We start from the raw sequence: 70,475 nt of genomic DNA, 5'->3' as shown, positions 1-70,475 counted from the left end.
TGTCCCATAGTGCCCAGGGATGTGCAGGTTAGGGTGCATTGGTCGTGCTAAATTGTCCCATAGTGCCCAGGGATGTGCAGGTTAGGGTGGATTGGCCATGCTAAATTGTCCCATAGTGTCCAGGGATGTGCAGGTTAGGGTGGATTGGCCGTGCTAAATTTTCCTATAATGCCCAGGGATGTGCAGGTTAGGGTGGATTGGCCATGCTAAATTGTCCCATAGTGCCCAGGGATGTGCAGGTTAGGGTGGATTGGCCGTGCTAAATTGTCCCATAGTTGTCCAGGGATGTGCAGGTCAGGGTGGATTGGCCATGCTAAATTGTCCCATAGTGCCCAGGGATGTGCAGGTTAGGGTGGATTGGCCGTGCTAAATTGTCCCATAGTTGTCCAGGGATGTGCAGGTCAGGGTGGATTTGCCATGCTAAATTGTCCTATAGTGCCCAGGGATGTGCAGGTTAGGGTGGATTTGCCGTGCTAAATTGTCCCATAGTGCCCAGGGATGTGCAGGTTAGGGTGGATTGGCCGTGCTAAATTGTCCCGTAGTGTCCAGGGATGTGCAGGTTAGGGTGGATTGGCCGTGCTAAATTGTCCCGTAGTGTCCAGGGATGTGCAGGTTAGGGTGGATTGGCCGTGCTAAATTGTCCCCTAGTGCCCAGGGATGTGCAGGTTAGGGTGGATTGGCCGTGCTAAATTGTCCCATAGTGCCCAGGGATGTGCAGGTTAGGGTGGATTGGCCATGCTAAATTTTCCTATAGTGCCCAGGGTTGTGCAGGTTATGGTGGATTGGCCGTGCTAAATTGTCCCATAGTGCCCAGGGATGTGCAGGTTAGGGTGGATTGGCCGTGCTAAATTGTCCCATAGTGCCCAGGGATGTGCAGGTTAGGGTGGATTGGCCGTGCTAAATTGTCCCATAGTGCCCAGGGATGTGCAGGTTAGGGTGCATTGGTCGTGCTAAATTGTCCCATAGTGCCCAGGGATGTGCAGGTTAGGGTGGATTGGCCGTGCTAAATTGTCCCATAGTGTCCAGGGATGTGCAGGTTAGGGTGGATTGGCCGTGCTAAATTGTCCCATAGTGTCCAGGGATGTGCAGGTTAGGGTGGATTGGCCGTGCTAAATTGTCCCATAGTGTCCAGGGATGTGCAGGTTAGGGTGGATTGGCCGTGCTAAATTGTCCCATAGTTGTCCAGGGATGTGCAGGTTAGGGTGGATTGGCCATGCTAAATTTTCCTATAGTGCCCAGGGATGTGCAGGTTAGGGTGGATTGGCCGTGCTAAATTGTCCCATAGTGCCCAGGGATGTGCAGGTTAGGGTGGATTGGCCGTGCTAAATTGTCCCATAGTGCCCAGGGATGTGCAGGTTAGGGTGCATTGGCCGTGCTAAATTGTCCCATAGTGTCCAGGGATGTGCAGGTTAGGGTGGATTGGCCGTGCTAAATTGTCCCATAGTGTCCAGGGATGTGCAGGTTAGGGTGGATTGGCCATGCTAAACTGTCCCATAGTGTCCAGGGATGTGCAGGTTAGGGTGGATTGGCCGTGCTAAATTGTCCCATAGTGTCCAGGGATGTGCAGGTTAGGGTGGATTGGCCGTGCTAAATTGTCCCATAGTGTCCATGGATGTGCAGGTTAGGGTGGATTGGCCGTGCTAAATTTTCCTATAGTGCCCAGGGATGTGCAGGTTAGGGTGGATTGGCCATGCTAAATTGTCCCATAGTGCCCAGGGATGTGCAGGTTAGGGTGGATTGGCCGTGCTAAATTGTCCCATAGTTGTCCAGGGATGTGCAGGTCAGGGTGGATTGGCCATGCTAAATTGTCCCATAGTGCCCAGGGATGTGCAGGTTAGGGTGGATTAGCCGTGCTAAATTGTCCCATAGTTGTCCAGGGATGTGCAGGTCAGGGTGGATTTGCCATGCTAAATTGTCCTATAGTGCCCAGGGATGTGCAGGTTAGGGTGGATTTGCCGTGCTAAATTGTCCCATAGTGCCCAGGGATGTGCAGGTTAGGGTGGATTGGCCGTGCTAAATTGTCCCATAGTGCCCAGGGATGTGCAGGTTAGGGTGGATTGGCCGTGCTAAATTGTCCCATAGTGTCCAGGGATGTGCAGGTTAGGGTGGATTGGACGTGCTAAATTGTCCCAATGTGCCCTGGGATGTGCAGGTTAGGGTGGATTGGCCGTGTTAAATTGTCCCAATGTGCCCTGGGATGTGCAGGTTAGGGTGGATTGGCCGTGCTAAATTGTCCCAATGTGCCCTGGGATGTGCAGGTCAGGGTGGATTGGCCGTGCTAAATTGTCCCATAGCTGTCCAGGGATGTGCAGGTTAGGGTGGATTGGCCATGCTAAATTTTCCCATAGTGCCCAGGGATGTGCAGGTTAGGGTGGATTGGCCGTGCTACATTGTCCCATAGTGCCCAGGGATGTGCAGGTTAGGGTGGATTGGCCGTGCTACATTGTCCCATAGTGCCCAGGGATGTGCAGGTTAGGGTGGATTGGCCGTGCTAAATTGTCCCATAGTGTCCAGGGATGTGCAGGTTAGGGTGGATTGGCCGTGCTAAATTGTCCCATAGTGTCCAGGGATGTGCAGGTTAGGGTGGATTGGCCGTGCTAAATTGTCCCATAGTGTCCAGGGATGTGCAGGTTAGGGTGGATTGACCATGCTAAATTGTCCCATAGTGCCCAGGGATGTGCAGGTTAGGGTGCATTGGCCGTGCTAAATTGTCCCGTAGTGTCCAGGGATGTGCAGGTTAGGGTGGATTGGCCGTGCTAAATTGTCCCGTAGTGTCCAGGGATGTGCAGGTTAGGGTGGATTGGCCGTGCTAAATTGTCCCGTAGTGTCCAGGGATGTGCAGGTTAGGGTGGATTGGCCGTGCTAAATTGTCCCGTAGTGTCCAGGGATGTGCAGGTTAGGGTGGATTGGCCGTGCTAAATTGTCCCCTAGTGCCCAGGGATGTGCAGGTTAGGGTGGATTGGCCGTGCTAAATTGTCCCATAGTGCCCAGGGATGTGCAGGTTAGGGTGGATTGGCCATGCTAAATTTTCCTATAGTGCCCAGGGTTGTGCAGGTTATGGTGGATTGGCCATGCTAAATTGTCCCATAGTGCCCAGGGATGTGCAGGTTAGGGTGGATTGGCCGTGCTAAATTGTCCCATAGTGCCCAGGGATGTGCAGGTTAGGGTGGATTGGCCGTGCTAAATTGTCCCATAGTGCCCAGGGATGTGCAGGTTAGGGTGCATTGGTCGTGCTAAATTGTCCCATAGTGTCCAGGGATGTGCAGGTTAGGGTGGATTGGCCGTGCTAAATTGTCCCATAGTGTCCAGGGATGTGCAGGTTAGGGTGGATTGGCCGTGCTAAATTGTCCCATAGTGTCCAGGGATGTGCAGGTTAGGGTGGATTGGCCGTGCTAAATTGTCCCATAGTGTCCAGGGATGTGCAGGTTAGGGTGGATTGGCCGTGCTAAATTGTCCCATAGTGTCCAGGGATGTGCAGGTTAGGGTGGATTGGCCGTGCTAAATTGTCCCATAGTTGTCCAGGGATGTGCAGGTTAGGGTGGATTGGCCATGCTAAATTTTCCTATAGTGCCCAGGGATGTGCAGGTTAGGGTGGATTGGCCGTGCTAAATTGTCCCATAGTGCCCAGGGATGTGCAGGTTAGGGTGGATTGGCCGTGCTAAATTGTCCCATAGTGCCCAGGGATGTGCAGGTTAGGGTGCATTGGCCGTGCTAAATTGTCCCATAGTGTCCAGGGATGTGCAGGTTAGGGTGGATTGGCCGTGCTAAATTGTCCCATAGTGTCCAGGGATGTGCAGGTTAGGGTGGATTGGCCGTGCTAAACTGTCCCATAGTGTCCAGGGATGTGCAGGTTAGGGTGGATTGGCCGTGCTAAATTGTCCCATAGTGTCCAGGGATGTGCAGGTTAGGGTGGATTGGCCGTGCTAAATTGTCCCATAGTGTCCATGGATGTGCAGGTTAGGGTGGATTGGCCGTGCTAAATTTTCCTATAGTGCCCAGGGATGTGCAGGTTAGGGTGGATTGGCCATGCTAAATTGTCCCATAGTGCCCAGGGATGTGCAGGTTAGGGTGGATTGGCCGTGCTAAATTGTCCCATAGTTGTCCAGGGATGTGCAGGTCAGGGTGGATTGGCCATGCTAAATTGTCCCATAGTGCCCAGGGATGTGCAGGTTAGGGTGGATTAGCCGTGCTAAATTGTCCCATAGTTGTCCAGGGATGTGCAGGTCAGGGTGGATTTGCCATGCTAAATTGTCCTATAGTGCCCAGGGATGTGCAGGTTAGGGTGGATTTGCCGTGCTAAATTGTCCCATAGTGCCCAGGGATGTGCAGGTTAGGGTGGATTGGCCGTGCTAAATTGTCCCATAGTGCCCAGGGATGTGCAGGTTAGGGTGGATTGGCCGTGCTAAATTGTCCCATAGTGTCCAGGGATGTGCAGGTTAGGGTGGATTGGACGTGCTAAATTGTCCCAATGTGCCCTGGGATGTGCAGGTTAGGGTGGATTGGCCGTGTTAAATTGTCCCAATGTGCCCTGGGATGTGCAGGTTAGGGTGGATTGGCCGTGCTAAATTGTCCCAATGTGCCCTGGGATGTGCAGGTCAGGGTGGATTGGCCGTGCTACATTGTCCCATAGCTGTCCAGGGATGTGCAGGTTAGGGTGGATTGGCCATGCTAAATTTTCCCATAGTGCCCAGGGATGTGCAGGTTAGGGTGGATTGGCCGTGCTACATTGTCCCATAGTGCCCAGGGATGTGCAGGTTAGGGTGGATTGGCCGTGCTAAATTGTCCCATAGTGCCCAGGGATGTGCAGGTTAGGGTGGATTGGCCGTGCTAAATTGTCCCATAGTGTCCAGGGATGTGCAGGTTAGGGTGGATTGGCCGTGCTAAATTGTCCCATAGTGTCCAGGGATGTGCAGGTTAGGGTGGATTGGCCGTGCTAAATTGTCCCATAGTGTCCAGGGATGTGCAGGTTAGGGTGGATTGACCATGCTAAATTGTCCCATAGTGCCCAGGGATGTGCAGGTTAGGGTGCATTGGCCGTGCTAAATTGTCCCGTAGTGTCCAGGGATGTGCAGGTTAGGGTGGATTGGCCGTGCTAAATTGTCCCGTAGTGTCCAGGGATGTGCAGGTTAGGGTGGATTGGCCGTGCTAAATTGTCCCGTAGTGTCCAGGGATGTGCAGGTTAGGGTGGATTGGCCGTGCTAAATTGTCCCGTAGTGTCCAGGGATGTGCAGGTTAGGGTGGATTGGCCGTGCTAAATTGTCCCCTAGTGCCCAGGGATGTGCAGGTTAGGGTGGATTGGCCGTGCTAAATTGTCCCATAGTGCCCAGGGATGTGCAGGTTAGGGTGGATTGGCCATGCTAAATTTTCCTATAGTGCCCAGGGTTGTGCAGGTTATGGTGGATTGGCCATGCTAAATTGTCCCATAGTGCCCAGGGATGTGCAGGTTAGGGTGGATTGGCCGTGCTAAATTGTCCCATAGTGCCCAGGGATGTGCAGGTTAGGGTGGATTGGCCGTGCTAAATTGTCCCATAGTGCCCAGGGATGTGCAGGTTAGGGTGCATTGGTCGTGCTAAATTGTCCCATAGTGTCCAGGGATGTGCAGGTTAGGGTGGATTGGCCGTGCTAAATTGTCCCATAGTGTCCAGGGATGTGCAGGTTAGGGTGGATTGGCCGTGCTAAATTGTCCCATAGTGTCCAGGGATGTGCAGGTTAGGGTGGATTGGCCGTGCTAAATTGTCCCATAGTGTTCAGGGATGTGCAGGTTAGGGTGGATTGGCCGTGCTAAATTGTCCCATAGTTGTCCAGGGATGTGCAGGTTAGGGTGGATTGGCCATGCTAAATTTTCCCATAGTGCCCAGGGATGTGCAGGTTAGGGTGGATTGGCCGTGCTAAATTGTCCCATAGTGCCCAGGGATGTGCAGGTTAGGGTGGATTGGCCGTGCTAAATTGTCCCATAGTGCCCAGGGATGTGCAGGTTAGGGTGCATTGGCCGTGCTACATTGTCCCATAGTGTCCAGGGATGTGCAGGTTAGGGTGGATTGGCCGTGCTAAATTGTCCCATAGTGTCCAGGGATGTGCAGGTTAGGGTGGATTGGCCGTGCTAAATTGTCCCATAGTGTCCAGGGATGTGCAGGTTAGGGTGGATTGGCCGTGCTAAATTGTCCTATAGTGCCCAGGGATGTGCAGGTTAGGGTGGATTGGCCGTGCTAAATTGTCCTATAGTGCCCAGGGATGTGCAGGTTAGGGTGGATTGGCTGTGCTAAATTGTCCCATAGTGCCCAGGGATGTGCAGGTTAGGGTGGATTGGCCGTGCTAAATTGTCCCATAGTGCCCAGGGATGTGCAGGTTAGGGTGGATAGACCGTGCTAAATTGCCCCATAGTGCCCAGGGATGTGCAGGTTAGGGTGGATTGGCCGTGCTAAATTGTCGCATGGTGCCCAGGGATGTGCAGGTTAGGGTGGATTGCCAGTGCTACATTGTCCCATAGTACCCAGGGATGTGCAGGTTAGGGTGGATTGGCCGTGCTAAATTGTCCCATAGTGCCCAGGGATGTGCAGGTTAGGGTGGATAGACCGTGCTAAATTGCCCCATAGTGCCCAGGGATGTGCAGGTTAGGGTGGATTGGCCGTGCTAAATTGTCCCATAGTGCCCAGGGATGTGCAGGTTAGGGTGGATTGGCCATGCTAAATTGTCGCATGGTGCCCAGGGATGTGCAGGTTAGGGCGGATTGGCCGTGCTAAATTGTTCTATAGTGCCCAGGGATGTGCAGGTCAGGGTGGATTGGCCATGCTAAATTGTCCCATTGTGCCCAGGGATGTGCAGGTTTGGGTGGATTGGCCATGCTAAATTGTCCCATCGTGCCCAGAGATGTTCAGTTTAGGGTGGATTGGCCGTGCTAAATTGTCCCATAGTGCCTAGGGATGTGTAGGTTAGGGTGGATTGGCAGTGCTAAATTGTCCCATAGTGTCCAGGGATGTGCAGGTTAGCGGGGGATTGGCCGTGCTAAATTGTCCCATAGTGTCCAGGGATGTGCAGGTTAGGGATGATTGGCCATGCTAAATTGTCCCATACTGCCCAGGAATGTGCAGGTTAGGATGGATTGGCCGTGCTAAATTGTCCCATCGTGCCCAGAGATGTTCAGGTTAGGGTGGATTGGCCATGCTAAATTGTCCCATAGTGCCCAGGGATGTGCAGGTTAGGGTGGATTTGCCGTGCTAAATTGCCCCAAAAATGCCCTGGGTTGGACAGGTTAGGATGGATTGGCCATGCTAAATTGCCCCATAGTGCCCAGGGATGTGCAGGTTAGGGTGGATTGGCCGTGCTAATTTGTCCCATAGTGCCCAGGGATGTGCAGGTTAGGGTGGATTGGCCATGCTAAATTGTCGCATGGTGCCCAGGGATGTGCAGGTTAGGGCGGATTGGCCGTGCTAAATTGTCCCATAGTGCCCAGGGATGTGCAGGTTAGGCTGGATTGGCCATGCTAAATTGTCCCATTGTGCCCAGGAAGTGCAGGTTAGGTTGGATTGGCCGTGGTAGATTTTCCCATAGTGCTCAGGGATGTGCAGGTTAGGGTGGATTGGCCGTGCTAAATTGTCCCATAGTGTCCAGGGATGTGCAGGTTAGTAGGGGGAATTAGCTGTGCTAAATTGTCCCATCGTGCCCAGAGATGTTCAGGTTAGGGTGGATTGGCCGTGCTAAATTGTCCCATAGTGCCTAGGGATGTGAAGGTTAGGGTAGATTGGCCATGCTAAATTGTCCCATAGTGCCCAAGAATGTGCAGGCTAGGGTGGATTGGCCGTGCTTAATTGATTCATAGTGGCCAGTGATGTGCAGGTTGGGCTGGATTGGCCGTGCTAAATTGTCCCATATTGTCCAGGGCTGTGCAGGTTAGGGTGGATTGGCCGTGCTAAATTGCCCCAAAGTGCCCAAGGATGTGCAGGTTAGGGTGGATTGGCCATGCTAAATTGTCCCATAGGGCCCAGGGATGTGCAGGTTAGGGTGGATTGGCCGTGCTAAATTGTCCCATACTGCCCAGGAATGTGTAGGCTAGGGTGGATTGGCCGTGCTAAATTGTCCCAGAGTGCCCATGGATGTGCAGGTTAAGGTGGATTGGCCGTGTTAAATTGCCCCATAGTGCCCAGGGATGTTCAGTTTAGGGTGGATTGGCCGTGCTAAATTGTCCCATCGTGCCTAGGGATGTGTAGGTTAGGGTGGATTGGCGGTGCTAAATTGTCCCATAGTGCCCAGGGATGTGCAGGTTAGGGTGGATTGAACGTGCTAAATTATCCCATCGTTCCCAGGGATGTGCAGGTTAGGGTGTATTGGCCATGCTAAATTATCCCATAGTGTCCAGGGATGTGCAGGTTAGGGTGGATTGGCCGTGCTAAATTGTCCCATAGTGCCCAGGGATATGCAGGTTAGGGTGGATTGGCCGTGCTAAATTGTCCCATAGTGTCCAGGGATGTGCAGGTTAGCGGGGGATTGGCCGTGCTAAATTGTCCCATAGTGTCCAGGGATGTGCAGGTTAGGGATGATTGGCCATGCTAAATTGTCCCATACTGCCCAGGAATGTGCAGGTTAGGATGGATTGGCCGTGCTAAATTGTCCCATCGTGCCCAGAGATGTTCAGGTTGGGGTGGATTGGCCATGCTAAATTGTCCCATAGTGCCCAGGGATGTGCAGGTTAGGGTGGATTTGCCGTGCTAAATTGCCCCAAAAATGCCCTGGGTTGGACAGGTTAGGATGGATTGGCCGTGCTAAATTGTCCCATAGTGTCCAGGGATGTACAGGTTAGGGTGGATTGGCCGTGCTAAATTGTCCCATAGTGTCCAGGGATGTGCAGGTTAGGGTGGATTGGCCGTGCTAAATTGTCCCATAGTGCCCAGGGATGTGCAGGTTAGGGTGGATTGGCCGTGCTAAATTGCCCCAAAAGTGCCCTGGGTTGGACAGGTTAGGGTGGATTGGCCGTGCTAAATTGTCCCATAGTGTCCAGGGATGTACAGGTTAGGGTGGATTGGCCGTGCTAAATTGTCCCATAGTGTCCAGGGATGTACAGTTTAGGGTGGATTGGCCGTGCTAAATTGTCCCATAGAGCCCAGCAATGTGCAGGTTCGGGTGGATTGGCCGTGCAAATTGTCCCATAGTGCCCAGGGATGTGCAGGTTAGGGTGGATTGGCCATGCTAAATTGTCCCATAGAGCTCAGGGATGTGCAGGTTAGGGTGGATTGGCCATGCTAAATTGTCCCATAGTGCCCAGGGATGTGCAGGTTAGGGTGGATTGGCCGTGCTAAATTGTCCCATAGTGCCCAGGGATGTGCAGGTTAGGGTGGATTGGCCATGCTAAATTGTCCCATAGAGCTCAGGGATGTGCAGGTTAGGGTGGATTGGCCATGCTAAATTGTCCCATAGTGCCCAGGGATGGGCAGGTTAGGGTGGATTGGCCGTGCTAAATTGTCCCATCGTGTCCAGGGATGTGCAGGTTAGGGTGGATTAGTGCAAGATAAATGCCTGGGTGGGAAACTCTTTGAAGGTTTGATGTAGAGTTGTCGGACGAATGTTCGAGAGTCATTCAATCTCAACATCTGTTTTCCCTCCACCCCTCCTCCTCCCATCCGCTCCAGGAATACAAGGAGCAGACTCTGTCAAGGGGGTGGGAAATCTGGCTTTGATCTGAGGCGACTTGATGCTAACCCCAGGAGGGGAGCTACCATTGTTAGGATGACCACCACCTCCGTACGGTATTCCCGAGGGATGACTTGAGACTGCACGTTCCAATCACTGATGCTTCGTTGTGTTTTATATTTGTTCGATTCCTTCCCCTCCCTTCCCCCCCTCCCCCTAGAGATTGCCAATGAGGCCGTGGTGGATGTGACAGAACAGGCTGTGGACCTCCGCAGCGCACTGCAATCCCAAAGGCCAGAGGTCCCAGCCAAGGATGGCGAATCCATTCCCCCCGAGGCCAGATCGGACGAGTTGGATCCCCAGGCAAAGGTGTCCCGCAGGTACATCCGGACCAGGAGCCAGGATTCCCCTTTCACCTTCCTCCATGACCTCAGCCCGCTGGAGATGCCCCAGCAGGTGGTGTGCGTTGCCTCCCTGCGTCAGGAATGGTCCCCACACCGCCCCCGCAAATACAAAAGGCCGGCAGTAGGGGGCGGCACTCTGGCCACCTCCTACGCCGATCTCTCCTCGGCCCGGAGCTCCAAAGGGGGACTGGTTACCACGCCCAAAGTGCCGCCAGACTCCCAGGGGGAGAACGGGGCTCCACACCCAGCCGCACCCCTCAAAGCGCTCCCGACGTCCTCCCCCACCAAACCCGAGGGCGCCCCAGTGAAGACGGAGGCTGCTGAGCCCCCAGCGTCTCAGCCAGGGAGTGAACCTCCAAAATCTGAGGCCGTCACTCCACAAACGAGGAGTGAGCCCCTGAAATCTCAGCCGGTCGCTCCAGGGAGTGAACCCCCAAAATCTGAGGCCGTCGCTCCACAGACGAGGAGTGAGCCCCTGAAATCTCAGCCGGTCTCTCCGCAGAGAGGGAGTGAACCCGCAAAATCTGGGGCTGTCACTCCGCAGAGAGCAACAGAGCCCTCAAAATCCGAATCCATCATTTCCCAGAAGGTGACTGAAACACCGAAATCTCAGTCCGTTACTCCCCAGCGAGTGTCTCAACCCCCAAAATCTCGGTCCGTCACTCCCCAGCGTGTGTCTCAACCCCCAAAATCTCAGTCCGTTATTCCCCAGCGTGTGTCTCAACCCCCAAAATCTCAGTCCGTCACTCCGCAGACAGTGACCGAACCCCTAAAATCTCAGTCCGTCACTCCACAGGGAGTGACTGAATCCCCAAAATCTGAGTCCATCACTCCGCAGACAGTGACTGAATCCCCAAAATCTCAGTCCGTCACTCCACAGGGAGTGACCGAACCCCTAAAATCTCAGTCCGTCACTCCACAGGGAGTGACTGAATCCCCAAAATCTGAGTCCATCACTCCGCAGACAGTGACTGAATCCCCAAAATCTCAGTCCGTCACTCCACAGGGAGTGACCGAACCCCTAAAATCTCAGTCCGTCACTCCACAGGGAGTGACTGAATCCCCAAAATCTGAGTCCATCACTCCGCAGACAGTGACTGAATCCCCAAAATCTCAGTCCGTCACTCCACTGGGAGTGACCGAACCCCCAAAATCTCAGTCCGTCACTCTGCAGACAGTGACCAAACCCCGAAAATCTCAGTCCGTCACTCCACAAGGAGTGACCGAACCCCCAAAATCTCAGTCCGTCACTCCGCAGACAGTGACTGAACCACCAAACTCTGAGTCCATCACTCCACAGGGAGTGACTGAACCCCTAATATCTGACCCCAATCTGACGAGATCTGTCACTCCCCGTGAACCTCACTCCCCCTCCTCGGGAGAGCAAAATACCCTCAAACCTCAAGGTTCCAAACTTTGGGAATTGGCAGCAAAGCAATCTGAATTCCAAGGATCTGGACCCCAGAGATGTGAACTCCGAACATCTGGACTTCAGACATCTGTGTCCAATGAACCACAAAGTCCGAGGTCTGGTTCCGAAGACCCTCGTCCTCAGGTCACCGCGGACCAGGAATCTGCATCCAAAGGATTGGAAATCAAGGAATGTGAGGTCCAGGAGTTGGCATCCGAAAAACCTGAACTCCGGAAATCTGGAGCCGTTGACTCTGAACCTGAAAAATCTGAACCCCAGGAATATGATTCCCAGGGATCTGAACTCCAGCATTCCGAGCATCAGGATACCGAGTCCCAGGGAACTCAGCCTCAAGACTCCGAACTTGAGGAATCTGAACCGATTCCTCATGAGCAAAGCCCCGATCCCCAAGGATCGGAATCCGAAACTGAGGAATCCGAAGATGACGACTCGGAAAACGAGGAGGGATCTGAAGACCAAGGATCCGAACTCGGGGAATCGGAGCAGCAGGAATCAGAAATGGATGTTTCTGAACTGGAGGATTCCGATTCCCCGGAATCTGACCCTCCAGCCTCTGAAGCAGTCACTCCTGTTGGAGTATTCGAACCCCTGATTCCGAACCTCCCACCTCTCATCGAGTCACCCGAACCTGAGAAATCTGAACTCTCCAGCTATGGGGCTGATGTTCCGCAGAGAGCCACTGAACCCTCAGATTCTGAGACCGTCACTCTGCAGGGAGTCAGTGAGCCACAGGAGAGTGAACCCCTAAAACCTGGAGCTGTCACTCTGCAGGGAGTCAGTGAACCACAGGAGAGTGAACCCCTAAAACCTGGAGCTGTCACTCTGCAGGGAGTCAGTGAATCGCAGGAGAGTGAACCCCTAAAGCCTGGAGCTGTCACTCTGCAGGGAGTCAGTGAACCACAGGAGAGTGAACCCCTAAAACCTGGAGCTGTCACTCTGCAGGGAGTCAGTGAGCCACAGGAGACGGAACCCCCAAAACCTGGAGCCGTCACTCTGCAGGGAGTCAGTGAGCCGCAGGAGAGTGAACCCCTAAAACCTGGAGCCGTCACTCTGCAGGGAGTCAGTGAGCCACAGGAGCGTGAACCCCTAAAACCTGGAGCCGTCACTCTGCAGGGAGTCAGTGAACCACAGGAGAGTGAACCCCTAAAACCTGGAGCTGTCACTCTGCAGGGCGTCAGTGAGCCACAGGAGAATGAACCCCTAAAACCTGGAGCCGTCACTCTGCAGGGAGTCAGTGAGCCACAGGAGAGTGAACCCCTAAAATCTGGAGCCGTCACTCTGCAGGGAGTCAGTGAACCAAAGGAGAGTGAACCTCCTAAGACAGTGAGCACTGTCCCTCATCTGGAGGCCATCATTCCACCGGGAGTGACCATGGATCACGAACTGGAAGCTGGTTCCCAGCGGGAGCAAGTGGTTCCCAAGATTGGGAGAGCACCCTTCCAGAAGGAGCAACCGAGCCTGGTCCCCTCCATTTAGGGAAACAGCAGCTCTTGGAGAGCCCACATCCATTCACCAAACAGCTCCCCCCCTCCACAACAGCATCTCCCCCCCCCCCCCGACCATCTCCACACCCCCCTCCACCATCTCCACACCCCCACCCACCATCTCCACACCCCCACCCACCATCTCCACACCCCCCTCCACCATCTCCACACCCCCACCCACCATCTCCACACCCCCACCCACCATCTTCCCCCCCACCATCTCCCCCCTCCACCATCTCCCCACTCCCCCACCTCCCCAACCACCTCACCATACTCCCCAATCATCATCTCCCCCACACCCACCCCCACTCCCCACTCCCACCACCCACACCCCCCACCCCCACCACACCCATCCCACCTACCCCCCATCCCCAACCCCACCACACCCCACCATACCCACACACCTCCACACCCACACCCCCACTCCCCCTCATCCCTCCACCCCCAACCACACCCCCACCACAACCCTCCCACACCCACACCCCCACTCCCAACCCCACCCCCACCCACACACCAACTCCCAACCCCACTGCCCCACCCCTACTCCCAAACCCACCCCCACTCACACCACCATCCCCACTCCCAACCCCACCCACACCCTCACTCCCAACCCCACCCTCACTCCCCCACTCCCAACCCCACTCCTACCCACACCCCACTCCCACCCACACCCCATCCCCACTCCCAACCCCACCCCCACCCACACGACATCCCCACTACCAACACCACCCCCACCCACACCCCCACTCCCAACCCCAACTCCACCTACACCCCACTCCCCCACCCCAACTCCCAACCCCACCCCCACCACAACCCCCCTACACCCAAACCCCCACCCACACCCACACCCCCACTCCGAACCCCACTCCCACCAACACCACACTCCCCCACCCACACCGCCACCCCCACTCCCCATCCCACCCCCACCCACACCCCAAGCCTCACTCCCACCACACACCCCCACCCCTATCACAACCCCCCCACACCCCCACACCCCCACTCCCAACCCCACCCCACCCACACCCCCACTTCCCCCACCCACACACCCCCACTCCCCCTCCCCCACCCCCACCTACACCTCCACCCCCACCCCCACTCCCACTCCCAAAGACAGAAATACCAGAAGGAAATTGAGAAGCTACAATAAATGGAGATTATTCAGAAAGGGAGGAACCACATCAAAGGCCATGACGTTGAGTGGGACAACACCCCGGGCCACCAGGAGGGGAAGACTGAGAGATGGAGAGAGAGAGAAAACAAGGGAGAGAGAGATGAAGCAAGAGAGAAGGAGGAAGCCGGGGGGGGGGGAGAGAGAGAGAGTGATAGAGAGCGAGAAGGAAGAAGCCGGGGGGTGGGGGGGAGAGAGAGAGAGAGAGAAGGAAGAAGGAAGAAGCCAGAGGGGGAGGGGGAGAGAGAGAGCGAGTGTGTGGAGAAAACCAGAGGGGGTGCAGGGGGGAGCTGAAACAGTCGGGGGGATAGGGTGGAGTGCAGGCGACAGGGCCTGGGGAGGAGTGGGTCAAACATGGTCCCCACTAACCGTGCTGCAGAGATATTCCCCCCCCGCCCAACAGCCTGGGTGATGGGGGAATGTGGACACCCACAAGGACAGTGCCTCTTCCCCCCACCCCAGCCCACCCTCCATGAGGAGTGCTCGGACTTTTCTAAAATAAAACCTGTGCCTTGGTTTCCATCCAGTTCAGGCTGTTCACTGGAACTGGGCCCGCTCTCGGGGCGGGTTGTTGTGGGAGGGGGTAGGGCATTGGGGAGGGGTGATGACAGTTGGGGTGTGGGGGGGGGAGGTGATGTGGGACATGTGGGGGAGGGGGTTGGGGGGTGGTGCCAGAGGGGTTGTGGAGGGGAGGGTGACATGAGAGGGGTGGGGGTGGGACGTGTGGGGGAAGGGTGATGCCGGAAGGGGTGGGGGGGGGACATGTGGGGGAGGAGTGATGCCGGAACGGGTGTGGGGGGGGTGACGTGGGAGGGGTGGGGGTGGGACGTGTGGGGGAGGGGTGATGCCGGAGGGGATGTGGGTGACATGGGAGGGGTGGGGGGTGGGACGTGTGGGGGAGTGGTGCCGGAGGGAGGTGTGGGGGTGATGTGGGAAGGGTGGGAGGTGGGAGAGGGGTGATGCCGGAGGGGGTGTGACGTGGGAGGGGTGGGGGGGTGGGACGTGTGGGGGAGTGGTGCCGGAGGGAGGTGTGGGGGTGATGTGGGAAGGGTGGGAGGTGGAACGTGTGGGGGAGGGTGTTGGTGGGGTGAGGCCAGAGGGGGTGGTGGGGGGGTGACATGGGTGGTGTGGGTGTGGGACGTGTGGGGCAGGGGGTTTGGAGGGGCGATGCCAGATGGGGTGTTTGGGGGGTGGGTGATACCAGAGGGGGTGGTGGGGGGGGGGTGACGTGGGAGGGGTGGGTGTGGGTCAGGGGTTTGAGGGCTTGATGCGGGAAGGGGTTGGGAGGAGGTGTGACAGGAGAGAGGGTGGGGTGGGGGTGTGGGGCTGGTGCGTTGACACAGGAGGGGATGGGCGAGTGGGTGTAGGGGGGGAAGAGGTGGTTCCATCGGGTAGGAATGGGGCAAGTGTAATGTTGGAGCCAGAAGGTGCACGTGGAGACCATCAATTCCCTCACGCTGTTTGACCAACCTTTCCCAAACCGATGCTCTTATCCCCTTTTATTTCCCCATAAATCCGACTCCTTCCCTGTATTGGGGGGTCGGGGGCTGGAGTTGGAATGGTGGAACTGGTTGAGGTGAGCGGCGTCGCTGGACATCAGCTCAGGGTTCGGGGGGGAAGGGTGGGTCAACATGAGAAGGGGGAAAGGAAATGGGGGTGTTGGATTCCGACTGACAATGTGGATTAGGGGAAGATGCAATTTTCAAGTGGAGCCCAGAAATAACCCATCACGGAGCAGATGGGCAAAATGGCCGTCTTTTTCCCCCCGCACTGCATCTGTTCCCACACAGGAGAAATGTTTCGCGAGTAAACCCAATCAGGGATTCGAAGGAAGGGTTGTTAAACCAGAGGCTCGCAGAATCGGTGGCTCAGTGGTTAGCACTGCTGCCTCTCAGCACCAGGGACCTGGGTTCAATTCCCGCCTCGGGCAATTGTCTGGGTGGAGTTTGCACATTCTCCCCCTGTGTCTGTGTGGAGTTTCCTCCGGGTGCTCCGGTTTCCTCCCACAGTCCAAAGATGTGCAGGTTAGGGTGGATTGGCCGTGCTAAATTGTCCACACAGTGCCCAGGGATGTGCAGGTTAGGGTGGATTGGCCGTGCTAAATTGTCCCATAGTGCCCAGGGATGTGCAGGTTAGGGTGGCATTGGCCGTGCTAAATTGTCCCATAGTGTCCAGGGGTGTGCAGGTTAGGGTGGATTGGCCGTGCTAAATTGTCCCATAGTGCCCAGGGAGGTGCAGGTTAGGGTGGATTGGCCGTGCTAAATTGCCCCATAGTGCCCAGGGATGTGCAGGTTAGGGTGGATTGGCCATGCTAAATTGCCCCATAGTGCCCAGGGATGTGCAGGTTAGGGTGGATTGGCCGTGCAGACTCGATGGGCCAAATGGCCTATTCCTGCTTCTAGCTCTTATACGGTTGGCTAGAAGAGCAGGTAAGAGTCTGGGATTATCTGGTCAGGGTCAGCATGGATGAGTTGGACCGAAGGGTCTGTTTCCATGCTGGACATCTCTCTGGCTTAAGGACGTGGGAATGGGGCCTGAGGGGGCGGGGCTAAAGTACGTGGGTGGGACCTTAGCATGAGGGGGCGGAGCTGGTGTACGTGGGCGGGACTTGGCTATGAGGGGCGGGGCTGCAGTGTTTAGGGGCGGGGAGCTGAGGGTGGAGCTGGAGTGTTCAGGGGTGGGGCCAGAAGGGGTCTTGCCAGCGGGAGAGGGGGCGGAGCTGGGGTGTTGGGGGCGGAGATTGAGTGAGGGGGTGGAGCTAGAGCCAGTGAGGGTCTTTGGTCTAAGGAGGCGGAGCCGGGGTGTTGGGGGTGGGGATGGAGTGAGGGGGCGGAGCTAGAGTAAGGGAGGGGTTTTGGTCTAAGGAGGCGGAGCCGGGGTGTTGGGGGTGGGGATGGAGTGAGGGGGCGGAGCTAGAGTAAGGGAGGGGTTTTGGTCTAAGGAGGCGGAGCCGGGGTGTTGGGGGTGGGGATGGAGTGAGGGGGCGGAGCTAGAGTAAGTGAGGGGCTTTGGTCTAAGGAGGCGGAGCTGGGGTGTTGGGGGGCGGGGATGGAGGGAGGGGGCGGAGCTAGAGTAAGTGCGTGGGGTTTTGGTCTAAGGAGGCGGAGCTGGGGTGTTGGGGGCGGGGCAAGATTAAGTGCGTGGGGCTTTGGTCTAAGGAGGCGGAGCTGGGGTGTTGGGGGCGGAGATGGAGGGAGGGGGCGGAGCTAGAGTAAGTGCGTGGGGCTTTGGTCTAAGGAGGCGGAGCTGGGGTTTTGGGGGGCGGGGATGGATTGAGGGGGCGGAGCCAGAGTGTCAGCGAGAAGCGGGGAGTCACCTGTGCGCCTGCGCTGGGAGACGTGGCAGTCACGTGGGACTGTCAGTGAGGCTCGAGCGCCGGGCCTCTCAGTGAGGGGGGGAGAATAAACAGTTACCGTTGAGAAGGTCAGAATCAGTCGGACTTCGAGCCCGCCGTGGTAAGTGTTTCGGTGTCTAGTGTTTTTTTAAAAAAAAATCTCTATAGGTACACAATCTCCAGGGCGGAATAATGAGTTTTAAAGATAACCGGGTTGGAAGACAGCGGTCGGAGCCGCATCCGGTGCAACCAAACCTGGGAGTCCTGATAGAAAGGTGTCTGGTCCAATCAGCGGCCAACCGACGCCTGGATCTGACCAATCGCCAGGAGGAGGCGGGCTGACTGAGCCCCCACTAAGTTAGGTTGAGAGTACATTGCCCCATGGAGTGACCTGGGGCTGCGCCCCCTTTACACAGGCCCAGCCTTGTCATTGTACATCCCACAGCGAACCTCCCTCACCACCTTCGCCCCATAATCATATACAACAAGTCATTTCTAAAATCCCCTCCTATATCCCTCACCCCACTATCTAAACTCTTCTCCCCCACCAAATGCAACTCCATTTCTTGACTCCCCTCGCCCCCTTCCTGCCCCTCGTCCGGCTCCCCTCGCCCCCTTCCTGCCCCTCGTCCGGCTCCCCTCGCCCCCTTCCTGCCCCTCGTCCGGCTCCCCTCGCCCCCTTCCTGCCCCTCGTCCGGCTCCCCTCGCCCCCTTCCTGCCCCTCGTCCGGCTCCCCTCGCCCCCTTCCTGCCCCTCGTCCGGCCCCCCCTCGCCCCCTTCCTGCCCCTCGTCCGGCTCCCCTCGCCCCCTTCCTGCCCCTCGTCCGGCTCCCCTCGCCCCCTTCCTGCCCCTCGTCCGGCTCCCCTCGCCCCCTTCCTGCCCCTCGTCCGGCTCCCCTCGCCCCCTTCCTGCCCCTCGTCCGGCTCCCCTCGCCCCCTTCCTGCCCCTCGTCCGGCTCCCCTCGCCCCCTTCCTGCCCCTCGTCCGGCTCCCCTCGCCCCCTTCCTGCCCCTCGTCCGGCCCCCCCTCGCCCCCTTCCTCCCCGCCGTCCGGCCCCCCCTCGCCCTCTTCCTGCCCCTCGTCCGGCTCCCCTCGCCCCCTTCCTGCCCCTCGTCCGGCTCCCCTCGCCCCCTTCCTCCCCGGCGTCCGGCTCCCCTCGCCCTCTTCCTGCCCCTCGTCCGGCTCCCCTCGCCCCCTTCCTGCCCCTCGTCCGGCTCCCCTCGCCCCCTTCCTCCCCGGCGTCCGGCTCCCCTCGCCCCCTTCCTGCCCCTCGTCCGGCTCCCCTCGCCCCCTTCCTCCCCGGCGTCCGGCTCCCCTCGCCCCCATCCTCCCCGGCGTCCGGCTCCCCTCGCCCCCTTCCTGCCCCTCGTCCGGCTCCCCTCGCCCCCTTCCTGTCCCTCGTCCGGCTCCCCTCGCCCCCTTCCTGCCCCTCGTCCGGCTCCCCTCGCCCCCTTCCTGCCCCTCGTCCGGCTCCCCTCGCCCCCTTCCTCCCCGGCGTCCGGCTCCCCTCGCCCCCTTCCTGCCCCTCGTCCGGCTCCCCTCGCCCCCTTCCTCCCCGGCGTCCGGCTCCCCTCGCCCCCTTCCTCCCCGGCGTCCGGCTCCCCTCGCCCCCATCCTCCCCGGCGTCCGGCTCCCCTCGCCCTCTTCCTGCCCCTCGTCCGGCTCCCCTCGCCCCCTTCCTGCCCCTCGTCCGGCTCCCCTCGCCCCCTTCCTGCCCCTCGTCCGGCTCCCCTCGCCCCCTTCCTGCCCCTCGTCCGGCCCCCCCTCGCCCCCTTCCTGCCCCTCGTCCGGCCCCCCCTCGCCCCCTTCCTGCCCCTCGTCTGGCTCCCCTCGCACTCTTCCTGCCCCTCGTCCGGCCCCCCCTCGCCCCCTTCCTCCCCGCCGTCCGGCCCCCCCTCGCCCCCTTCCTCCCCGCCGTCCGGCTCCCCTCGCCCCCTTCCTCCCCGCCGTCCGGCCCCCCTCGCCCCCTTCCTCCCCGCCGTCCGGCCCCCTTCCTCCCCGCCGTCCGGCCCCCCTCGCCCCCTTCCTCCCCGCCGTCCGGCCCCCCTCGCCCCCTTCCTCCCCGCCGTCCGGCCCCCCTCGCCCCCTTCCTCCCCGCCGTCCGGCCCCCCTCGCCCCCTTCCTCCCCGCCGTCCGGCCCCCCTCGCCCCCTTCCTCCCCGCCGTCCGGCCCCCCTCGCCCCCTTCCTCCCCGCCGTCCGGCCCCCCTCGCCCCCTTCCTCCCCGCCGTCCGGCCCCCCTCGCCCCCTTCCTCCCCGCCGTCCGGCCCCCCTCGCCCGCCGTCCGGCCCCCCTCGCCCCCTTCCTCCCCGCCGTCCGGCCCCCCTCGCCCCCTCCCTCCCCGCCGTCCGGCTCCCTTCCTCCCCGCCGTCTGGCTCCCCTCGCCCCCTTCCTCCCCGCCGTCCGGCTTCCCTCGCCCCCTTCCTCCCCAGCATCCGGCTCCCCTTGCTCCCTGCCGTCCGGCTCCCCTCGCCCCCTTCCTCCCCGCGGTCCGGCCCCCCCTCACCTCCTTCCTCCCCAGCGTCCGGCCCCCCCTCGCCTCCTTCCTCCCCAGCGTCTGGCCCCCCTCGCCCTCTCCCTCCCCACCTTCCGACCCCTCCTCGCCCTCGCCCGGCCCCCCTCGCTCTCTTCCTGCCCCTCGTCCGCCCCCTCCACCCTCTTCCTGCCCGTTGCTCGGCCCCCTCTCCCTCTTCCTGCCCCTCACCCGGCTCGTCTCACCCTCTTTCCCCCCTCCTCCCCCACAGTGGTCAGGTAGTCTGGCGCGCCCTCACCCTGTACAGCTCGTCTCACCCGACTCTTTGCGTCCTCACCCCCCGTCTTTGTGTAGATATTCAGGTGCAGGTTTGTTTCCGTATACTTGAGGGCAATGGTAAACTATCTTCGTTTGATACCCTTGCCCGTAGGGATGTCATGGATTGACTACCTAGATTGTGGGCTTGAGTCACCAGACTCTGTTGTCCTGCCAAGTTGTTAAACCTGTGCACCCTATTGGGTAATCAGGGGGTGAAGTAAAAGGGGCAATTGCATCTGGCGCGAGCAAAGCTGAGAATCGTGCTGACCAGCGGAGTTGTCCACCAGTCAGCAACTGGTGAATGCCTGTTCCCACCTCTAAGTCCTATCTTGGAGAAAGCTCACTGAGCACTCTTGCCTGACCCGTCTTGGCACATGTTCAGCAACACTCAAACTGACTGTGGGTATTGTAATGTTGCTGTTTCTTGGAGCTTGCTGCCATGTTTCCTACAGCCCAACAATTCAAAAGTTCTCCATTGGCTATGGATGGCTTCGGCAGGTTGTGAGTGAGAAAAAAAACTGCAGATGCTGGAATCCAAAATAGATAGGTCAGAGGCTGGAAGCACACAACAAGCATCTCCTGATGCTGTCTGGCTTGCTGTGTTCTTCCAGCCTCCTGCCTGTCTATTTCGGCAGGTTGTAAGGCTGGGGGGCAGTGCCTCTGAAACACGAGCCTGTTCCCTCACTTTGACTCTGCAGTCGTTATGTGTTGGCTGCACAGAATTTGCCACTCCTTACACCAGGGTGAACTTTGCGCTACCTAATTCCCTCAGATCTGCATCATCTACTCTGGTTTCAGTGGGAGGGCGGGGGGGAGGGGAGGCTGATGGAAATGAGTACTTTATGTCTTTCCTGGATAGAAGCAGTGTTTAAGCTGAAGCTTGATGATGATATTGCTGAGAATGCTGGCTCTACTCAAAAAGTCCCTCAGGACAGGAGCTCTCATAATTCAGACTGAGGCTGGACTGTTGGGGAGGCTATACTCTCCTGACAAGGCATTAAAGACTGAGACTCCTGTCTAACTGTTGAGAAGGTTCGCTGGCACAAGGTGCAAAATGTTCTTTCCTCCTGTGAAGCAGTATCCCCGAGGCAGATGAATTCTCTGCGTGGGAACTTCCTGCACGCAAACCATTGTTTGTCAGTGTCATTCCTGAGGTTGCAAAGTGCTTTGGGCATCCTGGGGGCATAGAGGGTGCTACGTAAATGCAAGCTTTTTCTCCTTTATTGGGCTTAAATTGTCATAGGATGAGACTGGCTCCCTTCTGCACATTCAGCCCATCATATGTGTGCTGAAGTCTTGGAAGTTTGTTTGGATCAAATGATCTCCGGTATCTTCAAAAGGTTTGATGACTGGTAGATGCAAGACTGGATTTCTGACTCTCATTTGTCGGCGTTGCGGGCAAATTCAGCCAAATTACAATTTACTGGACCCTGGTCATTAACACTGGGATTGGTGCTTGTTAGAGTTGTGTAATGTTATAGAGCCCTGGAGTCAATTGGTTCAAGCCTATAATTTGTGGGATCAACAGTCAGATTGGCATCTGTACAGATTGAGGGATGTTTGAAAATATTTACGTCAGCTGGGTTAAAGAATAAGAGGTGACTTAGTTGAAACCTAAAAGACCCTACGAGTCTTGACATGGTGCATGTAGACAGGAGCCTCCCCCTTGAGGGACCTTCTGGAGCTGGGTTGCCCATTTGAAGTAGAGATAAGAAGGAATTTTTTTCTGAGGGATGGGAATCTTTCAACTCTTCCTGAAAAGACTGTGGGCAGCAGGAATCTTGGATATTTTTAAGGTAAAGGTAGGTGAAGCAAAGGTGGTGAAAGATTGTCCAGGGCAGCCGCGATTGGAACAACCATGATATTACTGAATGGGAGAACCGACTTGGGCTGTTACCAACGCTGTAAATCGGACGTTTATATTTGCAAAAGGATTGCCATGTTGGGCCCTTTGCATTGAGCTTCGATATCTGTGATCGGGGGGACCATAGTGTGTGGTTAGCAGCTTGTTCCTTCTGGGTAGGCGATTTTGGTCACTAGAACCTACGTTTCAAAGCTACTACTACGGTCAATAATTTTGGCTTTGATAAGTGTATGTTCATGCAAGATTACATAAACCAGGGAAGGGGAAATGAGTGTAAAATTCTCGGGTATGGTCCTGTGTCCTGTTCCCATTTTGATCAGCCTTTGCATTGCCTTCTGTCTTGGAAATACCTCCTGCTGTATTTCCAGATTTAACCTTGCTGCATTTCTGGTACAGGACTGTAGGAACTGACAGGCTTGAGGGGCTGAATGGCCACCTCCTGCTTCTGTGAGTCCTTTCTTTCATTCAGCCTGATCAGGCTTGCACCTTAACTCCATCTTACCCCCCTCTTTTGCTCAGGAACTGTTCAACCGTTGACCTGATGAAAACCTTTCACCCTCCAAATTTAAACTTCTTACCTTGAAGAGAGGGGGGGAAGAGTTCCATGTCTCCACTGCTCTTAGCGTGGGAAAGCACTTCTTAGCATCCCCTCTGAACAACCTGGCTCTCATTTTGTTCTGACGGAGACCTTCAAATCTGTAGATAGTGAGGACCGAAGGAAGATTCTGCTGAAGTATGGGCGTTCTTTGAAGTTTATGCCGTTCTTTGCTTGCTTCATCATAATATGGATTCATCGCGCGTTTCTTTGAGGTAAAGACAGGTGTCAGGCATGGTTGCGTCAAACACCTCCTCCCCCACCCCCCAACTTTTTGATTGTCCAAGCTGCATTGCTTTATCTGACTAGAGACAGGCTTCCTGCTGGAGTGCAGTTGATGGTGCACTATTTAACCTCTGAGACTTCAACCACATCAACTGGTGTAATTTAGATTCAAATACAGCAAACTTTATTTTAACTAGCGCCTTATGAATGGGCAGTCTTGATAAATCATAAAAATGCTAAACCTCAAATGCTACAGCATTTAACGTGTTATCCTGCTCAATTATTATAGCTTTTAAAATTTATTTTCCTTCAGTGTAAATACACTTGTTCAAGCAAATGGCCACATGAATGATCAATAGTTGATTAAATTTTGAGTCAACTTCTCAAATGCAGTGATGTCTGAGTAGCCAGTTGAGAGCGTGAGAGTGATCAGGCTCTCTGCTAAGTTTTATTGAAGGCAATGTTGCATTATTATTTGTGAATTACGTTACAAATAAACTATAACAATGATGTGTATGCCCTCTGCCTTACATTTCTATTACTTAGTGTGTTTTTCTATTAATTACGTGGGCCTCCTTGATTGTCAGGAATGTTTGGTCACTTGACATACTCCTGGTCCCATAGGTGCTGGTTAATAAAAAGTTTGCTGCACTAAAGTTGGAAAAACAAGTCTCAATAATGAGGCCATTACACAATCACCTGTTTTTTATTTGTTTAAAAAAAACTCATCCATTTACCCTTAAAGAAATCTGCTGTTCTCACATGGTCTGGCCCACATGTAGCAGCAATGTGGTTGACTCTCAACCAGCCTTTCCTGTAAGCAGTGCAGCCATGATGAGGTCTGTACACACCGATTGGAAGCTGCTAGAGCAGAAGTTAGAAGGTCCCTTACTATTGACTGCCCTCTGAAATCGTCCAGCAAGCCACTCCATTTAAGGGACAATTAAAAATGAGCAACAGATGTTGACATCGACGGGGACCCCCATGTCCCACGAAAGAATAAATTAAACGTTAGAAGCAGCCCATTGAGTCATCGAGTTGCGAGGGCTGTGTAGTTAAGGCCAAGATGGATAGATTCTTAATCAGTCAAGGAATCTCGGGTTATGGAAAAGATGCAGGAACATGGATGTGAGGAATGTCAGATTAGCCATGATCCGATTGAATGCTGGAACAGGCTCAAGGGGCTGAATGGCCGCCTCCTGTTCCTATCCCTTATGGTCTAAGTTTGTTAAGGCAACAGTGCCACAACGAAGGGATATATATCCAGCCATAATCTGAGCAACAGCATGGGGTGAGGGGCTGAATGGCCACCTCCCTATGTTCTTGCATTTAATGGTATATGATCTGAGAACACATGTGGAAGGTGTTTCTGCCATATCTGTGAATGACAATGTCTCTTGTATTCATTACTAACACTGCAGACAGGACTGAGGAATATTAACCACTTTTCCCAAAGTTTTCTCTTTTGAGTTGAGTGTCGCTGGCTTTACTACCCATCCCTAATGACCTCTGAGCTGGTGGTGGTGAGCTACCTTTTTGAACCACTGCAGTTGTGTTGGTAGGCTCTGAACATCGGAATGGTGGGAGTTCCCACTGTATTAACGGAGCGCCCGGCATCATTCCAGCTCAGGCTGATTTATTGGTTGCGGTGGAACATGCCGGTGATGGTGGTGCTCCTGTGTGTCTGTTGTTCTTATTCTTCCGGGTGGTAGGGGTAGCTGGTTGGAAAATGCTGTTGCAGGAGCTTTGATGAGTAGCTACAGTGCATTTCCCAGAATCGGTGATTGAGAGAGTGAATGATTGTGGCATTGGATGTGGTTCTAGTCAGCAGGCTTCTTTTATGTTGGGAAGTATCAAAGTTCTTGAGCGTTGTTGGAGCTGCACTCATCTAGGCAAGTGGGGATCCACCCCACTCATGACTTGGACAGGCTTTGGGAGTCAGGGTGTAATTTACCTTCAGGAGAATTCCCAGCCTTTGAGCTGCCCTCGTTACCGCAGTATTTATATTAAATTACTGATCAGCGGTCATTTTCACAGTGTTGGTTCCAACCCATTTCAATTACCCACCACCAGATATGTGTGGTAAAAATCAAAATAAACTATCTCAAAGGGCTGCCACATACCAATGCCAATGTCACAGGCTAATCTTTGTGATCCTCCGTGTGGAAAGGGTCCCAGAGGTCTGCGAATTCTGATTTTAAAGACCCAGTAAATTGAGTTTGAGAAGGTATACTGAGGTGGAACAAAATAGAATAGCTGAGAGTGGTCAACCATACAGAAGATTGATTCTGCTGATGACCAAGTTTCACTCAGAAAGAGGGACTTTGAAAGTGAAACCAAAACTCTTTAACACAACTGTAAAGTTGTGTAGCCACCCTCGTTTCCTGTTGGTAAATATCTTCATTTAGTGCTTGTGAAGTTGACAGTGTGTTATTTTGTCAAGACAAGCTTCTGTGGTCTCTATATCCTAGAACTTAGTACAGTACATGAACAGGCCCTGTGGTCCCCTATATCATTGCACCTGCCTCCAAAGCCTGTTTTTCCATTTCTTTCAGCAATTGAGGTGTGTGCTGATCGTCAGGAACGCAGCTCTGCAGCACAGGATTTCAGTTAGATTTGATATGGTTGAATGATAATGCTGCCCCTATCCCTATGTTCATCGATTTTCCCAACCCCTTTCCACCTTCCCATACTCCCTTACCTACACTGTCTCCCAGTCTGGAAGGCCTGGTGTTTAGTATTCATGTATTTCCCTTTGTGGCTTCACTCCTCCCTATCTCTGTAACCTCTTCCAGCTGCTGCAACTTCTCCCATCATTTATGATTCTATTTCTGTAACCTCCAGGCTCTACAACATCATCTGCGCACCCCCCAAAATGAAATCTCTGGAAACTCCAGCCCTGGCAAGCCTCAATATCTCTCCCCTCTATTTCTGATCTCTTGTCCATCCCTGAATTCCATCACTCAACCAGTAGTTCCTGTGCCTTTCAGGTGCCTGGGACCCCAAGTTCTGAAATTCCGTCCCGAAACCTCTCCCTCCCACTGTTTAAAATGTGTCTCATTTGCCCAGCTGGTCAAGCTGTGCTCAACTCCTTGTGTAGCTCAGTACCAAACTTTGTTTCACAGACACTCATGCGGTTCACTGGGGCATTTTACAAGGGTGTAAAGTTCTGTGCAAAGTGATTGGTGTAATATGTTAGTCATCCCTTGCCTAACTTTCAGAATTGCAGTACTGGGTGAAACAAAACCCAGTGACCGAAGTCTATTCTGCAACCCTTGCTGATGTATTCTAATCAACCTGTTCAGTGATGTTATTGTCCGCCCCTCTGGAGCAGGTGTGACTTGAACCTCGGCATCCTGGTTCAAAGGTAGGGACGTTGCCATGCTTCTATAATCTCTCTTCATGCTGCTATGTAGTGAACCAATGATAGGGCGATGGTTGTGTAAAAACTCTTTATCATGTGTTGCCTGGCTACCCAGCCCGTCCTTGAAATGCTAACAATATATTTGGACAAATGGATGAATCAAACTCTGTCCGAGGAAACCACTCCACAGGGTTGATAAAAAGAACTAATTGTGCTCAGAATTTCTAAGCAATGTTGCAGAATACCAAACCTTGATGGACTCTGCTGGTGCTTTGACCAAGTTTCTGCAGCTAGCTTGTTTGTTTTTGAAATAGTTTAATGCACTGTGAACAAAGATGTGCAGGTTAGCTGGAATGGCCACACTAAATTCCCCATCGTGTTCAAGGCTGTATAGGTCAGCTGCGTTAGCCAAGGAGAAGCAGGGTTACTGAGGGTAGGATGATGGGTCTGAATGGGATGCTCTTTAGAGAGTTGGTGTGGACCAGTTGGGCTGAATGGGATTGTAAGGATTAGATGTACAAAAGGGTTAAGTGTAATGTATATTCCAATACGAGGCTTGGGAAGTGGTTTCCAATAAGAATGTGCCTTTGAGACATCCCACAACAATTTGCAGTCAGTTTTTACACTTGTTTATTGTTGCTACATGGGCCAGTGAAACTTTGAGACGAAGTTGTTATTGTGGTGTTGCTGCGGAAGACTTCGATTTCTTGAAGTGTAGATCAAGAGGATACATTCTGGGCACAGAGGAATTTTCAAGTTAAAAAGCATGATGGTGCAGATGCTGGAAATCTCAAGCAAGCACAGAAACTGCTGGAGAAGCTCAAGATGTCCAGCAGTATCTGTGGAGAGAGAAAAACAAGAGTTAATGTTTTAAGTCCGGTATGACTCTTTTCAGAATTGAAGAAGTTATACCGCACGAGAGAGATTAAACTAATTTTATTCACAGATGCTGTGAGACCTGAGAATCTTTCAAAGCCACGTTCCTGTCTCCGTATCCCCATAATGTGGAGATTGAGCCTCCTGGCTTCCATGTGCATGAATCTTTTCAAATTCAGATTGTAGCTGAAAATTTGTTGGGGGTGTGAAATGCTCTGTTCGATTTCTTTTGGCACATCCCTCAGTCCAAAACCCACTTAAGGCACATTCTAGGCCAGTGCTTCCAGCATAGGATGACAGTGGAAACACCACAGGGATGGGCATGTGCCATTATTCTTGACACTTGGATGACCGGATAATGTTTAATTAAAGACGTTATCCTGTCTTCATTAAGACACCGGATAATTGCCTTCTGTTTAAGTAATCAGAATATTCTGGGTGATTGGGTCATAGAGTCATGAAGTATGGAAACAGACCCGTCAGTCCAGCTAGTCCAAGCTGACCGGATTCCCAAGCTAAACTCTTCCCACTATCCCTCCCAACGTTTTCCTATTCCTGGACTTATTCAAATGTCTTTTAAATGTTGTAACTGTACCTGCATGCATCACTTCCTCTGGAAGTTCATTCAGCACACGAGCCACTCTGTTTAAAGTAAAAATTGCCCCATATGTCCTTTTGAAAACTTTCTCACCTCACCTTAAAAATATAGTCCTGAGTTTTGAACTCCCCCACCCTAGGGAAAAGACCCTTGCTGTACACCTTCTCTCTGCCCCTTATGAGTTCATAGCCTTTAGAAGGTCATCCCACAGGGCAACCAGAGTTGCGCACGGCACTCCAGAAGAGACGACCAACGTCCCATACTACCTCATCACGCCGCCCCAACTCCCATTCTCACGGGTCTGAGCAATCAAGGCAACCTGCTAAAGGCTGCCTTAACCACCCTGTCTACGTGTGACGCAAATTTCAAGTGCTGTGCTGTGGGAGCGTGCTGTGCTGCACTGGCCACCCGGCCAGAGTGATTGACTGTGATTGCCAGGAACGATTGCCAGCAGCTTGCTGCTTCAGTCCATTCTGGTGATGTGGAACTTACTGAGCCAGGAAGTCTGCATCCTGCTCTGTGCTGAGTTAATGAACTGTGAACCGTACAGTCAGTCATTGTCGCTGGGCAACAAGAGAGGGAGGAAGGCTTTCACATTCTCGCTCCAATTCATTTTTTTTAACTACTTATTGGAAGGGGTGCATTCAGTTGCACTTGTGTTGGTTGGAGACTGGGGAAACCACACTCGTTTTGCTCGGCTGCTCTGGATGGAGCCAGCTGGTTTGGCACTTAACCGAGAGAAACATCTACTGGTTTGGAGGAAGAATTTCCTTTCGCAACTTCCCAAATCCTGTCTCTCCTGGAATGTCAGAAACGTTGCAACCAGCGCATGCACAGCTCTGCTGGTTCATGGGATACTTGGTCCCAGAAATTGTTTTTGTGAATGTGGGCTGAGGGATAAGTGCTGCACCCTGGGGCGATAGAGAAAATTCAACCTGCCAACCCCCACACACACACACTTGCTATATTTTCTATTGGATCTTTATTAGCTACCCTGAGGGGGCAGATGGGGCCTCAGTTAGACTTATCTGAGGTGTGGCACCTCGAACACTGCAGCACGCCCTCTCACATTCTCTTCCTCCAGCTCTCCGCATGAGAGAAAGGGAGCATTCATTGAGGATGAAGAGCAGCTGCTGAAAGCAACGCTCCATCCCTACATATTGCCTGCTCAGAGGAGAACACTGTACATCCCCCTTGTGGTTTGAGAGGTCAAGTCCCCTCGGAACCCATTTCTTGAGGGGAAAAGCTTACAGAAGAATATCGAATGTACTGGCATGGCAGAGTTTGGAGTTTGTTATGGGCTCACATCTTTTGGAGTGGGACTAGAATCCACATCCTCCTCAGCCAGGGACCAGAGACAATGATATTTTGGGCTGGCATTTGTGCCCATAGATAGTAGGACAAATGTGAGGTAGAGATTTTCAAGCAGGTTATAGACGTGGAGCAGCTCAGAAGCATTGCCAGGCATTGAAAGCTAGTGCTGCTTTTATGTCAAACTACTTTCTAATATGATTAGATTCCCTACAGTGTGGAAACAGGCCCTTCGGCCCAACTAGTCCATGCAGACCCATTCCCCCTAACTAATGTACTTAACTCTACGGGCAATTTAGCATGACCAATTCACCTAACCTGCACATCTTTGGACTGTGGGTGGAAACCCTAAGCAGACACGGAGAATGTGCAAACTCCACACAGACAGTTGCCCGAGGCTGGAGTTGAACCTGGGTCCCTGGCGCTGTGAGGCAGCAGTGCTACCCACTGAGCCACCGTGCTGCCCCTTTTTTTTTAAAAGAGAAAACAAACATATATGCAAAAATACACCCTCAATTTGTTTCAATTCATCTTTGTGTTTTTAAAAAGGGAACTAAGGCAGAATCTAGTCCATTAATGACTGGTGTTGAGCTATATGTCACACACTGTGCAACCGAGGGTGTTAATCTCTCCAGTGGTGTTTTAAGCGCAGCTTGGAATATTTTCAAGGGAATAGAAAGATTTCAGTTTCTCTCCGTTTCTGACTTGGTTTGGCTGCTTACTGGAGTTGCCAGGTTACATTGTCTGTAATTAGGTTGCCTGCATGTTTGTTTGCACTGAAGAGTTGGGAGCAGAATAAAAGAGCCATTGATTTTATTTTTCTGGGAGTGTTTGCGCAGGAGAGCGGGTTGACTAGCTGATGATACAAGAAACATGGTATAGAAATAAGGGGTCTCACATTTCGGGTGGGGATGAGAATTATATTTTTCTGAGGGTCATAACTCTCTTCCCTGGGGAATGATAGGTGGAGGATCATGAAATAATTTTAACACTGTTAGATCAACCTCCCTTGTTAATGAAGAATTTAAAGGCATAAGGAGTGACCAGGAAAGTACAGTACACTGAGGCCACAATCCTACTGAATGGCAGAGCAGTCTTAAGGGATGGGAGTAGCTGCTTCAGCTCCCTCATTTGTAAAGGAATGTCTCTGGGGAAGAATAGGGCTTTGGGTGCCAGGAACAAAATAAAGGCCAGTTGAATAAGAGAGATAAGGAGCCCAAAACTTCACCAAAGAGCTGAGATTTAACCGAGGAAGTGGAAGGGTTTGGGAAGAGAATCCCAGGGCAAAGAGACTGGAGGCACAGACTGAACAGGCACAAACAACTTGTTTTTAATGTAATAAACTGTGCCATGGTGCTGTGCAGGAGTTCCAAAATGTGACTGAGTTACACAAGTGTATGCTCAGGCAGATGAAGCTCAGACGCTGCAGTTTTTGAGGAGGGTCTGAAAGGTGGGGAAGAGAGGTCTTTGAAGCAACTGAGTAGCTGAAGGTATGCCTTCCAAAAGTGAGTGGTGAAAGTCAGGCATGAATAAGAAACCAGAATTGGAGGAGCACAGACTTCGAGGAAGGGCTGGAGCACAATATCGAGATAGGGAGCAACTCACCCATTGCTGCACACCCCTGCCTTTGCCCCATGTCCTGTAACTACTTTCTCTTCACATTCTCCCCATGTCTGCACGGGTTTCCTCCCACAGTCCAAACATGTGCAGGTTTGGGTGAATTGGCCAGGCTAAATTGCCCAAAGTGTTAGGTGCAGAGGGAAATGGGTCTGGGTGGGTGACTCATCAGAGGTTCGGTGTGGACTGGTTGGGCTGAAGGGCCTGTTTTCACACTGTAGGGAATCTGATCTAATTGTTCAATTCCCCGTTGAATGCTTTGCTGAAATCTGCCTCCACCACACTCTTGGGCAGTGCATTCCAGATCCCAACCACTTGCTGTGTGAAAAAGTTTCTGTTTATATTGCCATCGCTTGTTTTGTCCCAACTTCTGCCATGTATCTGACTCTGCTGAGAATCTAGGTGCTCCCTCTCCAATTCCTTTTCATCCTTCTAAATACATGGTGCCCAGAAATAGACACACTACTCCAGCTGAACCAGAACCAGTGTTTCATGCGGGTTTGTTGCAACATCCTTGTTTTGGTGCTTTATGCCCCTATACACAAGTCCCAGGATGCGTATGCTTCAGTAACCGAACCTGCTGTACCACCTTCAATGGTGTGTGCATGAAAAAGTCCCTCTATTCCCAAAACTCCTATAGAACTTCACCCTGTATTTTATATTGCCTTTTGGTCTTCCTCCTAAAGTGAATCACTCTGTAAGTCTCTGCACAAAACTTTGACCACTTCATTTGTCAGTGTGTAGTTTTAGTGCAGGGTAAGACATAGACAGATGTAAACTTTCCGTTCCAGTATCAACCTTGTAATTTTGTTGCCCCTTGTCTGGTCCTTTTTATGTCTGTTTCATAAAATAGATATGAAAAATGCTCACAGAAACTTCAGTCCATTTAAGATTTAATGCAAGTTTAACATAATGCCTCAGCTTTTCAATTCTGTCTGTGTCGAACTGAACTCATCGTACTTACAAAGTCCTGTATTAAAAGCACAGTCTATGTCTTTGCTTTTATTGATGTAGAAATCTGTGTCCACATCTCTCTGCCCCTCTCGCTATTGATTATTCAAGGACCTAATGACCACATTATTCTTCCCAATAAAGTTAGATTTATTTTGGTACTTTGATGCCGTTTGGCTAGCTTTTTCAGCATTATCTTCAGTATTCACTGTTAATCTCTGTAGCTGTAGCATTGCATTCCTTGCTCTCCTCCATTACCCCAGTGCACTTTGTATGGTATGATCTGCGTATGCTGCACCCAAAATGGGTCTGGGTGGGTTGCTGTTTGGAGGCTTGGTGTGGACTGACTGGACTGAAGGGCCTGTTCCCACACTGTAGGGAATCTAATCGAATCAAAACCAACTTTTCACTGTACCTAGGTATGTTGCAATAAATCAAATCAACGTAGACTCCCTTCCTTTCAACCCCCAGTAACAAGGAGGAACTTAATTGAAATGGACTGTGTGTGTCAAAAGTTGGGTTTACTCTGCAGGCGATCCTGACAAATGCACTCACCTCTCACATCTCTCTGCACTTTGCCCCTCAGCCAAACCTTTGAAAGCAAGCCTTCTATCTGCTCCCTTTTCCTTACTATTTGTTCTCTCCACACCGATGAAACGTCTTGTGGGATTTTCTGCAGCAGGAGTTCTGCCTCGATTACATATCAACATATGAGCGTATGAATTAGAAGCAGGAACGCGTCACTCTTAAACCTGCTGTTCCATTCTGAAATAACTCCACTGAGGCTGGGATCCTGTTACCAAGTGCCCCTTTATTTCCATGTGCAAAGTCCTTGACACTGGTCCAGTTCCTGCAGAGGTGGCTCGGTGTCAGAGTGGCTGACACTTTGTGTTTAAAATCAGCCCTTCACTTTTTTTTAAAATTAACTTATTTTTCCTCATCAACCTGCTCAGACAAACTGAGATAATCCCGCTCCCACTCCGCCAAGGACATGCAAATCCTGGGCCGACTCTACGCCAAATCCAAACCACCCGATGCCTGGAGGAAGAATGCCTCATCTTCCCACCTTGGGACCGTCCAAACACACAACATCAATGTGGGTTTCAGCAGTTTCCTCATCCCTTATTTCCAGACCCAACCCTCCAACTCAGCACTGCCTTCTTGAACTGTCCTACCTGTCCATCTTCCTTCCAACCTATCCACTGCACCCTCCTCTCCAACCTATCACCAGCACCCCTCACCTTCATCTCTACCTATCACCTTCCAAGCTACCTTCCCTCTCCAAGCACCAACCCCCCCTTTTCCATTTATCTCCTAGCCCTCTTGGACCCCACCCCACATGCCTGACAAAGAGCTGATTCCCAAAGCACTGACTCTGCTGCTCCTCGGATGCTGCCTGATGTGCTGTGCTTTTCCAGCGCCACACTTTTTGACTCTGTTATTCCACTCCTCTGGAACAGGTGGAATTTGAAGTCAGGCCTGTTAGTTCAGGGGTAGGGACTCTACCTCAACACCACAAGAGGGCCCCAGTCCTCTCTTTTTATTATGAAACAACACACAGTTTACAAAAAACAGTTCACATTAACAGCTGTATGCAGAGAAACAGCAGTGTTCCACGGAAGAGGAATGGCAAAGCCAAGCCCCAAACTCTACTGTTCAACCTGTTTTCAGGGAAACGAGGAACCTCAAATCCCAGTTTCTATCATTCCAAAACAGTAACATTAGTAGGTGTAAGACAGTCCAATTACATAAAAAAAACAGTGCATGCAATACCGGCCCCCAGCAACCCACCTGTCCCTCCCACCTTCCGGCCACTCTAAGGTAGCTCGCCCCTTTGCCCCTTCCGGCTCCCTGTCCTCTTTTTATCTGTCAGCCAGGGCTCACTGATTGGGGCTGTTAATGTGGTCCCGCCAGGGAACTCTCAGGCTGCTGAGTCGTTACAGTTACTACAATTCAATTTGACTACACCACACTGGGGCTTAATCCCCATCATCTCTCCTCTTCTCTCGACCCTCATTTATCAAGGACTGTGTTTCAATTCAATTTCAGTTCCACTTTGCAGAATTCTACTCGCGTTCAGGCCCCAGCTGGTGGCTTGCTGTCTGAATGCTTCGTCTGGATGCTGTCTCACAGACATCTCTGTCCTCTACCTGCTGCACTGTTCCAGTGAGGCTCCATGTAAGGTTGAGGAACAGCACCTCACCTTCCAGTTAGACATTTTATAATCTTTCAGACTCCACTTCAGTTCAACAATTTCAGACCATCGTCTCTGCAAACCTCTCTCCCTCAAGTATATTTTCTTGCCCCTTCACCATTCCCATTGGCTTTGTAAGATGAACTATTCAATCTGTCCTGTCTCTCACCTGTATCTCTGGCCTTGCTGTTTCTCTCTAACCTTCTCCTACATCTTTAGCTATCCCCGTTACAGGTGAGAGGTTATTGAGATGTAATGTTAACTCTGTTTCTCTCCCTGCAGCTGCTGCCTGATCTGAATATGATCAGTATTTAGTGTTGCTGTTACAAAAATGTAAGTTAGCCAGAGAGCTGTAGCTGCTGCCTAACCTGCTGAGTATTTCCAGTATTTTGCATGAAGTTGTTAGCCAGAGATGAGAGTGGCGGCGGGCTGCTCAGGCCGATGTTCTTTTTACTTGGTCTGGCCTTGGGCAGAGAAATGGGACATGGAGTTTAATCCAGGCACGTGTGAGGTGCTGCAGTTTGGGCGATCAACTGTCAAGGAAAAGTATAGAATTAATGACAGGACCCTGAACAGCATCGATGTCAAGCTTCAAGCCCATAGCTCCCTGAAAGTGCCCGTGCAAGTAGGTAGGGTGGTAAAGAAGGTATTTGGCATGCTGGTCTTTATTGTTGAGGAATTGAATCAGAACGTCATGTTACAGCTTTATGAACCCTTCGTTCGGCCACACTTAGAGTATTGTGTTCACTTCTGGTTGCCACATTACAGGAAGAATGTGGAGGCTCTGGAGAGGATTCCCAGGATGCTGCTTGGATTCGAGGATATGAACTATAAAAAGAGGCTGGGAAAACTCAGGTTGTTTTCTCTGGAATGGTGGAGACTGAGGGGAGACTTGATAGAAGTCTCTAAAGTTAAGTTGTGTCGATAGGGCTAGAATACCCATTTCAAGTGAGAGGGGAAAGGGTTCAAAGGAGATGTGAGGGGCAAGTTTATTTTTAGAGTGGGAGGTGTCTAGAATGTGCTGCTGGGGTGGTGGTGATGGGGGCAGGTACAATAGGGGTGTTTAAGGAACTTTTTAGATAAACATGTGAATATGCAAGGAAGGAGGCATATGGACCAAGGGCAGGCAGGGGGGATTAGTTTAATTTGGCATCGTGGTTAGCAAGATATTATGGGCCAAAGGGCCAGTTCCTGTGCTGTACTGTTCAGTGTAGATGTGACTCCAGACCCACGACGTTGCATTCCTCTGAAACAGCCTGAGCAAGCTACTCGGTTCACAGGTATGTAGGGATGGGCAGCAAATGTTACCCTTGTCAGCATTGCCCATCACCCAGTTGAGAATGCTTTTTGAGTCGTGCTCATTATTGCGCCATGTTGTATTCTCTGTTGCTGTAAACCGTATTAACATGATTTCTTCTGCAAATGTTAAAAAACATGCTTCCCCTGTTCCTAAGTTTGAATCTGTGGTGTGACCCCAGCCCCGCTCCTTCATTTGTCACCCTCCACCTGCCAAGGAATGCTTGCTTCACGGCCTGTTGTCTGCCTCGCTCTCACTGTCCATTGTCCCACCGATCTCCTGATTCCAGGTACAGTGACCCTGGTCCTGCTGTGAATCTCATTCCGATTTAAGTAACAGAGGCATGCCAGGGTGAGTCAGGAGTTCAGGCAGTAGTGGGGGCGGGTGGAGCTCACTCTGTCGTCACAGACTTTACTGAAAGACAGTTGGAATGGGGATTTCCATGACAGAATGCTCCGACTGGTGAAAGAAAGTGAAACCAAGACAGGATGCAATCTGATGGGTGGTGGGGAATAATCGGAGATGTGAGGAATGATCGGAAAAGCTGGAGTTCTTTTTCCTTCGAGCAGTGACCGTCGAAAGGGGACCTGACAGAGGTGTGTGAGATTATGAGGAGATTAGTTAGGAAGGCACTGTTTCCATTATTAAACGAGTTATAGCCAGGGTACGTCCATTTGAGGTAAGTAGTGATGGATGACAAGAACTTGGTTAGGGTCTGGAACTCACTATCTGAAAGTGGTTGAGTCAGAAACTCTCAAAATCTAAGCAGTGTTTTGGTATTCACTTGCTTTGTCATAGACTCCAGGGCTACAGGAGAAAGTGAGGACTTTTGTTTTGCTGGAGGTTGGTAGGGTGGAAGGTGAGGACCAGGGTGGGGGTTCTGTCCTTAGTGTGATCATGTCTTCCCGTTTCCCCCTCAGTCGAAGCAAAATGTTCAGAGACGCAGTGATAGTTTTACCTCCATCATCTTTATTCCGGGCCCTGGAGGGAGAGAGAACGATCGCCCATGTACACAGGAACATAACTTCATAGTCTTCTCTCAAACAGCAGTTTCTCAATGAATTATATAATCATTTTACCGGGAGGAACATCCAGATAAGGCAACATATTGATTGGGTGACCATTACAATTAGCGAGTGTCAGTGGTAGAGATTAAGCCATCTGCTGTTACACAATGAATAACTGACTTCACATAATGAATACTTTTCATCTTTTTAACTGACATTGCATACTGAACGCTACCTCATCTTGTTAAATGGCTCTACATAATAACTGCTTTTCCACCGTGTTAACCCATCACCCTTCACTCCAGTACCCCACTGTTAACTGTAAGTTCTTACCCAATCTGAGTCACGCTCAGCTGAGCCTCTTGTTTCACAAAACTCAAAACTTAACTCTTTCCCCCACCTGCTCATACCCTACACACATTCTCAATTAGATGCAACAGAGAATGCTGGAGAAACTCGGCATCTGTGGAGCGAGGAACGGAGTCAAGGTGTCAGGTTCAGTACCATTCCCCTTCTGAACTGAAGTTCATTTAAGTTCACTGAACTCGCGGTAGCTTGAAGGTAGAACTCTTTGGCTATGGCGGGTGTCACAACCCAGGCTGGCTCCTGTCCACCGACTTCCCTAAGGAGGTCATCAGGTGGCGGATGAGCCCAGAGTCTAACCTAACCCTAACCTCATTACAAGGCACAAGTCTCGCTTTGTATCCAGCAAGACCTATTCCCCTGCTCTGTCCCCATAGTCCCTAAGTGCAATTTAGTTCCAGCACCATCCAGATCCCTTTTGAAGTCATTCATTGTCTCTGCTTCCACCACCCTCGCCCGCAGCGGGCTCCAGGTCCCTATCATTGCCGTGATGATTAGATGTTCTTCCTTGCAGTTTCTCCCCCCTGCCCTGCAAGCTAACTCGAGCCTTCAGTCTCACTGTACCATCAGCCAATGGGGCCAGCATCTCTTTCCTGACCTTCTCCAAACCTATCACCATGGAAGCCCCCTTGGGCAAATCTCCCCGTCCAACCCCTTTGTGATCTGCAGTGTGATCTGCCTTAAAGGGAAGTGGAGACCGATTTGGTAGGAATCGGCGCTAGGATGGTCAGCCTCTGTGGAACATAGAGAATGGGTGGGGAATAACTGGATAGCTTTGTTAGAACCAGCCCCAACAGAAGCTAAACGACTCCCTGCTCACATAAGATCGGACGATGCAGGCTGCAACTGCATGTATGTGGGTTTAGAGCTTCCAGCAATCAAACCAGTATAGAAGCGAGAGCTTGAGGGCTCTTATGATGCAGCGGGGTAACGTCCCTCCCTCTGAGTCAGGAGCCTCAGCTTCGAGTCCCACCTATTCCAGAAGTGTGTAATAACATCTCTGAACAGGTCGATGAGAAAATATGTAGTCATAGAGTCATCGAAGTATACAGCACGGAAACAGACCCTTTGGTCCATACCGACCAGATATCCCAAATCAATCCAGTCCCACCTGCCAGCACCCGGCCCATATCCCTCCAAACCCTTCCTATTCATGTACCCATCCAAATGCCTTTTGAATGTTGCAATTGTACCAGCCTCCACCACTCCCTCTGGCAGCTCATTCCATACACATACCATCCTCTGTGTGACAAAGTTGCCCCTTAGGTCTCTTTTATATCTTTCCCCCCTCACTCTAAGCCCTCTAGTCTTGGACCTCCCCACCCCAGGGAAAAGACTTTGACCATTTATCTTATCCATGCCCGTCATGATTTTGTAAACCTCTATAAGGTCACCCCTCAGCCTCTGACGCTGCAGGGAAAACAGCCCCAGCCTGTTCAGCCTCTCCCTACAGCTCAAATCCTCCAACCCTGGCAACATCCTTGTAAATCTTTCCTGAACCCTTTCAAGTTTCACAACATTTTTCCAATAGGAGGGAGACCAGAATTGCACACACTATTCCAGCAGTGGCCTAACCAATGTCCTGTACAGCCACAACATGACCACACAACTCCTGTACTCAATACTCTGACCAATAAAGGAAAGTATACCAAACGCTGCCTTCACTATCCTATCTACCTGCGACTGCATTTTCTTAGTTGAGCTGAATAGTTTTTTTGTTCACCTGAACTTAACTTTGAGGTCCTTAACAATTGATGATGCGCGAGTTAAAATATTTCTGTTAGTGGGGGGGTGGGGAGTAGTTCCTTGCTGTATATTCGGGGAGATAAGCCAGCCCTGCAGTTCCTCCAGCATTGCTGAGGGTCAAGTGCTGGCAGCTCACTGAGTTCATGATGTCTTTCTCTCTCTCTCTCTCTCTCTCTCTCACTCTCTCTCTGTTTCTATTAATCAGTGTCATTGTTTGCTGAAGAGCTGGCATCTAAGAGTATTAGTATTGGAAGAAATGGCCTGGTCCTGATCCATAAGTGGCTTCCATGTCCAACAATGTTTGGATTTAAAAATTCTCAGCCTTGGTTTCCAATACTGCCATAGATTTGTCCCCCATGAACACTAAACTTTTTCAGCGCTACTGTGCTTTGAAATGTTCTTCCATTCTGCCATCTTGACCATCCGTGATTTCCATTGGTGCCCAGCTTCCGAAGCTTTAGAACTACCTCCCTGCTTCCTTTAAAGAGCTTAAACCTCTTTGGTCTCCTGTTATACCACTCTACGGAGTGCTGGGCATGGATGGTCTCACCATCTTAGAGGCGCTGTATAAGTGCAGGTTATTGTTGTGCACTCTGACTCTGGTTTGTTTCCAGGCAGGGGTTATGAGTCTCGATGAATACGCGACGACGCCACGGTCCCTCCAGTACTGAGCAGGGAGTCTACCTCGGGCCAGCACAGACGCAAGTCCTCACTTCCAAATCCCTCCCTTCGGTCCCGGTTGCTTCTGGCCCAGTGCCCCCGTTTCAGGAAGAGATCATGTCGTGCCGCGACCGCACGCAGGAGTTTGTTGCTGCTTGCAAGTCCATGCAGAGCAGGCAGGTGAGTGTATGTAGCCCCCTGTGGAAGCAGATGGAGTGACAGAGGATCTCTGCAGCCCTTGGGGCTGCTCTGTGCTTATCTTTGTAGCGAATGTTTTATCCCGTGCATGTGCTCACTTCCTCTCCCATCAATAAAACAGACGGTCGCATTATTAACCTGTTGTTTATGGGATCTTTCTGTGCACAACTGAGCTGCCATGTTGTCCACATTCCATCACTGACGTACTCTATGGAGGGGGGTGGGGGGGGGGGAGGAAAAAAAGCGTTTTGTTGGCTCTGGAGGAACTTAAGCCTGTCTGGGATTGTCACAGGTGCCGTGCGAGTGCACACCTTTAATCTTTATGCCCGCCATTTGGTTCACCCGTGTCTGATCTTTGTCTTTGCAGAATGGGCTGCAGGTTAACAAACCTCTCCTGAATGCTGTGCGCCAGCGGAGTGAGTTCACCACCATGGCAAAGTGAGTGCACACTGGCGATCAAACCAGGCACATGGCTGGCCCGCGCCACTTCCACTTGGTTTGACGATTTATTATTGTGACACAGAGCTCGATGCGGTGAAAAGCTGCTGTTTTGCGTGCGGTGCGGACTGCTCATGCCATACAAAGTGCATTAGGATAATAGAACAGAGTGAGGGTTGTAAAGTTACGGCTACAGAGGAGGTTCACCAAGGTGAATTAAAACGAAGAGGTCCGTTCAGAAGTCTAATAACGGCAGGGAAGAAGCTGTTCTTGAATCTGTTGGTACGTGTGTTTCAGCTTTTGTATCTCCTGTGTGACAGGAGAAGTTATAACCCCCTGGGGTGGGAGGAATCTTCAGTGTTGGCTGCCTTCCCCAAGCAGTACAAAATATAGGTGGAGTCAGTGGATGGAAGGTTGGTTTGCGTGTGGTGGCAACTCTCTGTAGTTTCTTACAGTCCTGGACAGAGCAGTTGCCAGACCAACCCGTGATGCTTCCAAATGGAATGCTTTCTAAGGTGCACCTCAGAGTTTTGACAGATCTGCCAAATTTCCATGGCCCCCTGAGGAAGTGCTTCACAGGGAGATCAAGAACCGTGGCTAACTCCCTCCGTTCCAAGCCAGCACAGCACTGATTGGCAATTAGAGCTGAGATTTTCTTATCTGTTGTAGGGCGAGCGAGGATGTGAAGACCACCTTTGCTGAATTGCCTCCATTGCAACCATGAGCTGATAAAGGTGCTGGTTACCTTGGCAATGGCTCGTGGTGCTCCGTGCCTTGTCTGTTCATTGACGGTGATGCGATTCAGAAAAGATGGTCAGCTTTGTTCTGGGGGCCTGGGACATTGGGGGAGTGTTGAGCAGCACATGCTCCCTGTTTACTGGCTTGCTGTTGACTGATGTGAGGGACACCTGTGATAACTGTGACAAAGCCACCACATGAGACAGGTCTCTAGCATGCTGTGAAAAAGGATTCGGCCAAGTCAGGAGCATGAGTGTGCCCTTTGGGCTATATTGGCTGTACTCTGTATCTAACCCCGTGCTGTCCCTGTCCTGGGGAGTGTTTGATGGGGGACAGTGCAGAGGAAGCTTTACTCTTTATCTAACCCCGTGCTGTCCCTGTCCTGGGGAGTGTTTGATGAGGGACAGTGTAGAGGGAGCTTTACTCTTTATCTAACCCCGTGCTGTCCCTGTCCTGGGGAGTGTTTGATGAGGGACAGTGTAGAGGGAGCTTTACTCTTTATCTAACCCCGTGCTGTCCCTTTCCTGGGGAGTGTTTGATGGGGGGGACAGTGTAGAGGGAGCTTTACTCTTTATCTAACCCCGTGCTGTCCCTGTCCTGGGGAGTGTTTGATGGGGGACAGTGTAGAGGCAGCTTTACTCTTTATCTAACCCTGTGCTGTCCCTGTCCTGGGGAGTGTTTGATGGGGGGGACAGTGTAGAGGGAGCTTTACTCTTTATCTAACCCCGTGCTGTCCCTGTCCTGGGGAGTGTTTGATGGGGGTACAGTGTAGAGGGAGCTTTACTCTGTATCTAACCCCGTGCTGTCCCTGTCCTGGGGAGTGTTTGATGGGGGGACAGTGTAGAGGGAGCTTTACTCTTTATCTAACCCCGTGCTGTCCCTTTCCTGGGGAGTGTTTGATGGGGGGGACAGTGTAGAGGCAGCTTTACTCTTTATCTAACCCTGTGCTGTCCCTGTCCTGGGGAGTGTTTGATGAGGGACAGTGTAGAGGGAGCTTTACTCTATCTAACCCCGTGCTGCCCCTGTCTGACCGTGTTGAGAAGGCTCTGCTTTCTGTTCACTTTCGATTTGAAAGTGAAGCTCCCTTTACTCTTAGTCTAAAAGCATAGAGGGAGCGACACTCTCTCTCCAACCCTGTGCCATCCCTGGAGTGTTTGATAGACACAGTGATTTTCAGTTTAAAAGTCTAGAGGAAGCTTTCCTCAGAATCGGAACTGTATCCTATGATTTCCCATCATTAGCGAGCACAGCCTTGCTGAGAGACACTTAACGTCAATGGAGACCCTTTCTGTGCTTGACTTGGCCGGTGTCGAGGGAGCCCTTGGCCGGTGTCGAGGGAGCCCTTGGCCGAGTGCAAAAAAGCGACTCGCGGAGATTAGTGCTCAGTATGACAACTGCAGATTTCGCGGCCTTGCGCCGAGTGGAAAGAATGTGATAACCACGGTCTTTTTTTGTTGCAGACGGATCGGTAAAGATTTGAGTAACACGTTTTCCAAGCTGGAAAAGCTGACCATATGTGAGTAACCGAACCCTTTGAGAAATACAGCCCTGGTGTGTGTCCTTATGGAATTCTCCATCCACCAGGCAAAATGGGGGGGTCCATTGGGGGGGTTCAGGGCAATTGCATTAGGATGGCGTGATGCGTTAGTGCCCTGAACGGTTGGACCAGGCTTCAGGTGCTTGAGTCAGCTGACTTCGCGGTGCGGTACTGCTGACACCGCCATGGTGGTCCCGGTGCCTTCCTGGGCTGGCCTGTTCTCTCCATGAGCTCCAGTAGGCCAGCCTTTTCCTCACATGGCCCTGTCCCAATGTCAGCAGAAAGGGCCTCTACGTGTCCGTGGAGCACAGTGCTCATGGCGTGCGCTGGACTTGGACTGAAGGGAGAAATGTTAAACTGACCATAGCGCCCGCAGAGTGACGGCCAAGAAAACCACCTGAGGGCACTCTGGAGTTCTCCTTGGGGTGTGCAGCATTGATACTCCTGACTGGGGCAAGCTATCGTTCAGATAACCCTGTCCTGTCAAGCTGCATCAAAGCTTTGCAGGCGCCTTAGTGGTGTGACGGAGCAGCGGCTGAGAGAGAAAAGGTCACACACCCCACTCCAGATCCCTCTGCCTCAGGGGATGTTCTCCCCCCACCCTCAAGGGTGAAGTCGTGATAATGCTCTTGAACCAGTAAACCTGGTTCCAGAGACCCGGCTTAACGCTCTGGAGACCTGGCTTCGGATCCCACCATGACTGATCGGGAAGGTAAAGTTAGCCGAAGGATGACCGTTGTCAATTATCATAAAAGCCCCAACAGGTTCACTAAATGTCCAAAGGTGTCCAGGTTAGGGTGGATTTGGCCATGCTAAATTGTCCCTCAGTGCCCAGGGATATACAGGCCAGGTGGATTAGCCATGGGAAATGCAGGGTCACAGCGATAGGGTGGAGGCGGGGGGGTGGGGGGCATCTCGGAGGCATGCTTTTCCGAGGGTCAGCGTGGACTAGATGTGCTGAATGGCCTGCTTCCACCCTGGAGGGATTCTCTGATCTCAATATGGCAAAAACCAAGAGTCCTCCAACTGCAGTTTCCAGGACCAGTGCAAGAGACAAGGGCAACAGATCCGTGGGAACACCAGCCCCAGTAACTTCCCCTCCAAGCCGCACATCATCGTGACTTGGAAACCTATTGGCCGTTCCTTCAGTGTGCTCCAGTTTCCTCCCACAGTCCAAAGGTGTATAGGTTAGGTGGACTGGTCGTGCTAAATTGTTCATAGTGTCCAGGTGTGTGTCAGTCAGGTGGGTTAGCCCTGGGAAATGCTGGGTAGAGAGGGTGTAGACTCGATAGGCCAGGTGACCTGCATCCACACTGTACGGATTCTGTGCGATGGTCAATTCTGTGAAATGTTCCTTATGGAAGGAAGTCTGGCATTCTTTCTTGATTTGGCCAACATGTGACTCCAGACCCAGAGTGATTGGCCTCTTGTGTAATTAGGAATGGGCAATACATTCTGACCCTGCCAGCAACACTCTCATCCCACCCACAAATGTTTTAAAAATGCCCATAGATCTGCGGGTGAAGAATCGGCCCGTTCAGTCGCGTTCACACCCATAAACGACAGTGAGCAGACGTGCAGGCCACAGGCTGGCCTTGAGCCCTCACTCCGCACTGGGTGTTGTGTGTGCCTCAGATCCCAGCAAGGCCACGTTCCCTTGGGAAGAGTCATGTGAGAGTGCTCTGAATCCTTGCACTGCTGTGATTGAGGGGCTTGACATACATCAGCTGATGCTGCTGATATCACCCAGTCTGTGCGGATACTTAAGATGTGCGCTCGCTCTCACCTATCTACATAGGGCTGTTGTTCTTTATACAGCAATGAGTAGAGAGCTGAAGTCTGATTCTGATGCACTCTCAAGTCACTTATATTTTACGGTCCACATCCCTGGACCCTGCCATAAATAGACAAGGTCTTTTCCCCAGGTTGGGGGAGTCCAACACTCGAGCACACGGTCCACCTGGAGAAACCCAGCAGCACTGTGTTCCTCGTGCAGCCAAGCACTAGATGGCGCCTGCGTTCCAAGGTGCACAAGACTTGTATTAAGCAGAGGGAATTTAAACAGAGAAACTGACTTTGGGGGTGTGATGTGGGAGAGGGTGGGGAGTGTGAGATGCACGAGAGTCTGAGAGATGTACAGCGTGGAAGCAGACCCTTCGGTCCAACTCGTTCATGTTGACCTGATATCCTAAATAAATCTTGTCTGATTTGCCAGCACCCGGCCCATATCCCCCCCCCAAACCCTTCCTATTCATGTCCCCATCCAGATGCCTTTTAAATGTTGTAATTGTACCAGCCTCCACCACCTCCCCTGACAGCCCATTCCATGCACGTACCACCCTCTACGTGAAAAAGTTGCGTGTTAGGTCCTTTCAAGTCTTTCCCCTCTCACCCTAAACCTATGCCCTTGAGTGTTGGACTCCCCCCAACCTGGGGAAAAGACCTTGTCTATTTATGCTATCCGTGTCCCTCATAATTTTATAAACCTGTATTAGGTCACCCCTCAGCCTCTGACACTAAGGGAAAGCAGCCCCAGCCTGTTCAGCCTCTCCCTGTACCTTTAAACCTGCCTGCCCTGGCAACATGCCTGTAAATCTTTTCTGCACTCTTTCAAGTTTCACAACATCCTTCCTGTAGCAGGGAGACCAGAATTGCACGCAATATTCCAACAGTGGCTTAACCAATGTCCTGTACAGCCGCAACATGACCTCCCAACTCCTGTACTCAATACTCTGACCAATAAAGGAAAGCATACCAAACACCACCTTCACTATCCTGTCTACCTGTGACTCTACTTTCAAGGGGCTATGAACCTGCACTCCAAGGTCTCTGTTAAGCAACGCTTCCCAGGACCTTACTGTTAAGTGTATAAGCCCTACCCTGGTTTGCCTTTCCAAAATGTAGCACCCCACATTCATCTAAATTAAACTCCATCTGCCACTCCTCGGCCCATTGGCCCCATGTGACTTTGCTGATGTTGCCGAACCTGGATCCTGGAGAAGGTTTACACCCGAAACATCAACGTCTCCCCCTCCTGATGCTGCCTGGCTTGCTGTGTTCTTCCAGCCTCCTGCCTGTCCCTCCTGATGCTGCCTGGCTTGCTGTGTTCCTCCAGCCTCCTGCCTGTCCCTCCTGATGCTGCCTGGCTTGCTGTGTTCTTCCAGCCTCCTGCCTGTCTACCTTGGATTCCAGCATCTGCAGGTTTTTTGGTATCTAACTAGTCTGTGGCCAGGAGTAAGAATGATAATTAATTACATCCGGGCACAGATGAAAGGACAGACAAGGGGCCGGCCATTTAGCCCAGTGATGTATGAGCAAACGTGTATAAATCTGTGAAGGTGGCAGGAGACCTAGAGAGGGCTTTAATAAAGTGTGTGTATTCTCAGGCTGTGTAGACCAAGGCACTGAATTATAAAAACAAGGAGGTTATGCTGAAGGTCAGGCCCAGTTAGAGCATCACATCTACTTTTGTATTATGGACCCAGATCTTTGGTCTGTTTGTAATCCTTCTAAACTTCTGCCTTAGATTCCGGTCTGCAATTCACTGCCGGGTATCTGTTATTCTCTATATAAACCACCCTGAACCCCTCAGTTAGATTCCAGTCTGTGACTCACTCCCAGGTGTTTTATTCTATATATAAACCACCCTGAACCTCTCAGTTAGATTCCAGTCTCTAACTCGCTCCCGGGTATCTGTTATTCTATACATAAACCACCCTGTACCCCTCAGTTAGATTCCAGTCTGTAACTCACTCCTGGGTATCTGTTATTCTATATATAAACCACCCTGAACCCCTCAGTTAGATTCCAGTCTGTAACTCACTCCTGGGTATCTGTTATTCTATATATAAACCACCCTGAACCCCTCAGTTAGATTCCAGTGTGTGACTCACTCCCGGGTATCTGTTATTCTGTATATAAACCACCCTGAACCTCTCAGATTCCAGACTGTAACTCACTCCCAGGTGTTGTATTCTATATATAAACACCCCAAGCCCCTCAGTTAGATTCCAGCCTTTAACTCTCTCCTGGGTATCTGTTATTCTATATATAAACCACCCCGAGCCACTCGATGAGGTTCCAGTCTGTAACTCTCTCCCAAGAGTCTTAGTCTACGCACAAACCACCTGAGCCCCTCGGTTAGGTTAGGTTTGGTTTGATTTGATGTTGTGTTTTTCGTTGCCTTTCCCTTGTACTGACACTGACTCCTGCCTCTGTGACAGTGGCAAAGCGGAAATCCTTGTTCGATGACAAAGCTGTCGAGATTGAGGAGTTGACGTACATCATCAAACAGGTTTGTCACATTGAGTGGAACGCTGCTTTTGTTTTGTTTTAAAGCTGCACGATTCTCCCCTGAAGGTAGTCGAGACCTGCACAGCCCCAGGAGTGTAATACCTGGCTGTGACTGTGGGCTGGTTAAGGACGTTGAGGTGGCGATGGATATTTAAGGGACCGAGCTCTCAGCAAAGATAATGCAGTGCAGCATAAGCTTTAAAAAAGGGTTAATATCACCGAGAACCTCACAGTGGAATGCACCAGACTTGGTGAAATTCAAAGAAATGCAGGTTGTCCTGCTATAATGCATGTTTCATTAACAGGAATTTGCTATAACAATTGATCGATTTGGGGCTGCTGTTTGTAAAGCACAAATTTTTAAAGTATTTATTGGCTGAAATGTGATGACATCACCAAGGCTTTAAGCGCTGTTCCAAAGGTACCAATTTTCTCTAACACGGGGTTGTACAAGAATGCATCCATCGCTGGTGTTTGACTCTCCGTCTCACGGTGGCTCAGTGGTTAGCACTGCTGCCTCACAGCGCCAGGGACCCAGATTCAATCCCACCCTCGGGCGACTGGGTGGCGTTTCGCACATTCTCCCTGGTGCCCTGGTTTCCTTCCACAGTCCAGAGGTTAGGGTGGATTGGCCATGGGGGCAATTGCTCATGTTGTCCAGGGACGTGCAGGCGAGGTTGGTTAACTGGAGGGAATGCAGGATTATGGGGATGGGGGGGTGTCTAAGTGGGATGCTCTTCAGAGGGTTAGTGTGAACCCGATGGGCTGAGTGGCCTGCTTCCCTACTGGAGGGGATTCTGTGACACACTTGGAGGAACAGTATCCACAAGACTGCAGATGAGATACCCTTTCTCTCTGACTGATTACTATCTGAGAGGAAGTTGGCATCGTCAGTAAAAACTGATGTAAGCTTAAAGGTGCTCAGTAATCAGAAGAGACAGGTTAAAGTTCATCAGGAAAGGGAAGGAGAGAGATGAGAATCTGACTATCTGATCTGGAACGTGCTGTCTGAAAGGGAGCAGGAACAGCCTCAATAGGAGCTTTCAAATCGTGAATGAGAGAAATGTTTGAAAGGGCAAAATGTGCAGGTTTGGGATAATGAGAAGGCAGGAGCGTGGCAAATTGGATAGCTTTTTCACAATGGGCCGCGTTCTATACTCCAGAGGCGGCCTTATGTTATGTTGTACAATTCTGTGTTTTAGTCAACGGTTTTTTGTTCACGTCATTTATTTCTGACCTTTTAGGATATAAACAGCCTGAACAAGCAGATCGCACAACTACAAGACTTTGTCAGAACCAAGGAGAGTCAAAATGGCCGACACTTACAGACGCATTCCAACACCATTGTGGTCTCCCTGCAGGTAATGCCACTGTCATGCTGGCTCCTTATCCCGGAGCCGGGGAACGAAACGGTTTTCTTTGTGTTTCTGTGCAGCTCATTCCCGAACCTGTACACCTGTCGTGGGACGTGACGTGGGCATTGCTGGGAAGACTGTCTCCCGCTGCCTGGGGACCTAACTTCAGAAATTGTCCCTACGCCTCCCATCCTCTGCCTCCCTGCCTCCCCCCTCTCAATGCGCAAAGTCAACCTCCTTAGCCAAACTTTCAGTCGCCGAATATGTCCTGAAGCAGCTGTTGTCAGATTATGTTTGGTCCCATATTTCAGACCAAGATATTCAGTGCAACAAGGCTGCAGTATACACAGGGATCATCGTTAATTGCTGATGACCCTTGCTGGACTGGGAAGACGGTGCGTCACCTCAGGCGCAGCAAGTCATCCGTGAATTTGCTTGCCCTCTCGAGTGAGCCTTTGTTTCTGGTGCCGAGCCCCCCCCCCCCCCCCCCCCCCTTTTTATTTTGGTGACGTGTTGTCTTTTCCCTTCACAGTCCCGGCTGGCCTCCATGTCGAATGATTTTAAGTCGGTTCTCGAAGTGAGGACAGAGGTAAGACCAGCTCGAACGTTGAAAAGCTTGACCTCACACAGTAAGAGTTGCGAACTGAGCGGGGGGGGGGGTCGTGCTGTCCCAGGCTATGTCCCTGTTGCAAAGCCCAGACCTGGCTGCTTTCGCACGTGGCTGGTGGGAGTCAGAGACTGAATTGCGGCAAAGTTGTAACTGGAGGTGGCATTTCGACCCCCTTTCCCACTGTTCTACTAGATCCAAGTTGGACCTGCTCCATGACTCCATCTTCTGCTTTGCCCTTTGCTTATCAAAAGAAATCTGGGTTTAAGCGATGGCTAGAGTTTATATAAATCAGGCTAGCCTGTTTTCTCTGGAGTTTAGAAGGTTAAAGGGTGATCAAGGTACTAACGGGAAAAGATAACATTTGAAGATAAATAATTTCCATTGGTTGGCAGTTCTAGAACTAAGAGCAGAGCCTGAGAATTAGAGCCAAGACTGTTCAGTAAAAATGTCAGGAACCACCAGGCCACCCAAAGGTAACTTTCTTTGACAAACAGCACTGGATGCTGGGTCAGTTGTTAATTTTAAATCCCAGGTAGATATTTTTTTTTAGATTAGACTAGACTTACAGTGTGGAAACAGGCCCTTCGGCCCAACAAGTCCACACCGACCCGCCGAAGCGAAACCCACCCATTCCCCTACATTTACCCCTTACCTAACACTACGGGCAATTTAGCATGGCCAATTCACCTGACCCGCACATCTTTGGACTGTGGGAGGAAACCGGAGCACCCGGAGGAAACCCACGCAGACACAGGGAGAACGTGCAAACTCCACACAGTCAGTCACCTGAGTCGGGAATTGAACCCGGGTCTGAGGTGCTGTGAGGCAGCAGTGCTAACCACTGTGCCACCGTGCCGCCCACAATTTTTGTTAAGTAAAGGTATGGAAGGATATGTGCCAGAGGCAGATGTATGGATCAACCCTGATATTATCAAATGGTGGGACAGGCTTGAGGGGCTGAATGGCCGACTTCCTGTTGCTGTAACTTCCTACAACACAAAAATCTCTCTCTCTCCACCAAAAAAATATTCAAAGATTCTGCCCCATCACCTTTAGGGGGAAGAGGGTTTCAAAGACTCATGACTCTCTGTGAGAAGACCTGTCAAGTCGCCTCTGTCTTAAATGGTGACTCCTTATTTTTAAAGGGTGATCAGTTGGTTGAGACTCCAGAGGACAGGTGGCACTAGCAGCACAGTCTATTGAGAGTCAGCGCTTTCCCAGGGCCATGGTGGAAAAATTTGTCAACTCGATTATTTGGTGTTAATGGTCTGAGAGTCACACTGATCCTGTTGTGATTCAGAATCACTTCACCCAACTCTGACCCAGTGTGATCAGCAGGTAATTGCACTAACCGGAGCAGAGGGAGATCGGTGTGCTCCAAAATGGATCTTAATGCATTATCTCTCATCCTTATCTGTGAATTACTGAGGCCCTTCCTTCCTGTGCTAAGTCCTGCCAGCCACCAGCTCATCCCATTAGCAGATCCCACTGATAGGGAAGTGAAAGGGTTGGATCATCAGAGCAGGAAACCGGGGCTGTTGAAGTAAATACCAGAGAGGATTAAGGCCACTTTGCACTGCATCCTGTGTCACACCTCTGATGACAGCCCAACCCAGCCGTTAGGTCCTGGCAGTAGCCCAGGATGTCCATTTCTGTCAATCAAAGTCAGCATTTGTCAGAGCACTGAGTATACAGAATTGGGACATCACGTTCACGTTGTACAGGATGTTGATGAAGGAAAATCGACGTTTCGGGCAAAAAGCCCTTCATCAGGTTCCCGAAACGTCGATTTTCCTGCTCCTCGGACGCTGCCTGACCTGCTGTGCTTTTCCAGCACCGCTCTAATCTAGGCTCTGATTTCCAGCATCTGCAGTCCTCACGTTTTGCCTAGGATGTTGATGAAACCTGTTCTCGAAAAGTGTGTGCCGTTGCGGTCACTCCATTATCGGAAGGATATTATTAAACTGGAAAGGGGTTCAGAAAGGATTTACCAGGTGGTGTCGAGAATGCAGAGTTTGAGATATAAAAAAAAATTGGGACTCTCATCACTGCAGCATAGAAGGTTGGGGACTATAAAATCATGAGGGGTGTGGATACGGGTCTTTTCCCTTGGGTAGGGGAGTTCAAAACTAGGTGCATTTGTAAGGTGAGAGAAGCAAGATTTAAAAAGGTCAGGAGAGTGGTTCATGTGTGGAATGAATTGCCACAGAAAGTGGTGGACGCAGGGACAGTTAGATTGTTAAAAATATATTAGGATAAGTTCATGTGTAGGGGTAAGACATGGGCCAGGCGCAGATAGCTGGGGCAAGTATAGTTGGGGAGCATGGTGTGGACTGGTTGGACCTTTCAGTCAGTTTCTGCTCTGTTTCTGTTGACTGTCTGTTTCCGTGCTGTATGACTCTGACTCGGCAGCTGAAAGACCCATCTTAGGGCAACGGAGGTGGTGTATGAACAAGAAGCAAACACAGACAATGCCAGAGAAGCTCAGCAGACCTAGCAGCAACTGGGTCAGTCCTGAAGGAAAGTCCTGCCAGTTTGAAACTGGTGTTTCTCTCTCCGCAGATGCAGCCAGGCCTGCTGAGTTTCTCCAGTATTCTGTGTTTTGGATGAAGATTTCCAGCAAATGCAGGATTTCCCTGTCATATTAGTGAGTACAGACATGGTCGACGCAAAGAGGATCCTGGGATATTGCCAGTTTCGGTGGCACTTAGTCACTAGGGTAGCACCGACAAGTCTCCGAAGACTGCTATGAAGAATCTCCTCCCTGAGGCCAAGCCAGTCTCCCGGCCTCCCTTGAAATTTCTTCCTTGTAATAATGTAAAGCTGCTGTGTGCCTGACGTGAATTATTAAAGGATAGAGTCTACTGCCAGCTTCGTTTTAATCTCAATCTGAGGGACTCCGAGACCTCTGAGCTTGCATCCCAGGATCCCAGTTAGGTCTGACCCCTATTTTAGGCACGCTGTTGTTTTTTATTTGGTGTGTTATTGTGAGCTTCCCAAGAGAGGTGGAGACACCACTGGTGTCCCTAGGAGGCAGCAGCTGCACACTCTTCAGATTGAACTGTACCTGAGTGAACTTGGGCTGTTCTTAATGTCTTGTCATTCATACGTTCTTTTCCCAACTGGCAGAATCTCAAAATGCAGAGAAACAGAAGAGAGCAGTTCTCACATGCCACAGTTTCAAGCCTCCCGCCATCAGCTGCGAATGGTTATGGTAAGCATTGTCCCAATTACAGGAATCCGCTAATTGTTACAGCAATTACTGACCCTGATACAGGACGGTGTGTGTTGCACTGTGTCCTTGACTGACCCTGATACAGGACGGTGTGTGTTGCACTGTGTCCCTGACTGACCCTGATACAGGACGGTGTGTGTTGCACTGTGTCCCTGACTGACCCTGATACAGGACGGTGTGTGTTATGCTGTGTCCCTCACTGACCCTGATACTGGACGGTGTGTGTTACACTGTGTCCCTCACTGACCCTGATACAGGACAGTGTGTGTTACACTGTGTCCCTGACTGACCCTGATACAGGACGGTGCGGTGTTACACTGTGTCCCTGACTGACCCTGATACAGGACGGTGTGTGTTACGCTGTGTCCCTGACTGACCCTGATACAGGACGGTGTGTGTTACACTGTGTCCCTCACTGACCCTGATACAGGACGGTGCGGTGTTACACTGTGTCCCTGACTGACCCTGATACAGGACGGTGCGGTGTTACACTGTGTCCCTCACTGACCCTGATACAGGACGGTGCGGTGTTACACTGTGTCCCTCACTGACCCTGATACAGGACGGTGCGGTGTTACACTGTGTCCCTCACTGACCCTGATACAGGACGGTGCGGTGTTACACTGTGTCCCTCACTGACCCTGATACAGGACGGTGCGGTGTTACACTGTGTCCCTCACTGACCCTGATACAGGGCGGTGTGATGTTACACTGTGTCCCTCACTGACCCTGATACAGGACGGTGCGGTGTTACACTGTGTCCCTCACTGACCCTGATACAGGACGGTGCGGTGTTACACTGTGTCCCTCACTGACCCTAATACAGGGCGGTGTGATGTTACACTGTGTCCCTCACTGACCCTGATACAGGACGGTGCGGTGTTACACTGTGTCCCTCACTGACCCTGATACTGGACGGTGTGTGTTACACTGTGTCCCTGACTGACCCTGATACTGGACGGTGTGTGTTACACTGTGTCCCTGACTGACCCTGATACAGGACGGTGTGTGTTACACTGTGTCCCTCACTGACCCTGATACAGGACGGTGTGTGTTACACTGTGTCCCTCACTGACCCTGATACAGGACGGTGTGTGTTACACTGTGTCCCTGACTGACCCTGATACAGGATGGTGCGGTGTTACACTGTGTCCCTGACTGACCCTGATACAGGATGGTGCGGTGTTACACTGTGTCCCTCACTGACCCTGATACAGGACAGTGCGGTGTTACACTGTGTCCCTCACTGACCCTGATACAGGACGGTGCGGTGTTACACTGTGTCCCTCACTGACCCTGATACAGGACGGTGCGGTGTTACACTGTGTCCCTGACTGACCCTGATACAGGATGGTGCGGTGTTACACTGTGTCCCTGACTGACCCTGATACAGGACGGTGCGGTGTTACACTGTGTCCCTCACTGACCCTGATACAGGACAGTGTGTGTTACACTGTGTCCCTGGCTGACCCTGATACAGGACGGTGCGGTGTTACACTGTGTCCCTAGCTGACCCTGATACAGGACGGTGTGATGTTACACTGTGTCCCTGGCTGACCCTGATACAGGACGGTGCAGTGTTACACTGTGTCCCTCACTGACCCTGATACAGGATGGTGCGGTGTTACACTGTGTCCCTCACTGACCCTGATACAGGATGGTGCGGTGTTACACTGTGTCCCTCACTGACCCTGATACAGGATGGTGCGGTGTTACACTGTGTCCCTCACTGACCCTGATACAGGACGGTGCGGTGTTACACTGTGTCCCTGACTGACCCTGATACAGGACGGTGCGGTGTTACACTGTGTCCCTCACTGACCCTGATACAGGACGGTGTGTGTTACACTGTGTCCCTGACTGACCCTGATACAGGACGGTGCGGTGTTACACTGTGTCCCTCACTGACCCTGATACAGGACAGTGCGGTGTTACACTGTGTCCCTAGCTGACCCTGATACAGGACGGTGTGATGTTACACTGTGTCCCTCACTGACCCTGATACAGGACGGTGTGTGTTACACTGTGTCCCTCACTGACCCTGATACAGGACAGTGTGTGTTACACTGTGTCCCTGACTGACCCTAACACAGGACGGTGTGTGTTACACTGTGTCCCTAACTGACCCTGATACAGGACGGTGTGGTGTTATACTGTGTCCCTGACTGACCCTGATACTGGACGGTGTGGTGTTATACTGTGTCCCTCACTGACCCTGATACAGGACGGTGTGGTGTTACACTGTGTCCCTCACTGACCCTGATACAGAACGATGTGGTTTTGCACTCTGTCCCTCACTGACCCTGATACAGAACGATGTGGTTTTGCACTCTGTCCCTCACTGCCTTGGATGCAAGATCAACGTTTTCAAGGTTATAACAAGTGAAAGATTAATTTTAGTTGAGTGATTTGTTATTTACGAAATATTGGGTTTTGTTCAGAATCTTAAAGAAAATTAGAGACAGATCTATCAGGAAATGGTCATGTCTGGAAGCACATCTGCATACACAGGGACTTTCCAAGAAGCCGAGGATGGTATTTAGTTGTTAGTTGTAATCTGCTAATAATAGGCTGTCATTCGCAATAATCTCCCTGAATGCCCGGACCAGCCTGAGCATCGGAATGGCCTTCTCCTCCTCCTCGAAATTAGGAAAATCCTGTCTGTGTGTACGGTCATGGAACTGGGCAAGTGCTCCCAGGTAAAGCCAGTGAGATTAATCTGAATGTGACAGGTCTGAGCTTGATCAAGTGGGGTCAAGATGGAGGGTAACCATGATTCCCGCTGCTTGATTCATTATGTCCCTCATATCCTGGCTGTATTTTCCCCCGCCCAACGTCCTGAACAGCTTCCCATTGTTCTGATTTTCACCTGGTTTTGCTTTCTGCTCACCCCCACCGACCCCTGAGGAATTACGTTTTGTCTCCATTGACCCTGTTGAACTCTTTAATCATCTTAAACATTTTAATCCAATCACCTCCCTAATCTCCCCAACCAGCAAAGAACAGAACAATCTATGCAACCTGTCCTCGTCATTTAACTGTTTCAGGCCCAGTGTCGTTCTGGTGAAACTGCTCTTGCGCGCCCTCCCTCATCATGTGGCCAGGTCTCCACCCAGCCCCCCAGCCTTCACAACCCCACTGCCTTAATGCTAATGTCTCAACTCCTGCATGTCTCCCTCCTGCAGGTGGGTCAGTGTTGCTGCAAGACGACGCACGCAGATCGGGGGACATCGCCATTGACATGGACGCCAAGACCAGCCAGCAGCTTCAGCTCATCGACGAGCAGGTAAGGGAGGCAACATAGCTCAGTCCCGACCCACTGCCAGTCTCTCGGCCCCTTACCCCTCCTCTCAGCTCCACCTGCCCCCTTGCACCTTCTCTGTTCTCCCTCTCTCGTCTCGTCATACCAGTGCAGGTACCTTGCAGTCAGTGTCCACATCACAGTTTGTGCTGGATAATTGTCTTCTGAAACAAGTTTTGAGAAGATCTGTAGCTCAGGTTGAGGTCCTGGATGTCGGTGTGCTCGCTGAGCTGAAAGGTACGTTTTCAGACATTTCGTCACCATACTAGGTAACATCTTCAGTGAGCCTCTGGAGGCGCCATACCTAGTATGGTGACGAAACGTCTGAAAACGAACCTTCCAGCTCAGTGAGCAAACCGACATCCAGGACTTCTGAAGGTCAGTCACGGGATGCGGGTATCACTGGCTACATCCTGCATTTATTACCCATTTCTAATTAGCCATAGGCTCATACAGCACGGAAACAGTCCCTTCAGTCCAGTCAGCCCATGCCAACCCATAATCCCAAACTAAACTACAGGCCCCTGCCGCCTCCTGGACCATATCCCTCCAAACCCTTTCCTATTCATGTCCTTATCCAAATGTCTCTCAAATGTTGTAACCGTACCCATGTCCATCACTTCCTCAGGAAGGTCATTCCACACGCCAACAACCCTCTATGAAAAAAAAAATTGCATTGTGTTTTTTTAAAATCTCTCTCCTTGCCCTCTGATCTTGAAATCCCCCCACCCTAGGGAGAAGACAACTACCATTAACTCTATCTGTACCCCTCATTATTTTATAAATATCTCTCGGGTCATCTCTCCTACACCCCAGTGAGAAACCTTCTCGCAGAACGCTTTAGGGAACATCTCTGGGACACCCGCACCAATCAACACCACCGCCCCGTGGCCCAACTCCCCCCTCCCACTCTGCCGAGGACATGCAGGTCCTGGGCCTCCTTCACCGCTGCTCCCTCACCACCTGGTGCCTGGAGGAAGAACGCCTCATCTTCCGCCTCGGAACACTTCAACCCCAGGGCATCGATGTAGACCTCACCAGTTTCCTCATTTCCCCTCCCCCTACCTCACCTCAGTTCCAACCTTCCAGCTCAGCACCGCCCTCATGACCTGTCCCACCTGTCAGTCTTCCTTCCCACCTATCAGCCCCAACCTCCTCTCCAACCTATCACCTTTACTCCCACCTCCATTCACCTATTGCACTCAGCTCCCTTCTCCCCAGCCCTGCCTCCCCCCTCCCATTTATTTCTCCACTCCCAAGGCTCACAGCCTCATTTCTGATGAAAGTCTTTTGCCTGAAATGTCGATTTTCCTGCTCCTCGGATGCTGCCTGACCTGCTGTGCTTTTCCAGCACCACTTGACTCTCATCTCCAGCATCTGCAGTCCTCACTTTCACCTGAAAGACCGTCCCAGCCTATCCAGCCATGTTTTTAATAACTGCAGAGTTCTGGGCTGTAATGGAACGGGGGGGCGTTTGTAGCCGTGTAATGACAAGCTGTGGTTTGGTGTTTGAGCAAGGGGCTGTTGGGAACCTCTTTCCCCAGGCTGCTTTGGGCGAGTATTGCCCACCCAAGATGGAGGGAGGGTGGGGGTGGGATTGACCTTCGACACGGAGCACGTTTGACCACCCGGTTACCTCTCCCTAACTTTCACCTGCTCATCGTGTTGAGGAAACAGCCTATGTGACCTGGTGCCTTTTCTCTTGTGTGTGTGTCTCTCTGTCTGTGTCTGTCTGTCTCTCTCTCTCTGTCTGTGTGTCTCTCTCTCTCTGTCTGTGTCTGTGTGTGTCTCTCTCTCTCTCTCTCTCTCTGTATGTGCCTCTCTCTGTCTGTGTCTCTCTCTCTCTCTGTGTCTCTCTCTGTCTCTCTGTCGTCTCTTCATTAACACACCCCCACCCGTTCCCACCGCCACAGGATTCCTACATCCAGAGCAGAGCGGACACTATGCAAAACATCGAAGCCACCATCGTGGAGCTGGGCTCCATTTTCCAGCAGCTCGCGCACATGGTCAAGGAGCAAGAGGAGACTATTCAGAGGTGGGCAGGGGGGGGGTGATGAGGGGGTCCTGTGGGGATGGGGGCCTGCCTCCCTGTTCAGGAGTGCAGCTTTCCCAGGGCGTGACTCACTGCCGTAGATGGGGGAGTGAAAGGACGAGCCATTCGGCACCCCCTCTGAGAGCTTCACCGCCTCCAGTCTTCCCGCTGTCTGACCGACGGGCGAAAGCATCTCCTCTGGGGCTTGGCCGGGCTTCGGATGTGGGCCGGGCTATTTGACTGACCGGGCTTCGGGTGTGGGCCGGGCTATTTGACTGACCGGGCTTCGGGTGTGGGCCGGGCTATTTGACTGACCGGGCTTCGGGTGTGGGCCGGGCTATTTGACTGGCTGGGCTTCGGGTGTGGGCCGGGCTATTTGACTGGCCGGGCTTCGGGTGTGGGCCGGGCTATTTGACTGACCGGGCTTCGGGTGTGGGCCGGGCTATTTGACTGGCCGGGCTTCGGGTGTGGGCCGGGCTATTTGACTGGCCGGGCTTCGGGTGTGGGCCGGGCTATTTGACTGGCCGGGCTTCGGGTGTGGGCCGGGCTATTTGACTGGCCGGGCTTCGGGTGTGGGCCGGGCTATTTGACTGGCCGGGCTTCGGGTGTGGGCCGGGCTATTTGACTGGCCGGGCTTCGGGTGTGGGCCGGGCTATTTGACTGACCGGGCTTCGGGTGTGGGCCGGGCTATTTGACTGACCGGGCTTCGGGTATGGGCCGGGCTATTTGACTGACCGGGCTTCGGGTGTGGGCCGGGCTATTTGACTGGCCGGGCTTCGGGTGTGGGCCGGGCTATTTGACTGGCCGGGCTTCGGGTGTGGGCCGGGCTATTTGACTGGCCGGGCTTCGGGTGTGGGCCGGGCTATTTGACTGGCCGGGCTTCGGGTGTGGGCCGGGCTATTTGACTGACCGGGCTTCGGGTGTGGGCCGGGCTATTTGACTGACCGGGCTTCGGGTGTGGGCCGGGCTATTTGACTGGCTGGGCTTCGGGTGTGGGCCGGGCTATTTGACTGGCCGGGTTTCGGGTGAAGCTCTTGCTTGGCCTTTCCCTGACCCCATACCCACCCGTGTTGTGACTCTCACTATTGGTGGGGTGGGTGGGCGAGGTGCATCCCGGGTGGGGGGGGTGAAGGGTGAGGTTAGGGGTTGGGGTGGTAGGTTGGTGGGAGTTTTGGAAGGTGTGGGGGTGTGTGTCAGTAGGGATTTTGGGGGGGTGAAGTTGGAGGGGTGCAGGGGAGTGGGTGGGTGTTTTGGGGAGTATCGGGTTTGCAAGAGTGGGGGTTTTGGGTGGGGTTGTGGTTAGGGGAGTGGGGGGAGTGTGTGGGTTTAGGGTTTTGGGGTGGAGTTGGGGGTCAGAGGGGTGGGGTTGGCGGTCAGGGGTGTCTGTGGGGTTAGGGTTTTGGGGGTCGGGTGCGTAGGGTTAGGGTTGTGGGGGCAGAGTTGGGGGTCAGGGGCACGGGGGGTGAGTGCGGGGGTTAGAGTTTTGGGGGCTGAGTTGGGGTTCAGGGGAGTGGTGTGTGTGTGGGGGGGGTTAGGGTTTGGGGGGAAGTGGGGGTGTGTGGCGGGTTAGGGATTTGGGGGTGTGGGATGTGTGTGGGAGGGGTTAGGGTTTTGAGGTGGAGTTGGGGGTCAAGGAGTGGGGGTTAGGGATTTGGGGGCAGAATTGGGGGTCAGGGCGTGGGGTGAGGTTAGGGTGTTGGGGGTCAGGGGAGTGGGGTGTGTCTGTGTGGGGTTGGGGTTTTGGGGGCAGCTTTGGCGGTCAGGGGAGTGGGGGGGTGGGGTTATGATTGTGAGGGCAGAGTTGGGGGTCAGGGAGTGGATGTGTGTGAAGGATAGGGTTTTGTGGGCGTAGTTGGGGGTCGGGGAGTGGGGTGTGTCTGTGTGGGATTGGGGTTTGGGGGGGCGTTGGGGGTCGGAGTGGGTGGTGTATGTGGGGTTGGGGTTTTGGGGACGGAGTTGGGGGGTCAGGGTTTTGGAGGCAGAGATGGGGGTCGAGGAGTGGGGGTAGTGTATGGAGTTAGGGGTTTGGGGGGCGGTGTTGGGCGTCGGGGGTGTGTGGGATTAGGGTTTTGGGGACAGTTGGGGGTCAATGGTGTGGGTGGGGTTAGGGTTTGGGGGCGGGGTTGTTGGTGTTTGGGGTCAGGATTTTGGGGCTTGAGTTGGGTGTCGGGGTGTGTGGGGTTAGGGTTTTGGGGGCCGAGTTGGGGGTCAGGGAGGTGTGTTGGGTTAGGGCTTCGGGGGTGGGGTTGGGAATCGGGGGTGGGGTTGGGGATAGGGGGTGTGTGTGGGGTTAGGGCTTCAGGGGTGGGGTTGGAGTCGGGGTGTGTGTGGGGTTGGGGATCAGGGGTGTGTGTGGGGTTAGGGCTTCAGGGGTGGGGTTGGGGGTCGGGGGTGTGTGTGGGGTTGGGGATCAGGGGTGTGTGTGGGGTTAGGGCTTCAGGGGTGGGGTTGGGAGTCGGGGGTGTGAGAGGTCAGGGTTTTGGGGGTGGGGTTGGGGGTCAGGGGTGTGTGGGGTTGGAGTTGGGTGTCGGGGTGTGTGGGGTTAGGGTTTTGGGGGTGGGGTTGGGAATCGGGGGTGGGGTTGGGGATAGGGGGTGTGTGTGGGGTTAGGGCTTCAGGAGTGGGGTTGGAGTCGGGGGTGTGTGTGGGGTTGGGGATCAGGGGTGTGTGTGGGGTTGGGGATCAGGGGTGTGTGTGGGGTTAGGGCTTCAGGGGTGGGGTTGGGGGTCGGGGGTGTGTGTGGGGTTGGGGATCAGGGGTGTGTGTGGGGTTAGGGCTTCAGGGGTGGGGTTGGGAGTCGGGGGTGTGTGTGGGGTTGGGGATCAGGGGTGTGTGTGGGGTTAGGGCTTCAGGGGTGGGGTCGGGGGTCGGGGGTGTGAGAGGTCAGGGTTTTGGGGGTGGGGTTGGGGGTCAGGGGTGTGTGGGGTTGGAGTTGGGGGTCAGGGGTGTGTGGGGTCAGGGTTTTGGGGTTGGAGTTGGGGATTAGGGGAGTGTGGGATTAGGGTTTTGGGGGTGGGGTTGGGGATTAGGGGAGTGGGGGTGTGAGAGGTGGGTAGGTGTATAGGTGGGGTTTTTAGGGGCAGAGTTGGGAGGATGGTTCAGGGAGTGGGGGTGTGCGGGTGAGGGTTTGACGTTGTGGGTATGGGGTGGGTGGGGGATTTGTGGATTGGTGTGGGGAAGTGGACTGCGGTTTATTTTTGGGGGGAGGTGGTGGTTAGGTGGTATGCGCATCTTGCTGTGACAGGCCATGTGGACACCAGACTCTGACCGCGGCCTCTCCTCCCACCCCCACCCCCACCCCCACCCCCACCCCCACCCCGCAGGATCGATGCCAACGTTGAGGACACTGAGCTGAACGTGGCGGCGGCGCACACCGAGATCCTCAAATACTTCCAGTCCGTCTCCTCGAACCGCTGGCTGATGATCAAGATCTTCCTCATCCTCGCTGTCTTCTTCATCGTCTTCGTGGTGTTCCTGGCCTAGGACCAGCTCCTGCCCCATCCCCCACTCGCCCAACCCGAATCGGCAACCCTCCTCCAGACTCCTCACCCCACCCTTCTACCCCCTCACCGCGACCTGAGAGAGAGGCCATGGGACTCGAAGGCCCTGGAAACACCAGGCGGCAGTGTCCGAACAAACCCGTTGCTGCCGTCGGTGGGTTGCCGAGTCTGGGCCGGAGACAGAGAAAGTTCCAGAAAATTAGAGCCGGCAGAGCCGTCCCCCCCCCTCTCGCCCATTGTTTGAGGGGCACTGACCTGCCCGTTACCCTCCATCTCGACCCTCCAGTGTCTCCTTCGCTCTCTTCCTTCCTGTTCTGTCCCCTCTGGGTGGGCCGACCCTGAAAGCTGGCCGGGGGGAGGGGGCAAGTGACCGGTGGGAGCTTACTTTCGGCCCAGTGTGGGCCCACCCAGCGGCAGTCTGTTGGCGCCTGGTTTGGGTTTTTAACGTGTGCGTGCCCCAGCCTGACCACATCTCCCTGTGCTGCCCCACCCTTTCTCTGGCTTTGCCCTCACCAGCTGCTGCGTCCAGCTTCAGAAGGTGTTCCTCCAGTTTGGGCTGGTGAATGATGCTGACCTGTCGAGGTGAGTGCAGCCTGATCTGTGTTGTTTCCCCCCCCCCCCCCCCCGCCCCCACCTCCTCCTAAAGGACTGGTTTTAATTGTAACCCCTCCTCCACTTCACCCCACCTGGACCCCGTGTATGGACAGTGTCATAACCTGAGGTCGGGTTGTGGGACGGGGGCATGTGCCCCCCTGCTCACCCTCAGCCTGCGTTCGTGCCCTCCCCTGTGCAAGGTTTGAGCTGTCCCTTTAATTCTCCTCTGGCTGGGTGCATTACCCCCCCACCCACCCCCCTCACCAAAAATCCATATCTGCTTCGGGTGCTGGGCAGTGCCAAGCATCAGTCATGGGGCATCCTGGCTCATTTCCTCACCCATAGTGGGAAAGCTCAGCCCAGTGCTCCCCAGGCCTGGAGGGCTTTGAGAATCTTGGATGGTAAGGTGTCCCAGTGAGGGTTCAGGGTGTGGGGGGTAGCGGGGTCAGTGGGTAGTGACCAAGGGGGCATGACCCCCCTTGATTGATTTTATGCCCATTCCGAGCACTCTCAAATCTCCCCGTTATTAAGAAGAGGAGACATTGAAAACACAAGAAAATGAGTCCCTCCAGACGACGGGATGATTCTGTAAAATGTCTACCTTCGTCCACGTTTATATAAACTAGAGAGCAGGGGATGGGGTCCCCAATCAACCAGGATATGTTCTGAAGGCACGCTGAGAGAAATTTGGGAGGAGTTCCCTCCTAAATGTGTCAGTCACGGCTCACTCAGTTGGCATTGAGAGAGTGTTTGCTTCTTCTGACTTCACCTTGCTGTCTTCAGAGGTTGGAGATGGAAGGGGAATGCGTAGGCCGAAAACTCACTCCCCTCAATAGCTGCTTAATCCCAAATGTCCGCCCGTCACTGTGCCTTTGGCTGGGAGCAGTGCTGATGGAATAGGATCCCTTCGGGTGTGAAGCTGAGCAAGGGCCGTCCTGTCACATCACCCCCTCCTGAAGGGTACCCACTCTCGCCAGGTGGGTCTCCAAGGTCCCCAGGTCCTCAGCTGCCTACCCACAGGGGCAAGGGGATAACAAACAGGTTTCACCCCCTGGGTGTCAGGGAATAGGGGGACACCGGGAGGAGTCGGTGCCTCAAGACTGGGCCTTGAGGCGCTGGTGACCTGTTCAGACACCAATTAATACACACCTCGGCATCGGTGCTGCCGACTTTGGGAATGCTTCTGCGTACTTTGGTGAGGATGTTCCCTTCCGTTCCAGTCAATTCTGATTTTAACGCAAATGTGATTATTCCTCTCCTTTAAGATGTAGCAAGTTGTTAGTGAGTCAGGCAGCTGTGCTTGCGCCAGTGTAATGCCCGTCGGGTTTGCCTTGACGGCTGCAACCCACCCAAATAGTCCCCGTGGATAATCCTTTTGCCCGTGTATCTCCAGGCCGCGTGTCCAGGGGAATGAGCCTGTGCCAGTTCCGTGGGCGCAACAGATCCCCCCTGCAGGGTGCTCGCAATGTCCTGCTGGCAAACCGAAGCGATCTCCTCTGAAAAGAGAGAGACTCCAGTTACTCAGCAGATTCACCCCCCCACTCCCTCAAGTGAAACGACTCACTTCCCTCCCCCAGCACCCCCCCCCCACCACCGCCTCAACCCTTGCCAAGACGGGGAGGAGGGAGGGAGGGAGATCAGCTGAGCTTGCGTGTCCAAGAGTGCTCGGTCTCGAAAGCAGCGCCCTCGTTGTGCATGCTGGAGCTCCGTTTTCTATCCAAGGGGGGGATTGCAAGTTTGTACATGTGGCGTGTTTCCCTCCACCTCCCACAAAGCCCCTTCCCACCACCCTGCAAAGAACTGGACCTCCTGGGCCCTCCTGCTGTAAATGAAACCTTTTCTGCTCTTTGTTAATGGAGCAGGTTAGTGTGAACTGTATAGAACTGTACATAAACGACCTGCTTGATATGTGTAGATTAGTTTTTAATTCATGTTTTCATTCTTGTAAATCTCTGAAGTTACTGTGGTCTGGGTCACACCACCACTCCCTCCATCTCTGTGCCTGCTTTCCTGTTATGCTCTCTTACCTCTGTCACAGTATTAAAGTCAGAATCTCTCCCTGCGCTACGTCCATGTAGTGCACAGATTTGTTATCGGTCTTACTTCACACTTCCTTCCCTCCATCGCCAGTTTTCCTCTTTCTTTTAAGACAATTTACACTTAGCGGCAGAGAGAGAGCTGCTCGATTGTGACCAAAGGCATAAAGGGCATGTTCTCCCTCCTGCTGCTGCTGCTGCCCATGCTCTGTGATTCAGCCATTACACAATCTCTTTCCCACCTCCACCCCCCCACCCCAAACAAAAAAAAACACCTGACAGATTGTACCATTAACAACTAAACTGATGATTTGTGTGCTGTACCAGGCCGTCTGTACAGCCTTGCTTATCCCAGGGAGTGACCTCTGCACAGGGTGAGGCTGGCGAGAGGACAGCCCCACATCCCACCACTCGAAAGCTCTGTCAGACGTAGAGGGCTTGACTTGGGGTGAGCAGACAGCACTCAGCTCTGAGAGAGCAACATCTTCAAGTGGCTACTTTTTCAGCTCCGGGGTGGAGCTCGACTGTAATATAAGCACTAAATTTATTTTTTGAAAAATGTATAATATGAATTAATTTCAGCCCAAAGATTACCCCACCCAGCCCCAATAAAGCATGCCATGCAACATCTTTAGAATCACCTCTTTCACTTGTGGAGTTTGTGTTCGTATCAAGGTCAAAGTTGGCATGCTGTTCTGATCTTCTGTCAAACCCTCCCTCTCTTGGTCAAACAGTCCCACGACAGGGACAGCATGGGGTTAGCTGTAGTGTCACGCCCCCTGACCGCCACCTCCATCGAGCACACTCCCGGGAGAAGGGAACCATTGGTTTAGATGCAGAATAAAGCTCTCTCGACACTGCCCCATACTCCCATGTTGACACGGGGTGAGCTGAAGGGAGTGGATGTTTGTGGGAGCACAGGGAATTAGCATGGACTGTCTGAGTGAATGAATCCGAAGATGGAAACTGGTCAGTATGTGAACCTGTTCATAAGGCCCCTCCAAGATGTTCCCTACTACATGTGAAATCGGTACAGAGGAACCTCAAGCATCCGGCATTCGGTTATCCGAGTATCGGATTACCTGGCAAGATCACAAGGTCCCAATGCTTAGCTAAATAATGTTATTTGGCATTCGATTGTTCGGAATTCAATTAACCAAATAAAATGCTCCCTGCCTGTGTCCTTCGAATAATCGAGGTTCCTCAGTATATGGCCTGCTCTGGCTCAGTCGGTGGGGGGGGGGGGTCCTCTCCTTGTGAATCAGAAAATCGAAACCCTTTACCAATCCTGAGGGTGCTTGTAATCCAAACTGACCCCCTTCAGTGCACCACTGAGGGAGTGCTGCACAATCAGTGGTGTCATTGTTCATCGAGTCATTAAATGGTGTCTCCATCTGCCACTCCTATAAGTGGCTGTAAAATCTGTGCTGGAATTTGAGAGGCAATGGAGTTCTTCCTGGTGTTCCAGCCCACTTTCACCCTCTGGGGCCGCTTGTGGGAGTTTGCTGTGCGTTTGTTGGCAGCCCCTGTTTCCCACAATGCAGCTGTGGCCGCTCTTCAGAGAGCCGTCTGATCCAAACAACTGATGGGTCGAGGAAGCCCGTCAATATCCCATTCTCGGTAGTGGGAGAGTCGCACACCTCAGTGCAGATGGCAAGGCAGAAAGCACCTTTCACCGTCCTCAGGCGGAAATGCTGAGGGGATAATCCAACCCTGCTTCCGTACGATTTTTAATGCCATTGTGATTCACTCGGTGATATCCAGAGAAGACTGAAGGCCTCGGATACAGCAAAGTGACCCAACGGTATCGCCGGCTATAGTACTGAAGATTTGTACGCCTCGAATTTGGTCGTAGCCTAGGCGTTCCCAGTGTGGCTGCAATACGGATATTTGTGTGGGAAATTGCCCAGAGTCATGCTGTTCGTAACAAGCAGGGCTAACCCGGTCTTACCCGTTCACTGCCTCCATGGGTGTACCCTCGATGGACAGCTCTGTGATGTTGACATTGCTATTGAGAGACACTGATCTATTGATACCTGGCTCCCCAGTGTACATTGTGGGTTCTGCCAGGGCCACACTGCTCTCAGTCCCCTGGTCCACACGCATCAAAGAGGCAGAAGTGGGTACTGCAGGCGCTGGAGTTTAGAGTCAAGATTAGAGTGGTGCTGGCAAAGCACAGCAGGTCAGGCAGCATCCGAGGAGCAGGGAAATCGATGTTTCGGGCAAAAGCCTTTTCTGATTCTCCTGTTCCTCGGATGCTGCCTGACCAGCTGCGCTTTTCCAGCACCACTCTAATCTTGACATGCATCAAAGCACAGAGTGCCCTGTGGGATCAAGGCACCTCAGCAGAATTGGGATTTGAGGGAAGCAGTAGAGTTGTCGTACAAACTGTTTGTCCTGTTCAGGTCCAAATTGTGTTGGTCTGAATGTAGTCGGGAGTCAATGGACAATAGGTGCAGGAGTAGGCCATTCTGCCCTTCGGGCCTGCACCACCATTTATTGTGATCATGGCTGATCATCCTCCTCCTCAGTCCTTGCGGGATCAGTTGGTTCCGTAGGCAGGCGCTGAGGAAGGAGATGTGGCTGTGGTAGCGAATCTGCTGAGCACCTCTGCCTCAGGGACCCAGGTTCAATTCCAGTTGAGGAAAGCACTCCATTAAAGCCAAAGCAACACAGAAAGTGTGTTGTACTTCCTTTGTTTATTTTTCACGGCATCACTGGCTAAGTCAGCATTGATTCACCGTCCCTAACTGTTCTTGGGAAGCGAGCAGTCCGTGTGCTAGACCTACAATGTCATTGCGGTGTCCAGAGAAATTGATATACCCTGTTTCCAAGTCAGGCTTAGAGGGGAACTTGCAGGTGGTGGTGTCTGAAGTCCCTGTCCTTCTACACGGTAGAAGTCACAGGCTTGGAAAAGTGCTGCCTAAGGAGCTTTGGTGAGTTATTGCTGTGTATCTTGTAGATGGTACACACTGCTGGTACTAACGCTGATGGAATTTGGTGGGGGCGCGGGCAGGAGAACGTTTGTGAACGTGGAGCCAGTCAAGCTGGGTGTTGAGCTGCTGGAGTGTAGTTGGGGCTGCAACCGTCCAGGGCAAGATGGGATTATTCCATCGCAGATGGTGGACAGGCTGTCAGGAGCCACTCAGCACAGAGCTCCCAAACGCTGATATGCTCTTGTCAGTGCGTAAATGATTTCCACTGGAACAGGTCCTCTTGGCTCAGAGCTAGGGACACTACCACTGTGCCACAAGAGGCCAAAAGCCACAGTGTGGATACAATTGGTTCAGTTCACCAGGATATTGACAATAGAGGTATCAGTGATATTAACACCATTGAATGTCCAGGTGAGATGGTAGACTCTTTCTCGTTAGAGATGGTCATTACCTGAAACTTGCCTGGTGCGGATGTTACTTGCTGCTGATCAATCCAACCCTTCATTCATTGAGGCAACACTTAACTCAAACATTTCTACATCATTGTTGGAAAGGTTTCCAGTCACACCTATCAAGGTGATCATGCTGGCACATAGTCCTCCAACCTGCATATCCTATTAAATCCAGTGAAGGATTTCATAAATTCTTTTTGATGTGAATTGTAGTTCACAATCGACTTTTATTAAGCATTGATTAGCGTGGTGCTGGAAAAGCACAGCCGGTCAGGCAGCATCCGAGGGGCAGGAAAATTATTTCAGGAAAAAGCCCTTCCTCAGGACTCCAGCATCTGCGGTCCTTGCTTTCGCCCAGTTGATTTTATTAAGCTTTAGCAGGTGAGCTAACCTCGTATCCAGAAGGCTGAGGGGCCTTGATTGAAACGTGGGATCCCGAGTTGCCTGTCTAGGGTGGTTATGGAGAGACCCTTTCCTGTGGTGAAAGGTTGTAGAACTGGGTCTGAGGAATGGAATGACCACTGTGTAAACATCAGGGTTCACCCATTCAAAATGAAGATGAGCAGAAATACCTCTCTCTGAGGACTTTGGAAACTGTCTTCAGAATAAGTGGGGGGGGAGGCAGAGTCTTTGACTTTATTCTAAGACGGAGGGAGATTCCTGATGAGCGTGGGGGGTGGGTGTAAGTATGAGGGGATAGGCGGATTGCGATCGGATTAGCTGTGACTGTATCGAATGGGGAGCAGGCCTGAAGGACCAAATGGATAAGGGGAGCTTTTTCCCCTGACGTGGGACAAAAACTCAGGAGGCAGGCAGAACTCAAGCAATTGGAAGTTCATTCATGTGGAAACTGGTTAAAGCCAGGGAAGGGGCCAAAGGATCTTCCCTGAATCCCCCCTCAACAAGGTTTACATCAGATCAATAGATAGATTAGTGACACATGCTCTGTTCACAATAACAGCAGTATTTTTATATACTTCCTGTTAACAGTCACGTACAACATGATCACTATGTTCCTCCTCATTTTCTATACCCAATTTTATAAGACACCCAATCAATGATGGGCATTCCTATAGACAGCGCCAGGTTTCTGTGATCTCATGTTGTTTCCTCTAATTGCTAGTCCTTGGGATCTTTCCATGCATCACATTCCAAAGTCACTGGCTGTACTCCCTCCGATCTCCTTCAGGCTGGCTTATTTCTTGAGGATAGCTTCAATTCTATCACTCACTGGATTCCATTCAACTGTAACTAGTTGGCGTGGGATTTGTAATATTGCTTTCTGTTACAAAGTTAGTGATGTGTCAAAGTTATGCAACTATTTCTATTTCAGCATTTTGTGGTTAATGGGCTGTGAACAATCTATTTTGAAGTCATTTCCCTAAAGCTAGTTAGCTTCACCTCTAGGTCTAAATGCTTTTCCTTTAATACTTTAATTGAGTGTTTATTATATGTCCATATTCCGAGGAACGAGGACATGCCACAACCAAAAGGACTAGCCACTCTACCATACGTCAGGAGCGTCCCAGAACTGACAGCCAGACTACTGCGACCCTTAGGACTCATAATAGCACACAAGCCAACATCCACGCTCAGACAACAACTCACTAGAACAAAGGACCCAATACCCAGCATGAGCCAAACTAACGTAGTTTACAAAATACCATGCAAGGACTGCACCAAACACTATATAGGACAAACAGGAAGACAGCTAACAATCCGCATCCATGAACATCAGCTAGCCACAAAACGACACGACCAGCTATCTCTAGTAGCCATACACTCAGACAACCAGCAACATGAATTTGACTGGGAAAACACCACTATCATAGGACAAGCCAGACAGAGAACAGCCAGAGAATTCCTAGAAGCATGGCATTCATCCCCAAACTCCATCAACAGACACATTGACCTGGACACCATATACAAACCACTACAGCTGAAACTGACACCCGGAAACGGCAAGAACATCCATCAACAGATACATCGACCTGGACCCCACATACAAATCACTGCAGCTGAAACTGACACCCAGAAGCGGCAAGAACAAACCACTATAAATACCGGAAGAAACATCAAAGCAGCGCTTCACAGGAGGCTCCAATAGCACTGATGATGTTCCCTAGCCAGGGAACGAAACGTTTGCAGCAAAAACTTCCAGCTCGGCGAGCAGAACCACAACAACGGACACCCGAGCTACAAATCTTCAATCAGATTTTAAATATTTTATACAATTGGTCTGGACTCGATGGACTGAATGGCCTTCCTTCCACTCCTGTGTCTTATGTTGAAACCTCCCCCTGTGGTTCTAAAAACAAATCTTTAACTAGAACCGATTTTTAAAAATATTTTGAGTAACTTTAAAGAAACGTAACTTTAGCTGTCATTCTGATAGCTGCTTTAGGGAGTTAATAAGCTACATCTTGCACCTGGTGTTTAATTCATTTGGTGGCATAATCATTCTTTCATTGGTGAGCTGAGAATATTCGCTTATTTGTCTCATAGGCATTTTTTTTTATCATAACTGTCTAGGATGGTTGCTGTCCAAGCATTCCTGATGAAGGGCTTATGCCCGAAACGTCGAATTTCCTATTCCTTGGATGCTGCCTGACCTGCTGTGCTTTAACCAGCAACACATTTTCAACTGGTTGCTGTCCAAGGCCATATTTACTGGTTTTGGAGTAGTTTTGTTCAAAGATACCACGTTTCCTTTATGTAAAAGCTGGGACAGACCGTTAGTCTTATTTATCTTCTTTCGGCCATCTTGTCCTTTAATTCTAAGGCAGGCTACCTCATGGTTTGTCGGCCATTTTGTTGTGAGCCAGCATGAGTCATCCCTACAGTGGCCTACTCCTGCTCCTTGTTTCCATGTAAGTCAGCCCACAATAGATAAATCTGAAATATCTTTTCAACAGAAATCGGTAAGCTGTCCTCGTCTGGAGATATAATGCGGTACCTGGTAAGATGGTTTTCTGCAGGTCCACAGTGTCTATCTTATCCAACAGGTGCGCTGTTCTGACAAAGAATGTTGCCGAGAGAGCCAGTATGTAGGCCAAGGTGTCTTGAAATGGGATGTTGTCTAAAACTGGGAGCAATCCTGAGGAAGCAGCTACAATTACAATATTTAAAATAAAGTTGCGTAAGTACATGATTAGGAAAGGCTTATGGACCAGGAGCAGGCAGGTGGGACTGGTTTAGTTCCGGATTATGTTCGGCATGGTGCGACCAAAGGGCTTGTTTCCATGCTGTATGACTCTGAGGAGAAGGGAATATGTTTGTGTTGGGGAGATTCAGTAATCAGGAACGGGGTGGTGATCATAACATGCACGACACTCTCTGTAAGTCCCATTGAGTCTCCCCTGAAATGAGATGCCCACTCCAACTTGAGAGAATGTTCGAGGTGAAAAGGGGAAGAGGGAATCCATTTGAGGTGATCTCTGTTGAGACCAACAACACTATGAAGGAGAGGCAATAGGCCCTGTCAGGAGATTACCAGGAATGAAGTGCTGAATTATTTCGGCTTAGTAATATCTGGATTATTCCAGATTTTAAGAATCAATCGAGAGAGATGGGCACTGCAGGGGTAGAGTGCATTATTCCTCCCTCTGATTTCATTTTAATATAATCCTCTCCCCCCTCTTTCTCCTCACCCTTCTGGTTGTGTTTTTATTGCACTAGCCCAGTGGGCACTGCTTGTAAATTAGTAGCTGGTATGAGCGTGATGGGCTGAATAGCCTCGTCCTGCACCGTAACAATTCTGTGATAGTGACGCTGAGTGAAAATGTTTTCTTCCCCAAATCCCTTCTGAATCTCCTGCCCCTGACTCTAAAAAGTATGTCCCCCAATCATTGGCCTCTCAACCAAGAGGAACAGCTATTCACTCTGTCCATCCCCCTCATAATCTTATCCACCTCAATCATGTCCCCTGCTTCAATCTTCTCTGCTCTAAAGAAAACTATCCAAGCCTACCTGGTCTCTCCTTGTTGCTCAATGTCTCCATCCCAGGGAACATGGTGGTGACCCTCCTCTGTACCCCCTCCAGTGCGATCACCTCCCTCCTGTAGTGAGGGGACCAGAACTGTACACACTGTGGACTGGCCAACCCTCTGTACTGCTCCAACGTTACCTCCCTGCTCTTATACTCTCCCCACGACTGATGAAAGCCAGTGTCCCGTGTGCCTTGACTATTCCTAATCACGTGCTCTGGGGACTTCAGGGATCTGTGAATAATTACCCCAAGACCCCTGTGTTCCTCAGTGTTCTGCCATTCATTAAATACTCCCTCATCTTGTTCATTCTTCCAAAGTGCATCACCTCGCAC

The 70,475-nt window shown here is 52.1% G+C and overlaps 2 protein-coding genes and 1 pseudogene across 2 annotated transcripts; 1 reads left to right on the top strand and 2 right to left on the bottom strand.

Moving 5' to 3' along the window:
• Positions 1–17,446: 17,446 nt before the first annotated feature.
• On the top strand, positions 17,447–62,642 carry stx5a (syntaxin 5A). Its single transcript, XM_060855458.1, has 11 exons — positions 17,447–17,564; positions 38,854–39,079; positions 39,465–39,535; positions 41,734–41,789; positions 46,034–46,104; positions 47,348–47,464; positions 47,991–48,047; positions 51,198–51,282; positions 54,489–54,589; positions 56,518–56,639; positions 59,960–62,642. Exons 2-11 carry the CDS (start codon positions 38,873–38,875, stop codon positions 60,117–60,119), a joined length of 1,047 nt encoding a protein of 348 aa, XP_060711441.1. The 5' UTR covers positions 17,447–17,564; positions 38,854–38,872; the 3' UTR covers positions 60,120–62,642.
• On the bottom strand, positions 17,899–19,875 carry LOC132836194 (uncharacterized). The gene has a single exon (XM_060855522.1). It carries the CDS (start codon positions 19,873–19,875, stop codon positions 17,899–17,901), a length of 1,977 nt encoding a protein of 658 aa, XP_060711505.1.
• LOC132836370 (small nucleolar RNA U3) lies at positions 28,814–29,002 on the bottom strand (annotated as a pseudogene).
• Positions 62,643–70,475: the final 7,833 nt, after the last annotated feature.

This window comes from Hemiscyllium ocellatum, chromosome 46 (assembly GCF_020745735.1).
Source record: "Hemiscyllium ocellatum isolate sHemOce1 chromosome 46, sHemOce1.pat.X.cur, whole genome shotgun sequence".
Taxonomy (NCBI): domain Eukaryota; kingdom Metazoa; phylum Chordata; class Chondrichthyes; order Orectolobiformes; family Hemiscylliidae; genus Hemiscyllium; species Hemiscyllium ocellatum.
Note: the sequence above shows the minus strand (reverse complement) of the source record. Positions and strands in the feature narration are given on the sequence as shown.

Coding starts and splice junctions, on each gene's coding strand:
- LOC132836194 (XM_060855522.1), bottom strand. CDS start 19,875: ATGCTGGGGAGGAAGGGGGCGAGGGAAGCCGGACGGCGGGGAGGAAGG.
- stx5a (XM_060855458.1), top strand. CDS start 38,873: ATGAATACGCGACGACGCCACGGTCCCTCCAGTACTGAGCAGGGAGTC. Junction 39,080..39,464: donor AGTCCATGCAGAGCAGGCAG/GTGAGTGTATGT, acceptor TTGTCTTTGCAG/AATGGGCTGCAGGTTAACAA. Junction 46,105..47,347: donor TGACGTACATCATCAAACAG/GTTTGTCACATT, acceptor CTGACCTTTTAG/GATATAAACAGCCTGAACAA.